This window comes from Vigna angularis, chromosome 7 (genome assembly GCF_016808095.1).
Source record: "Vigna angularis cultivar LongXiaoDou No.4 chromosome 7, ASM1680809v1, whole genome shotgun sequence".
Lineage (NCBI taxonomy): Eukaryota > Viridiplantae > Streptophyta > Magnoliopsida > Fabales > Fabaceae > Vigna > Vigna angularis.
In genome coordinates this window covers 3,519,686-3,591,774 of record NC_068976.1, presented here as the reverse complement: position 1 = coordinate 3,591,774, position 72,089 = coordinate 3,519,686, and the positions used below count along the sequence as shown (strand labels likewise).

At 36.4% G+C, this 72,089-nt stretch overlaps 2 protein-coding genes across 6 annotated transcripts; one reads left to right on the top strand and one right to left on the bottom strand.

Annotated features, from left to right (window-relative positions):
• Positions 1-16,224: 16,224 nt before the first annotated feature.
• Positions 16,225-18,210, bottom strand: LOC128197942 (uncharacterized). Of its 5 annotated transcripts, none has more exons than XR_008250691.1 (6): positions 18,136-18,210; positions 17,806-17,892; positions 17,111-17,177; positions 16,587-16,670; positions 16,370-16,439; positions 16,225-16,289 (listed from the first exon to the last, which is right to left on the bottom strand). XR_008250691.1 is itself a non-coding variant. In XM_052880870.1 (5 exons), exons 1-4 carry the CDS (start codon positions 18,184-18,186, stop codon positions 16,417-16,419), a joined length of 228 nt encoding a protein of 75 aa, XP_052736830.1. In that variant the 5' UTR covers positions 18,187-18,210; the 3' UTR covers positions 16,225-16,289; positions 16,370-16,416. The 5 variants fall into 5 exon arrangements, 2 of the variants coding, with proteins under 2 accessions (XP_052736830.1, XP_052736829.1); XR_008250692.1 differs by having other exon boundaries at positions 16,596-16,670; XM_052880870.1 differs by lacking the exon at positions 16,587-16,670.
• A 19,671-nt stretch (positions 18,211-37,881) lies between these two features.
• On the top strand, positions 37,882-64,101 carry LOC108337621 (uncharacterized). The gene is made up of 8 exons (XM_017574181.2): positions 37,882-38,291; positions 38,496-38,621; positions 50,011-50,134; positions 57,064-57,509; positions 57,792-57,868; positions 58,008-58,143; positions 63,213-63,416; positions 63,836-64,101. Exons 1-8 carry the CDS (start codon positions 37,950-37,952, stop codon positions 63,893-63,895), a joined length of 1,515 nt encoding a protein of 504 aa, XP_017429670.1. The 5' UTR covers positions 37,882-37,949; the 3' UTR covers positions 63,896-64,101.
• Positions 64,102-72,089: the final 7,988 nt, after the last annotated feature.

The window sequence follows — 72,089 nt, the reverse complement described above, 5'->3', positions numbered from 1 at the left end:
AAGGGATGTAAAGTTAACATCGTTATGGAAGATAACGGACGTAATGTTCACGTCGAAGTTCAAAGAGGACGTCAATTTTTGAGTAATATTTGAATAATTATTTATGTTTAAAGGAATATTTGAGGTCAAGTATAAGGGGATGGACGTAAGGTTAACGTCGAACTTGTCGATATTGGATGTTACTATCGATGTTTGTACGTCAAACGGTGTATACTTCGACGTTACCTTCAGTGCTTTTTTTTTTAGATTTGATTCGGTTTAGCTCATTAACCAAACCTGAAATACAGAAACCAGTTTTCCAATTCATATATATTCACAGAATTAATTAATTTAAACCATGCTATCATCAATTCATCAATTCTAATTAAATAGTAAAACTAAAAGACGTTAATGCTATCATCAAAACATAAAAGAACCCAGTTTTCCATTCATCTATTCACAGTATTCAGTTATTCACAATAATCTATTAACAGTTTAAAAGTTGCATAAGTAAGCAAATGCTACTATCATGAAAGGAAAAACCTAAAGCTATAGCTATTTAAAATGTTTATTCAAATTCCTACCCAATCCTCTCTTATCGTCTTTATTACTGAAGTGGACAATGGAGAGGTAGTGTTGAACCGCTTCATAATCAAGGAAACTTTACTATTATATTCATTTTAATGTCAAAAGTTTATTGATATTTGTAAGATTTTCAAATGTAAATTTCTACCTCAATCCATTCCCCTCTGATTTCTGCTCGGATGATTGCCTTTATCCATGACATGATGTAGTAGCCACATGCCCAGGAATCATTCTTCTTATTACACTAAACATGTGAAAGAACTTAGTTAAATGTAATGGTTTAAATTTGACTACGAAAATTAAAGGTTAAAGATCAACGAATTCCAACCTTAGGATATATAATTTCAAGTTGTTGTCCTCTGGTCCTAATCACAACTCTAAACAAATTTGAAGCATTTGAAACATTAGAAACATAAGTTAATATATTAATATCATAATGAATTGATAAGAATAAATGTAATACTTACATTTGTATCAAGGACTTCAACTCTGCTTTAATCTTCCTATGAAGAGAACAAAACCATACAACTTATACTTTTTTTGGAATGATCACCATGAGTTGCCAATGGCCCCTATCTTGTAAAGACAACTAGTGAGTTAGTTTATTGATTAAAATTTGATAAAAGTTGACAATATTAGGAAACACATACGCATCAATGTATGGCGCAATATATATCTCTCTGTTAGACTCAATCATCCATGTTTGAATATATGATTTTTTGAAATCTAATGTGTTTCCAGATGGTTAAATGATCTAGGGTTCACGAAAGCCATAAACTGACGCCCGACCTGATTCAACTACGATGGTGTCCATGTACTTGTAAGAATAAAGTTAAGTATATTTATTAAAAAGTAATAATACTAATATACAAATTGGAAAATAACAAATAAAAAACTTACATGCACCATAGTTGTATGCATGCAATGTTGAGCATTTTTTCTCCACCAATGATCTCATATGCATCATCGAAATTAATATACAATGGAACATGGCACTCGAGGCCAAATGTTCTTAACTCCCACAACATCTCTACCGGTCCTTTTCTCAACTTATTTAATCTGGAGGTCAATATGGATATAGCATCATGGTCTTCTGCTTCCTCATAAGCCTCATTCACAGGTTGAGCAATTGGTTGTTTCTCAGGACGGTAGACCTGCAACTCACATTTACAAAAGTTAGGAATCGTTTAATTATAACTTGAAGATTTAAGATAATAAAAAGAAGAATATAATACTGCTAGTGGGCCAAAATATGGCATGATCATAGCCTTAGGCCAAGCTATAAATGTGCCTAAGGCCTCCCCACGAATTGGATTTCAGATGTAGGCACTGGCACTCGAGACTAGGGGTCTCTTCGATCATCAATCATTACCCGCGCATGAGTGGGCAATAAAGGAGCACCATGAATGGTCTGGCCTCCTGCAATTTGTCGTCCCACGGCCACTACGCGCGAAGGATCCATATCAACCAAAAACTCATACTGAATATTGTAATCAGTACGATCTGTAGTAGAGCATGAGCCTTTGGTGCTCACACGAGGTGCAGTAGGATCATCTGTAGGGGCGTCCTCCTGCTGTGACTGTTGTTGTTGCTCTTTTGTTGTTGTTGCTCTTTTGTTGTTGTTGCTGTTGTTGTTGTTGTTGCTGTTGTTGGGTGATCATCGCAAGTTTTTCTTCGAGCATTCTGAAGCGTTCACCCATGCTTTCCTCTAATTCGACTTGCACCTGTTACTTGATGCTACTAACCCTTTCCTAAGTCACGGCTTATGTGCTTCTTGGTTTAGGGCCAAAGTAGTCCCTCAATCCAATAGCTCCTCCAACAGCACGCACACGACCTAGACGGTCTAGCCAACCTGTGGTTGCTACTAGGAGAACCTCCCTACCTTGTGCCACAAATATGCCTTGACTCTGTTGGTCAACACAGTCATCCTGCATATCATAATGAAGCTAGACACATTAAAAAGTTTGTTACATAATTTTTTTATGAACTATGGTAATCAGTTAAAAGTATCCACTTACAATTCTCTGGGATATCTCCTGAGCAGACAAGGATGTAAAATGGCCATTGGACTTTGTCCGTGCAGCCTTCCACAATTCATGTCTGGCTGGTGGAGGTGCTAGATCAGGTGACTCAAGACCTAATAACGCATAACCACTACGTGACAGTACGTATGGTGTATCATTAAGCTTCTGCCTCTGCTGGGTGGCTATCCTTTTCACTTATGAAAAAATGAAAATCATTAAGCATAAATCACAAATTAACAGCTTGTGTGACTAGAGCAAAATATTAAAAAAATACCTGCCACTCAGGAGTAAGTCTAGATTCTTTAAACTGCACCCACTCCTCCTTAGTTATTTTATATTTTGTACAAGGAGTATCGTTCTGTTTAGAGCCAAAGACGTATTGACATGTCATTCTCGTCTTAAAGTCCCTCCACCGGACTGCAATGTGGGATAAAATCTTCTTCCTTATCCTCTCATCATTAGGGGTATCCCAATTTTCTTGTTAAAAACAAAATTAATGTTAAAGCATGATCAACAAAAATAAGTCAATGATGGAAGTAAAACATCTTAAACATACCAAAATATCTTGCCATAGTAGATTTTTGTCAACCTGTGGGACATCATCCCAACAGGTAGCGACAATAGGGACATGATATTTTGCCATCACGCCCAAGTAACTCCTGAACGATGTTGCATGTGCCCCAATAGGCAGAAATGTTCGGGGATCAAACTCCATCGTCACTGGTTTCTCATTAACCCGACGGGATGTGACATCAGGCATCCGAGTCACAGATCTACCCCCTCCTTCCCTCGAACCTGATCTAGAGCTCGTCATACTTGTTTACAAAGTGTTAGTAAATTATAGTTAGAATAGACAAATTAAATAAATTGTACAAGTAATTAAAACAATGTTAACACACCTATTTATCCTATATGCCTTCGTTGTGATCACATCGAGTTGCATGTATTTCATCGGGTACATCATCAACCTTATTTTCAATGGTTCTTGAGGAGAAGGAGCTTGTCTCAAGTATATCTAGAGAGTCTTCATCATCAGTTGTGTGCATGGCTCTGTCTTCCAATACCACTGGCCATTTATGATTCACTGGGTCAGTGACATAGAATATTTGTCTTGCTTGACTAGCCATAATAAATGGTTCATCCGTGTAACTCATTTTGTTAAGATCCACCATAAGAGTATTTTAAGAAAAAGAAAACATACTTCAAATTGTGTCACTGGAGAAGATGATGAAGTTCGCTGACCCCGTACGAAAAACAACCTAAAGATAAACAAAAAAACAATCGGTCAACCTTAGAAATAAGAACCAAATGACATTACAAAGACAGAAACGACTTAAAAATAATCTTCTTTCTTTATCGTAGTTGTCCACCAAGAAGAAAGTTCAAGCAGAAATGGAACCGCGAACAAACAATGAGACTATGTTTTTTTTTACATTCAATAAAAAACTTTCACGTCGCATACAATAAAAATTTGACGTTATGTTTAAAAATAACGTCCAAGTCCCAAACCATACGATGTTTTCTCTTAAAACAGCACGCTTTTTTTATTAATTTTTTCTTATAAATTGCAAAGGTTACGTCGAATTTGAAGGGGCTTAGACGTAGTATTGGAAGCCAAAAGTTTCAACCTTTTTATTTCTTTATAGTTTTTTCTTTTAAACACGAGAGCATTAATAGAAAGTCGAGTTCTATTGGAATTTGACGTTTTGTTCTTCCGCCAAAAAGTACCACACTTTCGGATCTTTTTTCTTTTCTACCCTCCCATAGAATGTCGTAGGCTGCCGGGCTGGGACGTGAAGGGAATTGAAGTACTTGGGAGCATTAATTGTGTGATAGAACGTCGTTTTTGATGGGGCTTCGACGTTTTTTTCTTCCGACAATAGCAAAATGTGGCGCTCTTATGATTCTTTTTTCTTTAAAATCAAACATGAAATTTTTTTCTTTTTACTTCTTGCTTAATCGATTCAAGTTAGCAGTGTACTGAAATTTTCACTTTTAAACCAGTGATCAGTTTTTTATCAATATCAGAACAACATAATCTTCTCTTCTCAACTAGATTGAGGGTTAGTCCACATACAATGCAATCAACATTCACAATTCACATATCGTTTACTAAAATAAATCTTCATTTCGTTTCAAAATAAAACCGAAGCAGTACATAAAACCAGAGGTGACTTAATGCCATGATTACAAAATATAAAAAAAAACACATAGAAAAGTAGTCCCTATTCTTACGAAGAAGATTCCATTCAATCTTCATCAGTTGACTCATCATGAGAATCTTCAATTTCAAAGTCAATGTCATTCTTGTTTCCCTTCTTCTCCCATCTGAAAAGAGTATCTTTAACTCTCTCATCCCTTTCAGACTTCTTCCTAAATTGATCAACAACATATTTCTCAAAATCAGTTTATGGAATGCAGGTAGTATGATCTACATTAGGAGTAGGTGTACTTCCAACAGTTAGCTCATCTCTGAAGAACCATCCATTCACAGTCCTTTCCAGCCCAATAGAAAATAGACTTAGTATACCAATTTCTTGTGACTTATTGCACACAAGTCTGACTTCTTGAGATACATCTACTCCTTGGAGCATTAGCACCTAGCTGATAAATACTCCATATGGCAATTTATGTGCATATTTATGACCTCCAGCGATCATACGATCTTTTAGTACCACAACTTAGTTGGTTGTGATTCTAGTCTTGATAACATTCAACAGAAATACATCTTCTGTTGACATTATGTCCTCGACAAATCTGCCAGGCAGCAGTAGCCAAGTCAGGACATAAGCAATCAGTTTCTCCTCCTTGTTTAAGCCATCATGTAGGTACTACTTATCCACCGCGTACCTTCGTGGATATCTTAAGCAGTTTATATACATAGCTCTCTTTGTTAGCCATCTGTTTGACTCAGAATCACGGATATGAGAATCCAAACCTTCAGCTTTCAGTCCAGCAATATCTAACCAAACATTATCGTGAATAGTAATGTTAACACCTTTGACCCTTGAGTGAATGACCCCATTTACAACCCTTAGGTTTGTGTAGAAAACCTCTACCAAATCTGGATATCAATCTCCTTTCATCTGGACAAAATCAGAAAGCCCTTGATATGCAATCCATTCTTGAAAAAGGAACCCTTCTTTCTTGAACAATTGTAGGTCCACATACTTGTGAGGAACTACATATTTTAAAACTCTCCAGAATAAAAACTTTCCTCGGATCTCTTCATCACTTATCCATCCAGATGGGTTTGCGTTTCTTGTAACCTGGGCAACCTTCTCTTTTCTTCTAGATGATGATGACGAAGAAGCCATGTCTTGATAGAATTCTCGGAACGTCTTTCACAATCTAGTAGTTTTTAACTTCTCAACTTCGAAGCTTAAAATATACAATGGTTATGTCTAATTTTACTAGGCTTTGACGTACTAATTGTCAGCCAGAAGACAAAGAGTTTAAAAAAGATAAAGGATAAGTCGTATTCTGCGGATATACGACGTTTTCTTCTTCATCATCGCACCTCTTTTTTCCTTTTTAAACCTCTCATAACCTCCCAGTACCATTATATTTTGATATAAAATTTACATTTTAAGATAACCTCCCATTATAAATGTAACGTTACAGATATTCGAGGTTTTCTTCTTCAGCCTCCTGCCCTTTTTTGTGCTTTTTTCCTTTATAAACCTCCCATAACCCACCATTACCTTTATTCGAGGTTTTTTTATTTTTATATTATATAAATTTGTTTAAATTTATCTTGTAATATTTACATATTATAAAATATAAGAACGATTTGTTGGTGAAATTTAAAGAGAATAAAATTTTGTTTCTTTAAAATATTAATTTTATTTCATATGGAAAATAATAATAATAATATTTTATGAGAATTGTGTTTTAGTTATAGATCACAATAATTAAAATCATAATAAATATTTTTATATTATTAAAAGTAATTTGAAATGAATGTTTTAGGCTAAAGAGAGGTATGATTATACTAAAAGACTTTGATTGATTTTTAAATTATAATACTTTAAGTTTGAGAAAAAATTAAGTTGACTGATAAACTAAAGGTTAAGATAGAATATCGTGGACAAAAATTGAGATAGCTCACTTAGAAAAAAAAATATTTAGAGAAGTTAACAACAGAGATGCATCACACCAAGTCAAAGATCGAGAAGAGACAGCGTGTATGGAGAATAGTCAGACAAATCTAGACCAAAAATTAAGACATAATGGGTTGGGTCGAAGATTAAGGCAGGTTAAGTTTGATAGTGGAGACTGGTTGACCCAAAATGAATGTTCGGAGATTAAGACTTAAGGTCCAGACAAACTAACATAAGTTGAAGGTCGAAACGCGTCGACCTGAGCCAAAGGTAGGGGTAGGCTGACCCGAGCCAAAGGTAGGATAGAGGACTATCTCCTGAATAATAATTAGTATAGGAAATAAAATAAATTATATTTTCCTTATCAAAGATTAACATCTTTGTGGCAAATATTTCTTTTAGGGTTTCTTAGGTGCCTTAAACATTTATACCTATATATAGGGACACCAAATACATATGTAGACATTTTGGAAGTCATAAATATGCATTTGCAACGTTGAGAGAGGATTCTTTTGGTTCTTAGTTTTCAACTCTGATTCTTATCAAAGATTAACATCTTTGTGGCAAATATTTCTTTTAGGGTTTTTTAGGTTGCCTTAAACATTTATACCTATATTGTGGTGTTTCCATCTTTGTCTTATGAACCTCCAGAAAAAATTTAAAAAAGTCAAGACGGACGGGACAGGACATGAAAGAGATAGATCTGTATGCGGACCGATCACGACTACCACATAAGCGTTTATAAAAAACTCGAATTTAAAAAGCCGACGACGATCAAAGATCAAACGAACTCTTAGAAAAACTTTTATTGGCCACATTGAAATAAATTATTTTGAAGAATTTAATAATTATAATTAGTTATTAGTATAAATGATTATGATATCAAAAAATACTATGATTAACATTATTAGAAAAACAAATTTGACCCCTCTCATGCATTATTTCTTCGCTTTTTAGTATTTTAACAAACGTGTGATCAATATCCAGCCACGTTGTCATTAATATGACCATAAATAATCATTAAAAACTCATTTCCATTTCTTAATTTATAACGCTTTGAATCGATTCTTTATTACTTAGAATCGATTATATTAACTTAGCAAAATTGAGAGTGGAATTATATGAATATAGAGTGGCACATCAAACTTTTTAACTTCAACCCCTCTAAATCTCCCCTTCTTCGCGGGTGATTGAAAAGTAGACAATTTCTGGGGAGCGGGATGTCATTTTGTTTTTAAATGAATCAAACAAAATTTATTGCTTGTTTTCTGAATGATGTTTGAACGTCGAATTCGGCAGGGCTTCGACGTTCATACAAGATGGTGGAGTGTGGTAGTTACTAAGCATAATTACACAATGTACGTCATTGGTTCATCTATAAATATAGCTTGCATTTCACATAATCCCTGGCTCCTATTTTCGTATTGAACATATTAGGATTCATGTTTTTTATATCCTTGGCGTTTTCCTTTCCTTAGATATCTAAGCATTTTTGTTCTTCATATTGCAATTTGATAACTTGAACTTGAAAGTGGTTCATTCATCGTCATTTCATATGAAGGAGCACTTTCAAGTTCAAGTTAACAAAATTTTTTTGTAGTACAGAAATGGTTAACATATCTTACTAAAAGGGAAGTGCTTAGGAAAAAGAAAAATGGTTCACAATATGTTTAATGCTGAAACAATTTTGAGATCTAAAATAATTATATAAAAATGTTGTTCAACTTCATCATTTAAAATTGTATGATTCTTTTTTAAATTGTCCATAAGTTGCATTCCTCCATTAGATTTCAGAGCTATCTTTTTTCTAAGGGAGGATACAACTTATGGACAATTTAAATTTGGAATCAATTTACACAATTGACGTTGAATGTTGAGTACCCTTGATGCAAAGACCTGGAGTTTATTTATTGTTCACATCCATTTTATGTGATAAACGACGTCCTATACCCCCTTAAAACACAACATCTAAAATGAATCTAAAGATATTTATTGCTTTTTCACTGAATGATGTTTTAACGTCGAATGCGACATTTCACTGGATCAAAAAGTACATTTCGATGAAGTATATTTGGATATATTTTGTTTTTCCCCTCTCATAGAACGTTGAAGGCAGCGGGACAACGACGTGAAGGGAATTGCAGTATAATGGGAGCTTTAATAGTGAGCTCTTAACTTCAAATTAATAGAACGTCTTATTCGATATGGCTTCGACGTTTTTTTCTTCCGCAATAGCAGAAGGTGGTGCTCTTATGATTCTTTTTTCTTTAAAATTAGACATGAAATTTTTTCTTTTTACTTCTTCCTTAATTGATTCAAGTTAGCAGTGTGCTGAAATTTGCACTTTTAACCAATGATCAGTTCTTGATCAATATCAGAATAGCATAATCTTCTATTCTCAACTAGATTGAGGGTTAGTCCACATACAATGCAATCAACATTCACAATTCACAGATCGTTTACTAAAATAAATCTTCATTTCATTTCAATCTAAAATCGAAAGAAATACAGAAACCATAGGTGGCTTACTAGCCATGATTACAAAATAAAAAACAAAAAACATAGAAAAGTAGGCTCTAAAATAATTATAAAGAAGATTCCATTGAATCTTCATCATCAAAATCTTCAGTATGATCTTGATCAAGAGTAGGTGGACTTCCAACAGTTTGCTCATCAATGAAGAATCATCCATTCACAGTATTTTTTAGCCCAATAGATGAAAGACTTGGTATACCAATTTCTTCTTACCTTTTGCACACAATTCTTCTTTCTTCTACAGATAATCTACTCCTTGGAGTTCCAACACCTTGCTGATAAATACTCCATATGGTAATTTGCGTGCATAATCATCTCCTGCAACGAATATGTGGTGTTTTAGTACCGCAACCCAGTTGGTTGGGATTCTAGTCATGATAGCATTCAACAGAAATACATCTTCTATTGACATTCTGTCCTCGTTCAATCTTCCATGCAACAGTAGCCAAGTTAGGACATAAGCAATCATTTTCTCCTCCTTGTTTAAGCCATCATGTAGGTACTGCTTATCCACCCTGTACCTTCCTGGATATCTTAAGCATTTTATATATATAACTCTCTTTGTTAGCCATCTGTTTGACTCAGAATCACGGATATGAGAATCCAAACCTTCAGCTTTCAGTCCAGCAATATCTAACCAAACATTATCGTGAATAGTAATGTTAACACCTTTGACCCTTGAGTGAATGAACCCATTTGCAACCCTCAGGTTTGTGTAGAAAACCTCAACCAAATCTGGATAGCAATGTCCTTTCATCTGCACAAAATCAGTAGCCCTTGATATGCAACCCATTCTTGAAAAAGGAACCCTTCTTTCTTAAACAATTGTTGGTCCAGATACTTGTGAGGAACTACATTTTTGAAATGTGTCTAGTATAAAAACTTTCCTCGCATGTCTGGATCACTTATCCATCCAGATGGGCTTGCGTTTCTTGTAACCCGGGCAACCTTCTCTTTTCCACTTGATGATGACGATGGAGAAGCCATTTCTGATTAGAATTCTAGGAACGTCTTTCACAATCTCGACTTCTTAACTTCATAACATCTCAACTTAAAAAATACAAAGGAGACGTCGAATTATAAAGGGCATCGACGTACTAATTGTCAGCCAACAGACAAAGAGTTATAAAAAGACATCAAATTTTAGGGATATTTGATGTTTTCTTCTTCATCCTCTCGTCCTCCTATTTTTCTTTTTTCCTGTATAAAACTTCTCATGAGCTCCCATTACCATTATATTTCAATATAATATTTACATTTTAAGATAACCTCCAATTAGAAATGCAATGTTACCGATATTCGAGGTTTTCTTCTTGAGCCTCCCGCCCTTTTTCTGTCCTTTTTTGTTGGTGAAATTTAAAGAGAATAAAATTTTATTTGTTTAAAATATTAATTTAATTTCATATGGAAAATAATAATAATAATATTTTATGAGAATTCAATTTAGTTATAGATCACAATAATTAAAATCGTAATAAATATTATTATATTATTTAAAGTAATAGTTATAGAAAAAAATGTATTCAAAGTATAATTATCCAAAAATATTTAGACAAGTTAACAATAGAGATGCATTGCACCAGGTCAAATATCAAGAAGAGACAATGTGTATGGGGAATAGTCAGACAGATCTATACCAAAAATTAAGCAGAATGGGTTGGGTCGAAGATTAAGGCAGATTAGGTTTGACGGTGGAGACTGGTTGACCCAAAATTAATGTTCGGATATTAAGACTAAAGGTCCAGACAAACTTACATAAGTTGAAGGTCAGGATGGGCTGAACCGAGCAAAAGGTAGGATAGAGGACTATCTCTTGATTAATAATTAGTATAGGAAATAAAATAAATTGTATTTTTCTTATCAAAGATTAACATCTTTGTGGCGAATCTTTCTTTTAGGGTTTCTTAGGTGCCTTAAACATTTATACCTATATATAGGGACACCAAATACATATGTAGACATTTTGGAAGTCATAAATTTGCATTTGCAATGTTGAGAGAGGATTCTTTTGGTTCTTGGTTCTCTGATTCTTATCAAAGATTAACATCTTTGTGGAAAATATTTCTTTTAGGGTTTCTTAGGTGCCTTAAACATTTATACCTATATTGTGGCGTTTCCATCTTTGTCTTATAAACCATAAGTAAAATTTAAAAAAGTCGAGACGGACGGTCAAGGTCATGAAAGAGATTTGTCAGAATTCTAGGAACAACAAAAAATTTCTTAGGGACCAACAATATGTTTAACAACTCTTATTGGCCACATTGAGATAAATTATTTTGTATAATTTAATAATTATAATTAGTTATTAGTATAAATGATTATGATATAAAAAGTCAACGACGATCAAAGATCAAACGAACTCTTAGAACAACTTTTATTGGCCATATTGAGATAAATTATTTTGAATAATTTAATAATTATAATTAGTTATTAGTATAAATGATTATGATATAAAACAATACTATCAATAACATTATTAGGAAAATACTATGAATAACATTATTTGCATTTCTTAATTTATAACGCTTTGAATCGATTCTTTATTACTTAGAATCGATTATATTAACTTAGCAAAATTGAGAGTGAAATTATATGAATATAGAGGGGCACATCAAACTTTTTAACTTCAAGCCCTCCAAATATCACCTTCTTCGCGGGTGATTCAAAAGTAGACAATTTCTGGGGGCGGGACGTCAATTTGTTCTTATATGAATCAAACTCAAATTTTTTGTTTTTTTTTCTGAGTGATGTTTGAACGTCGAATTCAGAGGGGCTTCGACGTCCAGACAAGATAGACAGTAAGCATAATTACACGATGTACGTCATCAGTTCATATATAAATATTACATCCATCACGTAATCCCTTACTTCCTGTTTCTGTATTGAACATATTAGGATTCATGTTTTTTATTTCCTTGGCATTTTCCTTTTCTTAGATTTTGAAACATGTTTTTTCTTTAAATTGCAATTTGCTCGGTTGAATTTCAAAGTGCCTCATTCATGTCTCAGTTCATATGAAGGTGGCCTTTGAAATTCAAGTGAACAAAATTCTTTTTATAGTACAGAAATGATTAAGTTATCTTACTGAAAGGAAAGTGCTTAGGAAAAAGAAATATGGTTCACAATATGTTTAATGCTGAGAGATACACAATTGAAAGATTATATGTGCATGAGGGACTGAATAAAGAAGAAAAGATAACAACACACATTCTTGCTTGGGTGATTTTACTTGCTAGACCTGTACAAGACAAAATGACAATTGAAGATGTTTTTCTGCTGTATGCCATCAAGAATAATGGTCCTACCAATTGGGTGGAAGTAATAAAAGATCATATGATTGATGCAGGAACCAAACATGCACGACATCTACCATATGTTGTGTTTATCAGCAAAATCCTGACCCTTCAAGGTGTGGATGTTAGTGGTGAAAAGAGATGCTCTTGTAACTGCTCAAATGTTATAAATCGAAACACCTTGACTTCCATTGGCCTTGTGAAGACCACAAAGGGATGGTGCTTCAAGGATGAAGAGAATATGGTTCAAAGTTCTGGAAGGACACCTGCAATAAATGAAGACCGCACCAACTTCGTCCCTGAAACCAATTTTGAAAGATTTGTTGTTGAAAAGCTCACGAGACTCGAACAGAAGATAGATGTTCTACATGAAAAAAAGGATAAAAATGATTCTCCAACTAAAGATTCAAGTGAAGAGTCTAGTGAGGAGGATTCAATGGAAATATCCTGAATTAGAATAGAGGCTTAGAATTTTAGTATGGAGTCAATTTTGTGTTTCTGTTCTGTGTCTGTTTTGCTTCTAATCTGATTGTAATCACTATGAATATGAATGAAATTGTACTACTTGAAACGAAATCCAAATTTTTAACTTATTTCTTATGTTTTCTATAGCTCTTCCCTGCGTCACCTTAACTTTTGTGATGACCTAGGAAGAGCTATGAGGAAACAAAAAATATGATATCAGAGTGACAAGTTACGACTAAATTTTATAAGTGAAGGACTAGATCAAGGATCCGCAAGTGTATTTATAGAAATGGACTTGATCTTTGACGTAGGCTTTTACAATATGCGATGTAACATTCATTTTTTCTTATTTTTAACTTTTTAAACGTCGACATTTTTAAAAATTCGACGTAATAAAACTTCAAGGATTTAAAAAAAAACCCATAATAACATTAAACAAAGGAAAAATATGAAAATATAACCATGAAAAGTACATATTAAAATTTCAAACAGAGTTCAAACATACAAAAATATACAAAAATATATTAAAATATTACATTAATTTCAGAAAAATAAACTAAAATGGACTGTTGTTCCTAATCTGAGTCAGATGTCTCCATAGACTCATCTTTTGTTGTGTCGTCTTCATCATCATTTTCACTTGCTGAGGGAGTTGTGAGAGCATTCTCTTCATCTGATTTCTTGTGAATCATGATCAGAGATTTTTCAACTTTTGAAATTCTTGTTGAAAGCCTTTGAAATTGATCCACAATAAATCTTTCAAAATCTGTTTGTGGAGTGAAGGTAGAAGGAGTTTCGTTAACATCCTTGAACACCCAGCCATCTTTTGTTTTCTCACTAGTGGAAAAATGACTTTTTATAACGTACAAAAATGATCTTTTAGATCGTAATTACTAGGGACATAGTTCTGGGCGATATAGTAAGTCTGCGCATTTTATAACGTAGAAAAAAATTACGTTGTAATATGTTCAACATATTATAACTTAGTTTCTGAAGTACGTTATAATATGCGCAGTTTATTATAACAAATTTTCATTTGTCTATTATAATAGGTGGAAGGTATTATAACGTAGAAGATTTTGTACGTTATAATATGTTATATATTATTACGTATATATTATTGTACGTTATAATATGTGATCAATGTACCATAACATACATTGCTTAGTACGTTATAATAAATGTTTTTTTTTAAAAAAATTGATTATTAAATTTGACATCCAATGAAATTATAATAATATTCCTGTATTATCATCTCATCCAATCCATTTATAATCAATATAGCTTTAAATAAACAAATTTATTGAAACTAACAAAATAGAATTCATTTCAAATATTAAATAGTCTAATATTTAATACATCATTTATACATGAAACTATATATTAAATCCAAATATTACATTAATGTACATACACTATTTAAGTGTAGCCAAGTTTCTACTAACACTTAAAATAAAATAAGCCCAGTTCCTTCTAATGTCTTCAATGTCTGCAGCTTCCATGGGAGATGAATCATTAAAGATCTACAAATAAAATAATAGAGTTAAAATAATATTGTAATGAATAGTTGGATAAGTATTTAGTTAGTATTTTAATACATTATTCCATGATTCAGTAATGTTTGTACAAATAATGGTATGCATGTGTTTCATTACATAATACCCACACTCATAGCTGCCCAATTGACGTCGACACTGCAAATTAAATACAAATAATGAAGACTCATTCAAACCAAAGACACAAAATATCAGATTATACTCTAGCTAGCCTTTGCACCATGTAGCTCTGTATATTTTGCTAAACCAAATTTCACAAAACCAACAACATAGCCAATTCCTCATAAAAATAACAATCACAAAACACAAAACAAAGGAAGGTGAACTTCTCTTACATTAGGTGTGATTATTTGCATCTTCTTCCTAGAAATAGATGGAACACCCCGCAACCTTGAATGAGCTTCCAAAGACCTGTACAAAAGTTAGACATCCATTACATCATAATAATAATATAGGAAGGAATCAAAATAGAAAGGAAAACTTACACCTCTAATATATTTTTGATGGACAATCACTAGTGGAAAAATGACATTTTATAACGTACAAAAATGATCTTTTATAACGTAGTTACTGGGGACATAGTTCTGGGCGATATAGTAAGTCTGCGCATTTTATAACGTAGCATAAATTTACGTTATAATATGTTGAACATATTATAACGTAGTTTCTAAAATCCGTCATAATATGCGTAGTTTATGACAAATTTTCATTTGTCCATTATAATAGGTGGAAGGTAACATGACGTAGAAATTTTTATACGTTATAATATGTGATCTATTATTACGTATATATTTTTGTACATTATAATATGTGATCAACGTATCATAACGTACATGGTTTAATACGTTATAATATATGTTTTTTTTTAAAAAAAATTAATTATTACATTTGAAAATTATAATAATATACTTGTATTATCATCTTATTCCATCAATTTATAATCAATATAGCTTCAAATAAAAATATTTAATGAAACTAACAAAATAAAATTCATTTCAAACATTAAATAATGTAATATTTAATACATCATTTATATTATGCATATTTAAATGATTCATATACACTTGTGTTAAATGATGCAGTAGTAGTTGATTTACATCGTCTACCCATGAACAAATCTCTACTCATTGACAACAATTTGCATCCCCAAGCAAATGCCCAAAAATGGAACACTATGTTCTCCAGCATACTTAGTCGCAAGAATTTTCCCTTGCACTCCTCCATCACCAAAACCTCTTGGAACTAGAACACCATCAACGCCCTGCAGAATAAGTCCAATTACAGAAAACCAATAAATAATATATCACTATATGAGATTTTAACATATATATCAATATTAAAGATCTGAAAATGGAATAAATATGTTTAGTCTAAATAGTAGGAATGCCTTTAAAATATTCCATGCAACTTTATATGCCTCAGGATCCTGCAGCAATATATTTTAATCAATCGTGAGAGGGTTGCATAAAAGCAAAACCAAAACCAAAAGGTCAACTAACATAAGTAATGCAGTAGATAGATCAGTAATCACCTCTTTATATTTCAGTATGCATATTGAATAAAAAAGAAGTTGTAGAGAATCCAAAAGGAGGAAATTATTATGTAAAAAATAGAAGGGTTCAGTTACTAATTTAGGAGTAAGTTACCTTCAGAACATAAAGATATGCATCTGAAAGGCTTGTGTATTTTCCCACCATTGGAATTCTAACCTGAGGCACGTAACAATTGTTGTAAGCTCCACATTGGCCACTATTAAGATAAATAAATATCTATGCACATGTTTTTTCTTTTTCTTTAGATGATGCATATTTGAGATGTCTACCACTCACAGTTTCATCACATCTGTCATAAATTTTTTTCCTTGCAGTCGACTCCTTCAAATTAGGCTCTGCTGCAACACTGTAAATGATAAAGGAATTAGTTTGAAGACCCAAACACTTTAGGATAAATTCAAAGGAAAAGGTTTAGGATATTACATGAACTTAAACCACTTAAAATGCAAAAGTATGAAATTCAATTTTAAAAGAAAAAAGAAAAAAAGAAAACCATCAAAACCATGAAATTAACAAATTAAACTGCATAAATACGGTTCCAGCAGTGCTTCAATAAAAGGCATGGACTCAATATCCCCTGCATGAAAGAAAAGTCATTGTAAATTAGTTGCTTTAAAATATAGCCGATCCCACCACCAAGTGAGAAGAAACTTGGTGGTTGCCTTAGAATATAGTACTAAAAATATGGATATGAATATTATTTTCTCCCACTGTTTTCTAAGTATAATTCATTTTCAATTTTTAGTTTTCAACTTCCATCTAACCCATAATCTTTAGAATTAAATATGGGAAAAAATTGAATGGATATAGAAATATAATATTGAAAAAGTTCTATCTTAATATTGATTGAAATAAAAGTAGCATTACTCAACAGAAATAAAAGTCAACATTATCACAGCAATAATTTATAATCAAACTTCAACTTGAAATTAACAGTAGACAGGACATAATTATTAAAAAGGAATAATATATTTGTTTCGCTTGTAAAATGAAAAAGACTGTCAAAGAAAAAGATACCTCTCTCATGTAAAATATCTGCTGAGTTGGTTTCAAACTCTAAAGCCTTAGTCAAATCTTCAATAGCCTGAGATGTCCAAAAGCAATAGTCAATGTCACATTATGAATTGTTATGTGTGCAAGAAAATCATTTATAATAAAAAGTGATTCAAGTGAGATCTTACTTAAGTAACTAAAAATTTCAATCACCTTCTTTTCAACTATATATATAATAAGATCACTAGTCAAACAGTTCCTTAACATGGCTCTACATAAGTCTTGACAACTGCACTAGTTTTGCTTAAACAATACATATTTGACCCAAGTGTTAATGCCTAAACCAAATCAAGTTTCTACTCCTTATAAGTCAAATCAAACATAAGTAAAAACCAAATTTCAAGATCATTTCATTTTCTGTACCAGAAGAGATCCATTTCATTAAGGGTGGGTGTCAATGGGACATACCTAACATGAAGCATTGATTAACTAAAATACCGAGGTTAAAAAATAAATAAATAAATTCCAATCAGCAATGCGAATTGGGTAAACTTCAAAAAAATTTACAAATACTAAGATCAAGTAAGCCACCCCACCTCAACAAACTCCCCCAAGGCTGCCCAAGCTTGACCTCTCCTCTTCCATAATCTCCTCTTCTCTCCTTCTCAATAACAAACTATAAACATTCAAAACAAAACAATTAGAAACATCTGGCTCACCTGATACATTTTTCTAGTAGTGATGTTATTGTCGCCAGTTAATTTAATGTCCAAAAATCGTTCGTAGTTCCCAAGATCAAGTTCAAGCTTCCACAAACAAAAAAAATAATGAAAATGGCAATCTAAAACTTCAGAGGAAAACAAACTGCAGATATCCTCTTTTACTACGACTCATAAAGTTTTAGCTTGCACTTATGAAGTAAAATGAGAAAATGAAAAGAGCAGGGGAAAGTATAACATAACATACAACCTCAACCTTCCATTGAATTTAGAAGGAAATAAAAAATCTAATGACTGTCATCTTGTTGTAGAAAATTTTCATTTGCTTACCTCTCCGCTATCATCTAAGACGAAAACCTCCGCATGCTCGAAAGGAGACATTGTCCCCGCATCAATGTTCAAGTAGGGGTCTGCAAATGATGGAAAAATTAAAACAAAGATAAAAACAATGAAAATAGCATTCATTACTTTACATAATATGATAATAAAAGCAAACATGTTTTATTAAAATTTCTATAAATATGAAAACTAAATTAACAGGATAAAGAGGGGAAAAGTGTTATAGAGAAGAATGTGAACTATAACTACGGTTGGAAGAGCAGCTCTGAGAAGATGACTGTAGACGCGACGCGAATCCTCGAAGCTTCTTCCAGAGAGAAGACGTAGCGAAAATATGACAAAAACTCGAAGAAGAACAAGAAACAAAGGATTAAACTTGATAGAAACCCTAGAAGAAGAAGGAAACCTATTCTGGACCGATTGATCGGTGTAAATCAAAGTTGAATCGGTGGAAAATGTTTCTAATGGTGAAAACAAGGTTTTAATCGGTGGAATCGAAGGGAAATGGTGAAAAGGAGAAGAAACCCCAACAGAGGGTTTAGCTCTATGAATGATTCGGTGAAAAATGAAGGATAGAGGAAATAGAGATGATTCTGTGAGTGAAGAAGCCTTGTCGTGATGATGAACGACGTGCGACGAGGAGATGTCTCTCGAGAAGGAAGACGCCAGGAAACCGAAAGTGCTGTCTCGAATGCGCGAGAGGAAATGAAATGAGACCTCCAAGCGTGACAGCGAGCGAAGGAATACGCTCCACAACGTGGCTGAAGTTCTGAAAATGATGTGGCTGAAGTTCTGAAAATGATGTGGCTCATGACGAAGATGCCGAGAAATGCAAGTGAGAGGGATGAGACGAAGAGCGGAAGAAAAGAATGAGACTGAGAGTGAACTTGAAATGAAATCTAGCGAGAGGGAAATGTGAAAAATTAAAGAGGAAGAGATATTATAACTGATTTCTAAAACTCCGTTATAATACATCAATAATAGGTTTACAAGTTTACCACCGCATTTTATATTATAACTGATTTTTATAACTACGTTATAATATGTCTTACATTTATTTACAAGTTTGCCATCGCGTTTCATATTATAACTGATTTACAAAACTACGTTATAATATGTCCTATTTTTATTACCATCTTGCCACCGGTCAATCTAGTATGACGGATAATTTTTATACGTTATAATAGCTTAGTTATAGAAAGGTATTTTTCCACTAGTGAATATGTTAGCTTTCTTATGCAAGGAACATATGAGAACTACAAGAGAACGATCAGGAACAATAACTAGCAATTGCCAATGACCCCTACAAGTTAGAATAATATTAATTAAAAGAAAATTTTAAACTAGTCATGAAAAATTAAAAAATTATGTACTTACTTATGCAAGTAAGGTGCTAAATAGACCTCTTTACCAGCTTTTTCAAACATTTCTATCAAGTACTTTTGCACCTCCTCTGATTTATTTCCTACAGTTTGAATTATAACAGGATCAAGAAATCTATAGATAGTAGCATTCCTTCTCTCGATGCAGAGGTGATGCAAATACCTTCAATATCAACAAATAATGTTAAAATAAATACACGAATGCAATATGATAGTATTTTCATGGTTTGTTAAGGTTTACTTACAAATTCCAAAGTTGTAGAACTGTTGTAGAGAGGAGATCATTACCAATGACAATTTCACAAATATCCCTATGACATACATATAAAGTGGTGGTAGCAGTCTTGCATGTGAGTTCAGGAGGCATATCTATCTCAATAGTTTTATTCCCCATTGTGACTACCGTTGCACCAAGTTGTTGGAGAGGAGACAATTGCGGTTGAGGAGGTGTAACAATGTTTGTATTCTTAGAAACGTCCTATATTTGACCACAAAATAAGTCCAATATTATATGCATCCAAATACAAATACATAAGTAATTAAGGAAAATATGAATATAAATACTTACTAAAATTGGCTTTGCCAATCTGGCTGGCCAAATGATAAAATTTCCTGAAGCTTGTCCCACTATTTGAACCTCCTCACTAGGCAGAGGAACATGAGCAGAAGAATCTTTAATATCTACAACCACCACTCGCAACATATCATCTTTAATAGCCTCGTGGTGGATGGTGCTTCCCAAATTATATATTTTACCTAAGATACAAAAAAGATGACAATTGTTGAGTAAAATGGTATAAATGACTTACTTAGCACATATATAGAGAGGCAACAAGTATAGAGAGGCTGCAAGTATAGACAACATTGTGGTTCAAAGGCTAAATGCAAATTTCAAAATGATTCAATATCAGGAATGTGGATACAGATTTCAATGATTTAGCAATTTACCTAGAGCCACCAAATGCCAGTGAGGATCATCAACATACAATTCACAATCAACAGGGACATCAACACCATCCCCTGATTCCTCAGGAAGAGGACAACTCCCCTTTGTGCTAGCAACATGGGAAGCCCCCTTTGGTGGACCTTGAATAGTCAATCCTAAGGATGCTATCTCTGATTTGATTTCTGACAATAACTCATCTCTCAATTCTGGGAACAATTCTTTCTTAAACTCATTTCTTAACACCTTTTTATCGGATTCACTAAGTTGTGCTAAAGTAACCTTTCGAGTAGGACCACCAAAGAATTGCTTGAGTCCTACCCCTCGTCCAACACCACGGATATATCCTGGATGCTCTGGACGTCCAATGGCAACCGCTAATATGTCATCTCGGCCTTCTTGAGTGAATGACCCTTGAGACCTTTTCTCCACTAAGTCATCCTGAAAAAATAGTGTTTTAGTTCATCTATTACAGAATATATGCCAAAAAATATATCTAAAGACATTAAAATTAAAATTAGGCTTATTATGAGTTTCTAACAATCTTCTCCGCTACAAGTCGAGTTTCTTCAGAAGTGTATTCTCCTGATGGCTTAGTGCGAGCTCTCTTCCATTTCTCATGACATGGAGGTGGAGAAATCTTACTCAAATCTGACCCATCATCGGTAGCTAAGGAAGAGGCCTCACGGATCATAATCTCCTCTAACCTATCATATCCCCCACGAGACAATCTGTGTGGGTGGAGATTATTTTTCCGAAGGTCTTGTGCAACTTTTCTCTTTTCCTATTTCAAACATGTGACATAAACAATTAATAGCAAATTATGAAACAGAAAAAATGAATATCAAATCATAAATAAAACATTAAATTTACCTGAAAGGCATGTTCTAATCGTTTGTCCCGAAAAGCCTGCCACGTTTCCTCATCAAGGAACTGATATATCTCACAAGGATTCTTATGACTTAACTTACCATAAATATACCGACTAGTAAGGTCAGTCTTAAAACCCCTCCACCGCTGCCCAGCATATGATATCCATTTACTTCTCAATAAGTTGTTGTTTGGGACGTCATATGTTAGCTAAATAATAGGTACATGAATGTTATATTTACAAATTTTCTAATAATTATGGAAGTTAAGTTAAGACTTTCATACCATGATAGTTTGCCATATTTGGTTCTTCACTTCTTCAGGAACATGGTCCCATTTGTCAATAAGAATACTAACCTTACTTCTACCAAGTAAGGCCACAAAGCTAGTGAATCTTGCACGGTTGTGTCCAATAACTTTTCCTGTACTCATATCAAATTGAATGGGCAATTTCTGATCAGCATTACGACTAACAGTCAAGTCTTTTAGCCTAGTCGCACGTCTACACTTGGGTTGGGTAGACGATTGACTTTGGTCCTCACTTTGTGGTGGTGTAGGTGTAGATGGATCGGCCATAAACCTGTTTTAACAAAAAATTGAAAATGAAATTTAATTGAATACACCAAAACAACAATTAAAGTGGTCAATTGAAGCAGAAAAAGTGGCACATTGAATACTCCATTGACGCAAACTATTACCAATATTATAAAAATGATATAATTCATGCACCAAAAGTGTATTTTATATATTTTAAAGTATAGAAATTTAAAATAAAAAAAATACTTCAGTAAACAAAAATCACTCATTAACTTTGAATTTATGATTTTTAAGCAAAGTGAAATTTTAAAATAAATGAAAAGCCACCCATTGCCATTAACATAGAAAGATGCCAGAATTTATTCCTCACTGGAAAACTCTGTACTATCAATATTCATTCAGTGATCCTGGTAATTTGGGATATATGCCTGTTCCCGTGATCATGCAAAAATAAAATCCAAATCCCTATATTCATTCCAAGGTGGAGAATTTGTCTGTGTTACTGAACTAAGTTCCCTCCACAAATAGATATGCATAAAAAGTTGAATATATTGAAGCACAAATAGAAATTCTGATTATTATCTAGAAAAACCTTCTTAATGTATGAGCTTATCTCCACAAATTGACTGTATGAGCTTATGCCCATAAAAAAAAGTGTGCTTGTATTCATATGTTGTTAATTTTATCTATATCTCAGGTTTGAACATAATACTTGTTAATTTGGAAGGCCTATCATACTCAAAATAAAGAAATTTAGCAATTTTTTAATGATGTTGGGATAAAGATTAAGCAAACTACTGAGGAAGATATAACTTAATCTATGATCCAGAAAATGACAACTGATAAAGCCTTTAGCCACATTATATATAATTAATCATGAAAAATTAATAAAGCTATGGGGTAATTATATACAATGAATCATTTATAAATTGGTGACAACATAAACAGTAAAAAGAAATAGAAAGTTGGATAATTCCTTGTTTCCAATAGAGAAAGAAGTAACAAAATGGACAAAAGCTGGTGAGACAGCAAAGCAGAAACCTTCTCCACTATGTTGGAATATTCTCCCATAACCCTTCGTGATGGTCATCACGTGTGGCATGGACATCATCAACTTCGTGATGGTCATCACGTGTGGAATATTCTCCCACAATCCAATGTTGGTATATTTGTGGAGAAAGATGGTGTCTCATAAATATCAAGTGTTGAATCGTCATTTGGATGACTACCATGTGTAGTTCTTTCTTGGAGAACAATTGACCATCTTTTGTTAGAAGGATCATTGACATAAAAAACTTGTTTTGCTTGAGATGCCATGATGAATGGCTCATCAGTATATTTGGCCTTATGTAAATCAACCAAGGTAAAACCTAAATCATCAGTTTTAACACCATTATTACTATCAACCCATTTACATTTAAAAACAGGAACTCTAAAACTTGTATAATCAATCATCCATATATCTTCAATTACACCGAAGTAGCACATTGAAGCCATAATAGGATGTTTATCCTTTGAGCTAGAAAAATGCATTGATTCAGCCACGACCATAACTCCACTATTTTGCATAGTACTTTTATCATCTTCAGATTTTGTATAAAATGAACAATTATTATCATATCCACTCCAACATATGACATCAAAGTTTGGCTCACATGCTAACCATTTCAATGTATCACAACTTGTATTATCAATTTGAACTTTTTCTTTGAACCACCTTAAGAAAGTCTTGTTAGGCTCATTAATCAACCACTTCTCAGGCATCCATGGATTATCTCTCTTTACAATGTCTTTGTGAGCACTTAGGTAGGGTTGGAAAATGTTAGTGTTATTCAAGATATAAAAATGTGCTTGGATAACTTCATGTCGTGCCAATGTCACCACTTTTGCACTTCGAGTACCTTTACTAGCAATTCTTCCATGGTGGCGAGTTTTAGGTACCCCTATAGCTTCAATTTATGATATGTATTCTGTACAAAACTCAATAGCTTCCTCTGCAATATATCTTTCAACAATTGATGCTTCAGGACGATATTGGTTCTTGACGTACCCTTTCAATATCTTCATGTATCGCTCAATTGGGTACATCCATCGCAAGAACACAGGTCCACAAAGTCTAATTTCCCTTACTAAATGTACAATCAAGTGAACCATGATATCAAAAAATGATGGAGGGAAATACATTTCCAACTCACATAATATAACTTTAGCCTCATTCTCCAAATAGTCCAACCATGCAGGCTCAAAAACTTTACTACAAATGGCATTAAAAAAGAAGCATAATCTAGTTAATGCATACCTAATATTCTTAGGCAATATTCCCCGAATCGCCATTGGTAGGAGTTGTTGCATTAAAACATGACAATCATGAGATTTTAACCCAAGTAATTTTAAATCTTTCATAGATACAAGTCGTTTCACATTGGAAGAGTAACCATGCGAAACTTTCACACCACGTAAAAACTCACAGAAACTTCTCTTTTCTTGTTTAGATAATGTGTGACATGCTGGAGGCAAGTATGTTCGTTTGCCATGAGATTGTGGAGCTAATTGTTCTCTTATTCCCATTTCAACCAAGTCCAAGCGACTCTTCATACCATCTTTTGTCTTGCCTTGAATATTAAGGAGTGTTCCAATAATACTGTCACTCACATTTTTCTCTACATGCATGACATCTATACAATGTCTCACATCAAGCATCCTCCAATATGGGAGACCAAAGAAGATTGATCTTTTCTTCCATATGTTTTTAGTTGTGGCTTGCTTTTTTGTCTTGCCAAGCACAACATTTATGTCCTTTACACGTTTATATACTTCTAATCCACTTAAAGGCGTTGGAGCTATTTCATTTTCTTGACATCCATTAAAAGCTTTTTTTAATTTACGAAAAGGATGGTTTGCACTAAGAAATCTTCGATGTCCAATGTAAACCGTTTTCTTTCCATGCTTAAGTTGATGGTGACATGTGCCTTCTTCACATATAGGGCATGCTTTGTGACCCTTTGTGCTATACCCACTCAAATTACCATATGCTGGAAAGTCATTGATTGTACAAAATAACATGGCATGCAACTTAAAAGTGGATCCTGCGTACCCGTCGAACACATCAAAGCCTTCCTCCCACAACATTTTTAAATCTTCAACTAGCGGGCTTAAATAAACATCAATGTCATTTCCTGGTTGTCGTGGACCAGAAACCATTAAAGATAACATGACGTATTTACGTTTCATGCACAACCAAGGAGGTAAGTTGTAGATCACTAACAAATGCAGGCCATGAGCTATGTCTACTACTCAAGTTACCGTACGGGTTCATTCCATCTGTAGCAAGTCCAAGTCTAAGGTTTCTTGGATCATTTCCAAAATATGGAAACATTGAATCTATTGTCTGCCATTGACTACAATCAGCTGGATGCCTTATTTGACCATCTCTTTTACGTTCATCTACATGCCATCTAATGAGTTTTGCATCTTTGACATTAGCAAATAATCTTTTAAACCTTGGAATTATGGGAAGATACCACAACACCTTTGCTGGAACACCCTTCCTCACATCATCTTCGAAGTCACAATCTTTTTGCTTGTATCTTGATAACCCACAATGTGGACAATGATGTAACTTTTCATATTCCTTCCTGTTCAACACACAATCGTTTGCCCAAGCATGAATCTTTTTATACTCCATACCCATTGGACATAATATCTTCTTCGCATCATAATTAGATGTTGGCATCGTATTACCTTCAGGAAGAATGTCACTCACTAACTCAAGCAATTCGGTGAAACTCTTATCACTCCACCCATTTCTTGCCTTCACATTAAATAGTTTTAATATTGCCGACAATTTAGTGTACTTAATGCACCCTAAATACAAAGGCATTTCTGCATCACTACACAAAGTTTCATACATATGTGATCGTGCAAAGACATCATCTCCAACATCACGAATCATTTGCTCCAAACCATCTTCCATAACGAAATCCACTTCTTCTGCTTCAGTTTGAGACATATGTGCTATTGGCACTTCTACTAATTCACCATGCCATGTCCACTTGGTGTAGCTCCTTAGGAACCCATCACACAAAACATGCTCTCGTATTACTGCAATGGGTAGTCTTCGCTCGTTCAAGTAATTCACACATGGACAATAAAATCTTCCATTATTATCTACTACATTCCTCATAGCAAACTCAATAAATTGTTCCACTCCTCTCTCATATTCTTCGGTTGTTCATTTAGAATTTATCCAACTTCGGTCCATACTAACGTTTTGTGCCAATGAACTGAAACCAAGAAAGTGGTGACACTTTAACATTTATTTAACAACGTTAGGCTTTGTAGACCGCTACAATGCAAAAACACTATAAAGGTTATTTAATAACGTTTATGAAAACCTCTAAGGTTATTTTGTTGTGTTGTGTTCATTCTCAATGACCCTCCTACTACTCTTATTCCTAAAAGACAACAAATAAAAGACTTATGGTTTTGTAATAATAAAACCATAATAATACTACCTCCATACATGAAAGAAAGAATAATTTCATTCCAATAACCATATTTGGAAGAAAAAACATGAACAATTACAAAATAATAAAAATAAAAGACAATAAATTACAAAGACATGAAGGATAAAAATTAATACCTTACAGATGGAACCTTCAAATTGATAACTTGTACGAGGAACCCTCACCAATGCTTGATTATAATTGTAATCAATGACTGAGCAATAGAATCCTAATATTATTGTTTGCCTGTAAAATCTTGCGTGATCATCAAGATACCTAAGAAAATATACAAATATACAATCTCAAAATTCTTGTGTAGAAAAATCAGATTTGTATATCTTACTTCCAATACCTCCCCCCACATATAGTAGTCAAAATAACGGGAAAATCAATTTGTTACACTAATTTAAAGGAAGATGACTACAGACCTGCATTGATACTACATCTACATGATCAATAATCAAAACCTGTTTAAAATAAATAATACTGTCAACTACATATTTTATGCCCCACAGGCAGGGTAACTACATATTGAGATACATTTGTCACTATTTAAACATGATCTAACAATAACAGTTAGGAAAACTTACCTCTATGGATGAAAGAAAATCTACATATTTTTCCTTATTACTCCCGGCCTCCTTAATTTTCTAGAAAATTGAACAATCTGATGTTATAAGCAATACATTTATAAAAGATTCATCACACATTCATAAGACTAAGGATTATTAATAAATAAAAACTCTTTAAATTCATATTTTAGAAAAGGAACAAAATACGGAGAAAACTTTAAAAAAAATAAGCATGTTTATTTTATACATTAGTAGAAAAGCCACATGATAACAAGCAACATTATTACAATGAAGTTATAATTTTAAAAAAAAAAAAGTTGGGTCTCTATACTTGACATAATTTTTATTTTTATTTTTAGTTTAAAAAACACTAAAACTTTTCTCTTAGATGACAGATGTTATGAATCAGACCCTAACAGAAGTTGTTTATTATTTAGGGTCACTTGCCAGAAAAGCAATAGAAATCAATTCGCTGTGTATATAGGAAAATTATAGGGACTGTTTCCTCAAAGGATAATATCATATTCATATACAATGTTTTTACTAAACAACAGATACAAAATGGCCCAATGTTTATCTTATAGAAAAAATGCAAATAGATACTAATAAATGGCATTAGAATACCTAATACCTTTTAGTTATACCAGAAGGTATATGTACTTGAAGGTTGGACACAGTGCCCAAAACTGAATAAAGTTAATTCCCAACAAATATAAAGTTAATCTAAAGGGAGCAAAAGAAATCTCTAGAGTCAGATATGAATAAAAAAAGCTAAAATAAACTGAAATAAAAATGCTTACATTAACCAAGCATAGTGTTGAAGCAATAATAATGTCAGAGGTATGGAAATCACTGAACAACTTGATTGTCTTCCTGTAGAGAACAAAGTATAAAATTTAAATTAGAACTGAAAAATCATCTCACATTATAAGTCACAACAAATACAAACTGAAAAATCAGCTTCCCATGGGATTGAGGATGCTATAGTAATATCGTGCATATGTATCTAAGCAGCATACTATACAACCCTTTTTGTTTGAAATAGTTATTTGAAAGGAACCATCACTACATAAAATTGGCTTATTCTAAGAAATGTAAGAGGGAATAAATAGGGAGTGAGCAAATTGATTTAAGCATGGGCAATTGAGAGAAAGAGTAGCAGAGATAATGGAAGAATACAGTTCAATAAGTTAAACATTTGGAATAATCTAAAATGTTAGTATAGACATTCTATAATGAATGTTGTCTTATACCCACATCTTCACAAAGTTGTTAGAGAGGCTGCCAAAGGCATAATAATCATATAATTTAAATTTGTGGAAATTTAAATTATACAGAGTAGAAGTAGCTAGAATTGATGATGTAATTTAAGAATTTAAACAACATTACTATGCCCAATACACACAACCTTTTATAAGATGTGTTTCATTGTCCATAATTGACCACATCTTCTATTTGATCTTTATAAAAATAGAAATTTCACTCTTAAATCATCTAAGCATATCATCAAATGGATGTTAAAAGGCATCATTTTTAAATAAGTGGTTGAAGAGTAGCTTTCCATCCCAACAATGAAATCAAAGTGTTTCATAAGTACTGGTTCAGAAATCATTATTTGGAAGCTATAACTATTAGCTTCTAAATAAACAAAAAAAAAAATCACATCTCATATGTGGAACCGTATAACCAAGCATAAGAATTTAGCATCAAGATCGAGAGTTAAAGACTCATGTTGAACATTACTCAGAACACCAAAATTCTCAGACAAAACATTCCTAGTAGCATGTTATTTCAAGATGAGAGCCATCTGTAGAATTTTCTGCTTCTGTTATATGAGCTATTAGTTGTTCTTATTTTTTGTATTTTGTTATTTAAAGTGGAAAGAATGTAGATCTAAAATAATAGAGTGAATTACAGGTTGGAAGATACACAAACCCTGAAGAAAACCCCTTCTTCCCTGAAAACTTCCCTGAAAAAACCACTACTCTGCTACTTTTTCTCTGCCACTTTCATTGGCACAATCCAGCATCAATAATTCAGACATAAAAGTTTTTTTAATTAAAAATAGTCTATGATTAGACTGGTTTATTTGTAGAAATATAACCCTAAATCCAAAATTAAATTTGAAGCAGATTCTCGTGCACCAGACTTAAAACACGATCTTTTTGTTCTTCAAGAATCAATGAAAACTAAATTAACAGGATAAAAAGAGGGGAAAAGTGTTACAGAAAAGAATGTGAACTATAACTACCTTTAAAATTCTCCAATCACCGCTGTGGATAAGGCTCCCTCCTCCTCCTCTCTCTCGTGTTAACGCCGCTAATTTCTCCACCAATCTAAGAAATTAGTGAAATTAATAGAAGAAAAACATAACAAATTAGGGAAAAACAAATAGTAGAATGTGAACTATGAATCATAAAACGTACTTGGTCAGACTTCAGAGATTTCGAGGAAGAGGCAGCGGAGTCAGAAGTAGTCTTACGGAGGAAGGAGTGTTCTCGGAGCCGAGAAGAACACAGGCACGGAGGAGTGCTGAGAAATGCGAGTGAGGAGTGCCGAGAAATGCAAGTGAGAGGGATGAGACGAAGAGGAAGAGAGGAATGAGAGTGAGAGGGAACGTGAGATATTATAATTGATTTCTAAAACTCCGTTATAATACATCAATAATAGGTTTTCAACTTATTTACAAGTTTGCCACCGCTTTTCATATTATAACTGATTTTCAAAACTACGTTATAATATGTTTTAAACTTATTTACAAGTTTGCCACTACGTTTCATATTATAACTGATTTTCAAAACTACATTATAATATGTCTTAAACTTATTTACAAGTTTGTCACCGCGTCTCATATTATAACTGATTTAAAAACTACGTTATAATATCTCCCTATTATGATGGATAATTTTTATCCGTCATAATAGGTTTGTTATAAAATGTCATTTTTCTACTAGTGTCTTTAGACCATTATGTCTCAATGCCGCTTTTCCTATTTCATTCGATTCGGTGCACCAATTTTTTTTTTCACCAGTAAGATCAACTTGATGATGCTTCAATACACGGCTGATAAAAACACCATATGGCAGAATATGTCCATGACTACTTGCAATTTCAATCATGTGCTCACTCATGACAGCAACCCAGTTGGTTAGTATCCGAGTTTTTATGGCATGAACAAAAAATAAATCTACAATAGTTAGACGATCACATAAACATCCTCCAGGTAGTATTACCCAAGTAAGTACAAAAATACACATTTTTTCTTCCATTTTCAAACCATCAAGTAGATACGACTTGTATACCTTTAGCCTTGTTGAACTTCTCAGATATTCCTTTTAAATTTTCTTCTTGTTGGTCCATTGGTTGAGTTCAGAATTTCTTTCATGAGACATGAAGCCTTCTGCTTTGAGACCAATAAAAGATAGCCATTTTTCGTCATCAATTTTAATATCGACGCCTTTCACCTAAGAGCATATAACACCATCGACAACCTTCAGATTGTGGTAGAAGACCTGTACCAGGTCAGGAAAGCAATCACCGATCATTTCTACAAATTTTAGAAGACCAACATCCACAAGCCATTCTTGAAAGATAAACCCCTCCCTTTTGAATAATTCCACATCCAAGAACTTGTGAGGGACCACCTTGAAGAGTTTTCTATAACATCCAAATTTGTATCGTTCTTCGTCATCACTGATCCACCCATTTGGACTAGCATTTCTTACAAGGTGTGTAGCCTTCTTTCCACGCCATGAAGATGAAGAAGCCATTTGAGAACAGGATTTAGACATTTATAGGAAGGGTTTAAGAATTTTGTTTTTGACAATGATACCTGATAGATTTAATCAAACTATATGACGGCTTTTACATGAACAAGAAACTACATAAAAAAACACAAGAATTATATAAAAAAAACTAGAAAAACAATGGAGAATGCTTTTGAAATTCATAAGTGTTAACATTTTCCTCAGGATTTCCACCGTGCCTTCATCGTTAACAAAGAAATGTCTTCGTTTAGTAGAGGAACTGATGGACACCCTAAGGAAAAAGTTAACATGAATTTGGTTACGGAAGCTCTGCAGTGTAGGTTTTCAAAGGGTAGTTCCAAAGGATCTGAAACTATATTTAAAGAAAATGTTGGGATCCACTAATGCACCCAACTACTCTAGTGCCCATCAATAATAAAACATTGAACCCTTTAGAAATTCGTCGCCCATCAAGTCAATCCTTATATTGTCAGAGTTCAACTTCAACCGCATAATAAAACGTCGAATGCTTTAGAAATTGGTCGCTGCTGAAATTATTTTATTGGGATATATAAGATTGAAAATTTTAGTTGGGCCTGAAACTGATAAGATTTGATGCACAACTTTATAAATACTAGATTTGAAAACGCACTCAGTGTTTTCTAAACTGAAGAGTTACAAACCCTAGAAATGTGAAAGACGTTCCAGTATCTGATCATAAATGGCTTCTTCATCATCATCAAGAAGAAAATGGAAGGTTGCCCAGATTGCAAGGAATGTTAATCCTACAGGTTGGATTAGTGATGAAGACATTCGACGTAAGCTTTTTAGTCTGAGGAAGATTAAAACTGTGGTTTCTCACAGATATCTGAAATTGGTGAGGGTGTTCTACTCCAACTTAAAGATGAGTTATGAAACATTTTGTTCCACGGTCAAGCGGGTTGATATAAAGGTTTGGATTGGTCATCAGCAAGTGTATCCCATTTCTGAATCTTGGAGTGCAAACAAAACAGATTTGACAAAAACTGAAGAAGATGAGTGGGCTAAATGGTATGCGGTGAAAATAGATTGTATGTCAGAATCGCTAAAATGATTCTTGGGGCTCAAGTACATTGAAAGCTGACTGCAACAGAAGAATATGTATTTTCATTCTTTGATTTTAATTTTGTAATCAGTGGCTTCTTAAGCCATCTTTTGTTTTACTGGTTGTAATAATCTTTTGTGTGTCAGAATCGCTAAAAAGATTCTTGGGGCTCAAGTAAATTAAAAGCTGACTGCAACAGAAGAATATGGATTTTCGTTGTTTGATTTTAATTTTGTAATCAGTGGCTTCTTAAGCCATCTTTTGTTTTGCTGGTTGTAATCATCTTTTGTATGTCAGAATCACTAAAAAGATTCTTGGGGCTCAAGTAAATTGAAAGTTGACACAGTCATTGACAAAAGACTTTAAGGATTGAAAAATCACCGACAAAATGGAAAAGAAGGTGATGTGAAGAACCAGAAAGGGATCAACAATAATTCTGCAACACAAGAATATGGATTTTCGTTGTTTGATTTTAATTTTGTAACCAGTGGCTTCTTAAGCCATCTTTTGTTTTGCTGGTTGTAATCATCTTTTGAATATTAATAAAATTATCTTTTGGCAATAACATTAGTGAATGGTGATTGAATTTTTTAAATTGATTAAATCACTTGTATGATTGTAATTGAAATTTTTAATGTTACATCATTACATTGAATATACCATTGCACTCTTTTTGTTTTTTTTTTCTTTTAGAACACCAATAGTACGTCGATTAGTAAAGCTACTCGACGTAATATTAATAGAAAAGTTATGAAACGAAGAGGTTAACGTCATTCTTCATACTTCGACGTATTATTATTAGTCAGATTACTCCCTTTTATTTCTTTTTCCTTTAAACCAACAATAAACATCCAATTTCTTGGGCATGTGACGTATTATTCGTTAACCAGACCCAAAGGTCGCTCCCTTTTTTATTTATCCTTTTTAAATTCAAATAGAACGTCCAACTTTATATGGGAAAACGCAGTTGGTTGGGCTTGATAAATGTTGTGTTAGAAATGAAGAGATCCACGTCAAATACTGACACCACTCGACGTCCATGTATATGGGAAAAGACTGTTGGCAGGGCATGATAAATGCTACGTTAAAACGAAGAGATACACGTCCAATATTGACACCACTCGACGTCCATGTTATTTGGGAAATACATAGGGACGTCATTTTTCCTTCCTTATTCGACGTAAAATTATTTGAAGGATTTCTAAAAGAAATCCATTATTACATAGGTGATAAATGGAAACGAAACAAAGGAAAAACATAATAACACTAAACATAGGAAAAAAATGAAAATCAAACCACGAAAAGATCCGAAGGGTTGTTAAAATGTAGAAGGATTTTTGTGAATGGAGGTTGTAGCGTTTTGAAAAGGGTGCAAAATCCAAATCTTTCAACCTTTTTCTTTGTTAAAATGTAGAAGGATTTTTTTGAATAGAATATGTTTTAAATTCATATGTGTTAACATTTTCCTCTGGTTTGCTACCATGCATTCATCGTTAACAAAGAAATTTCTTTGTTTAGTAGAGGAATCGATAACAAATCAACGGAAAAGGTTAACATGAATTTGTTTACGGAAGTTCTGTAGTTTAGTGAAGGAGGAGTAACGTATTGAAAGGATGCAAAATCCAAATCTATCAACCTTTTCCTTTGGTTTTCTATACTCCTTCAAGTTTTTTATTGTCCTTGAAGGAGATAACAGAAAACACAAAGAAAAAAAATTAACAGATGAAGTTCATAGTAGAAATTTTATAAATGGATGTCTACAATTATCTAAGGCTCTGAAACTGTATTTATAGAAAAAAAGAATCATTTCCTTTGGCTTGATGTGGGGTGACCTTTGGCTTCAATAATAAAATGCAGTCTCAAGGCAAAGGTCGCTCCTTTTTATTATTTTTATCTTTTTTCATTTTTCCTTTTTAACCTCCAATAACATGTCGATTTTGGAAATATTCGACGTCCTCTGTAGGGTCTGTTTTTGAAATTCCTTGATAGAGTTTATGAATTTTATGAATGGAACTGTTAGCGTTTTGGAAGGCCTTGGAGTTGTTACAAGTTAACACAAAGAAACCTTGGAGTTGTTACAAGAAATTTTATAAATGGATGTCTACATAAATAATTATTGTTGGGAAAGGCTTGATTTGTGCCTGATATGGGCTTCAATAATAAAAGACAGTCTACGTAAATGATATATGGGAAAATGTAGTTTGCTACTAGAAACGAAGAGGTTCATGTCAATTTCTTTAGACATCTAAAGTGTCTTTTTGGTTTAATTCTTTTTTCTTTTAATCCAACAATAAACGTCGGATTCCTTGGGCATCTGACGTATTCGTCGGTTTAAAAGAAAAAAAATTATTTGTGGCAAAAAAACGTCGAATTGGTGAAAGAGTTCGAGATTCTTTTGTTGGTTTAAGAAAAAAAGAAAAAAAGAGGGACTGAGGTTATTGTTAACGTTGTTTGTTCTGTTATGAGATGTTGAACTTTAACGTTATACGCGAGTACATGTCAAAGCCAAATCCCCACATAATTTGACTTGATATGTGGCTTTCTCCGCTTAATAAAACGTCAAAGCCACGAGAAAAAATTAAAAACATAATTTCTGGAAAATACAACGTCCAACGCGAAAAAAATTCGACGTTATTTGATTGGTTTAAAAGAAAAAGTAATAAAAAAGGAACTAAATAATAAAACGTCTAAGACAGTATAAAACTGACATTTTATGGGTTGATTTAAACGAAAAATAAACAAATAACTTTTAGCTGTAATATACAACGTCCTTCTTTTGTTACGGTTGACGTCATATTAATTAAATCAATATTTAGTATTTATTTATTCTATATTGGACGTCGGCTGCTTCCTTAGGGACGTTATGTGATTACGACCAACACGTCCAATCCCAACTTGTACGATGTTTTGTATTGTTTTAAACGTCAACCCCATAAAGTGTGGGACGTTTTGTTTGGTTTATAAGAGAAGAGAAATAAAGAATAAAAAAGAGATTTACTCTTTAGCTTCATGCTGACATATAAAACGTCAAATATTTGTCATGGTTGACGTCAAATGTAGGGGTATGAGTAATACTGCTGGAAGCAAACCACTATTTCGTTATTTTTTTAATTTAAATTCAACGTCAGATGTTTATTAACTTGACGTTATGTGATTTTAAGGTCATTGTTTTACGTCGATCTGGGCCTTATTTGACGTTAATACATTTTAGATTATGTCGATATGCTTCTTGTTTGACGTTAACACATTTTAGACGGCGCACTGTTTTAGTAATTAACGTGGAGCGTTTCAATTTATTTACGAAAATGTCACCGATCATTTTTAACATTGGATATTGAGTGCTACGACGTTGAACGCGTGACGTTATACGTTGTTTTTCCACTAGTGTTGAACACCAATGAGGGTTTTATTTTTATTTTTTTTTGTCCCTCCAACACAGTGTTAGCTCCTTCATTCTTCTTGTCGGACAATCCGTCAATGTAAAACTTCCACATTTGATCTGAGTGGTCATCCTGATTTTGAAGCTCGATAGCAAATTCAACCAAGTGTTGGCACACGATTTGTAGCAAAGGCCAAACTTTGATAATTTCATTGACCAATTGATTATTTGTTTGGACGACCACTTGATAACTTTGAAAATGAGGTTTAAGTTGCCAGGTTGCTATTAGTAATGACAACACACCTTTTCAATTTGTTGATAGTGTGTGTATAGTGTTTATATAATATAAAAGCCGTAGAAGACGAGAAAAGAAAGGTTAATCGCTTTTGAGTTAGTTATTGTATTACTCAAAATTCCAAATTTGGAGAATTTTGCTTGATGAAACGAGACTTCATCTATTTTGTTTTCTTCTATATTTTCGCTTGGCAAAATTGAAAGTACTCATTTGTGATTGTATGTTTGGAGGTGGTTGGGTATGTACACGTGGTTGGAGGATGGTTGGTTAAAGGGAGGTCTTTCTCTTGGTGAGGTATAGGTATGACTTCTTTTTTAGAGTTTTATATTTCTTAATGTTGTTTATAGGATTAAGATCATGACAAATAATTGTTTTCTAAATTTTCTTTGTGGCATAAAAACATACATTTACCTAGGTTCATAATAATGTGTATGATATTCTTTTGTCCTAATTATGTTCTCTTTATATAAAGAGGTATATGGTCTCTATGTAGATTTATGAAGAAATTTATCTTGCTAGTTTGGAGGAGTGTAAAAATAATTTGCATGGACCTATTTTGTTAACAAAAAGGATAAATTGTTTACACATTTAGACCTTTGTAGAAAAAGTCGATGTGGCTTGAAAGCATTTGGGTCAATGGAAGGAAAATACACTTGACAAAGTGTCCTATGAATTTACTTTTTCTTGTTTAGAAGACATGCAAAAGGTTTTGACTGTTGGAACTTGAAATTTATCTCCTGTCATTCTTCATTTTTTTCTTGGACAAAAGATTTTGTCTCGGCTTCCATGAAACTCACAAAAACTCCATGTTGGGTTCACATTTATGATCTTTCTTTAGAGTATTGGCACCCAAAAGCGGGTTTCTCAATAGCACGAGAAATGGTTACACCTTTATCTTTAATGGTTATATCAAGAATAAATCTCGAGATTTCTTAGCACGTGTTTTGGTTGATGTTGATTTGTTATCTAATTTTCCTAATCAAATTTTGGTGAAAAGGATAGAATTTGCATTTATTATTGATGTGAAGTGTGAGGAATTGCCTCTATTTTGTTCAAACTATAAATTGATTGGTCATAACTTATCTAGTTGTAGGTAGTTACAATAAGAGGTCAATGTTATTTCTGCTACGGAGAAAATAGTTTGTGCACAAATACAATAACATTATAGTCGAAAGGTGGTTGGTGCACAAGATGAGACTAATAACTCTTTAACTTTAGTGGTAAAACCTGTGATGGAGCCTACGATGGAGCCTATTGTAGAACTTGTGGTAGTGCCCGTGGTGGAGCTTATGATTTAGTCTTTAATGGTGTAACATGTTGCTTAGTCACAATCTAAGCTAGAGGTGGGTAATCATGATAACATTTGTATTGCGAATGCATATTCTCTTGTTAAGAATTTAGATGGTGGTGTGCAAATGGAGTCTGATTCGTTGGTTGATATACTTTTTTTTGGAGGATGTCACTTCCATTGTGAATTATTTATAGGATTTACAATAATTAAATTCAGCTTATAGTAGTTTAGTGGAATTTCTAATCCTTTGACATTTAAGAAAACTCATTTTGCAAAGGAGTTGAAAATAACTTCTAAATGGACTAATATGCTTTATGGGAAGGAAGATTCTAATATTGATGATGAGGTCGTTCAAACTACAAGAAAGTTTGGTAAAGATAGACAAAAAAAAGTTAATACTAAATCCTCTTAAGCAAAAACTTCTAAAAAAGTGAAGGCCTTTTTTGAAATGTTAATTATTGACTAATAATAAATGTTTTAAAATGATAAGAATTTTGCCTTTATCCTAATATATAAAGCTCAAAGTATTAAATAATTTTCATGGAGAAAATGTGACTTTTTTTAATATGTATTTTTTTTCCTGATGTAATTTTATTTTTTATGGTCTCTACTTTTTTTTAACATAAATTTATTAGGTTAAATATAATTTTAGTCTCTTAACTTTTACGAAAAATTAAAATTAGTCTCTTTTCATAACTTTGACCTAATTTACTACTCAATTATAGAAATGTGTAAATTTAATCATTTTAACCAAATTTTGTTAAATTTATTTAACATTTTAAATATATTTCATGATAATATTTGAGTTGTTTATGTTGTTTGACTCATTTATACTTTAATATTATGTGTTTAAAATATCACATAAACTTAGTAAAATTTAATTAAAAATTTAAATTTGTTGTGTTTCTAAAGTTGAACAACCAAATCGAATCAAAGATCGGAAAATTAATTGATTCAAAATATTTCTACGAGAAAAAAGTATTTAACCTAAACTTATTTGAAAATTGAATTGGCTTAATTGTTCGTGGTATAATAAATAAATACCATGATACTTGAGAGAAGGATTAACTTGTGAAAAAAAGATAAAAACAACACCTTGTAAGAAATTTTCTTTGCCTATCTCCTGGATCTTTTGGTATTTTCCCTAGACTTTTTATTGAACCGTGAAGCTGAAAAAATAAGTAATAAGGAGACATTGCCTATGGAGAGTGATCCTATGAAACTAAAAGTCCACCTAGTCACTGGCACGGACACAGCCGAGTTCAGGCTGCTGAGTGAGGCGTTGGGTCGGAGCTCAGTGGTGGGCCTGGATGCAGAGTGGAAGCCGGTACGGAGGTCGTTCCCGACGGTGTCGGTGCTTCAAATCGCGTGCGGCGACTGGGGCGTGTTTGTGTTGGACTTATTGTCCATTCCTCTCTCTTCACTGTCGGAACCGCTGCGAGAATTGCTGCTGTGCCCCGACATCTTGAAACTCGGATTCGGATTCAAGCAGGATTTGACTTACTTGTCCTCCACTTTCTGCTCCCACGGCGGTTTCGACAAGGTCACACATGGGCACACACGATGAGTAAAATATAAAATTAGGGTTAAGTGTTTTTTATCACAGTTAACGTATTTCAAAAACTAAAGCAATGTTTAAAATATGGAATTTTTTCAGAAACTGCGAACACCATTTACCCTTGAGAATAAACATTCCTGCCCTGCTTCTGTTTTTTGTCAGAGAATTTCTTAATTCAATTGTGCATAGGTTGAGCCATATTTGGATATCAGGAGTGTGTACAATCATCTGCATCATAGTAAGAAGCATGAACCCAAGCAAAGTAAGAGTTTGTCAACGATTTGTGCAGAAGTATTGGGGTTTTCGCTCTCCAAGGTTTGTTTCATAAAACATTCATTTAACTTCGGCATTTGTTCTACCTCCATTTGAGCTTTTGTGTGGAATGTGATTGTTTTATTTAGGTGAAATGTCTTTTCTGTTAGCATTTGGAGGAAGGTTCTATCAGTCGTTCTTTTTCCTGGATCTTTTCTTTTAAAAGAATCGTACTGCTGCAAGCTTGTTGGTCCGTGTTGTTCTTTCTGTGCATTGGACAAATTTATTCTTAATTTTGTTAGAGAATTAAAGATCCAGAAACAGAGCTGAAGAAATTAGTCAATTTAAATCCCTACTATCGCTGCTCAAACTGAAGTCAGTTAGGCTTGAAGAATGGATAGTGAATAATTCACTTTGACCTCATGATGAAATTCAGTTTTTGTTATATATACTGCGTGTTATGTTAATTAGGAAAATGTAAACTTTTGATATTATTTGATATTGGTAGATATTGTTGATATTGTTTTTTAACAATATCTTCTATTTACTATATTTATGTTTGGTTGCCATATATACTTGTATCATTCTTCATTATAAATATATTATCTTATGTGTGTTTTAAACACAAGGGAGATTAATCCTATATCTAGTTTTAGTATATTTAATAGTTTTATTATGGAAAATAATTGTCAGCATGGATCAATCCTTGTAAATGTTTGAGAACCAGTAATCTTCAAAGCTTAAGTAATTAGGTAGAGGAATATTGATGGATTTGTTCTCTTAAATAGTACTTTATACACGTCAGACACCAATGCATATTTGTGTCAAAGTTAAGTGCTTAATCCCTGTCGATGGTAGAATTATTGTTGGGAATGTGTTCTGTATCTGTAACATTCCAGATTATAATCTAATTAAAAGTATTTTTCATTTAGTTAGAGGCAAATCCCATTCTTGGATTCAATAAAATGTTCTAGTAACAATTGTCAATTCCAGAATGATAATCACCCTAAGAATATTAATTCTGCCGATTAATGGGCTGGTTTAAATTCTATCAGAATTTAGAAGGCTGGCTATCTTCAGATAGAAATGATTGGTGCATCTCAAATTTTGACTTTTGACTTGTTTGATTTACATGGTTTCTGACAAAAAGGACATGTTTGGTTGCCCGTTTGCAGGATTTTATCAATCTGAACATCTTAGCTTTCAAAATGATTTCTGAAGATATTTCTTTGAGAACACAAAACAAATAATGCAAGTTACAGATTATTATTGACTTTTCATAAGCAATACTAGGATTGACCATTGTTAGAATTATTGGTATGAGAAATAAAGAAGATTGGGAGAAAATATCCCTTATGTGTTTAGACTACACATAGGGTAGTTTATTTATATTGTAAGATATGGGCCAATGCCCTTAATACATAATAGACTAAGCCCAAATAATAGAAACACACATCTTAACATCTAACACTCCCCCTCAAGCTGGAGCATATAAATCATATGTTCCAAGCTTGTTACAAAGATAATCAATTCTAGGTCCTCGTAAGGACTTAGTGAATATGTCTGCCAACTGGTTGCTTGAGTTAACAAACTCAGTCTTGATATCTCCGGATATGATTTTTTCTCGAATGAAATGACAATCAACTTCAATGTGTTTGGTTCTCTCATGGAAGACAGGATTAGAGCTAATATGGAGAGCAGCTTGATTATCACATATAAGTATCATGTGAGTGACATCTCCAAATTTCAATTCACTAAGCAATTGTTTAAGCCACACAAGCTCGCAAGTAGCTGATGCCATAGCTCTATATTCTGCTTCTGCACTCGACCTTGCCACAACACTTTGCTTCTTACTTTTCCAAGATATCAAGTTGCTACCAATAGAGACACAATATCCAGAAGTAGATCTCCTATCAGAAGGGGAACCAGCCCAATCAGCATCTGAATAGCAAACGATCTTTGTATCGTTGTTAGGGCCATATAGCAAACCTTTTCCAGGTGATCTTTTAATATACTTCAGTATACGAACAACTGCATCCCAATGGTCTTCACATGGGGAGTTTAGAAATTGACTCACCACACTAACTGCGAAGGAAATGTCAGGACGCGTAACAGTAAGATAGTTTAATTTACCAACTAGTCTTCTGTACCGTTCAGGATCTGAGAAAGGCTCCCCCTGATTTGGTAGGAGTTTGATGTTAGGGTCCATAGGTGTCTCAACAGATTTACAGTTCATTAACCCTGTTTCCTCCAAGATGTCTAACGCATACTTCCTCTGAGATATGACAATACCATCATTGGATTGTGCTACTTCAATACCCAAAAAGTACCGGAGTTTGCCAAGATCTTTGGTTTGAAAATGATGACAAAGGTGTTGTTTCATCTGAGAGATGCCAAGATAGTCGCTTCCTGTGAGAACAATATCATCGACATACACTATTAAATAGATACATCCAGCACTCGAGTGGCGATAGAACACTGAATGATCCGCTTCACTGCGAGACATACCAAATTGTTGAACAACACAACTGAATTTACCAAACCAGGCCCGAGGAGACTGTTTTAGGCCATACAAGGATTTGCGAAGACGACATACCAATCCAGAGGACTCCCCCTGAGCAACAAAGCCAGGCGGTTGCTCCATATAAATTTCTTCCTGCAAATCACCATTGAGAAAAGCATTTTTGACATCAAGTTGGTAAAGAGGCCATTGTCGAAGAGCGGCCATGGCAATGAAAAGGCGAACAGAGGTCATTTTTGCCACTGGAGAAAAAGTATCACCATAATCCAAACCAAAAATCTGTGTGTAGCCTTTGGCAACCAGTCGAGCTTTCAAACGATCAATTGTGCCATCAGGACCAACCTTGATAGCATACACCCACCTGCAACCAACAACAGACTTTCCAGATGGTAATTGGACAAGCTCCCAAGTTCCACTTTCCTGTAAAGCACTTAATTCATCCATCATAGCTTGACGCCAACCAGGATGAGTTAAGGCATCATCCACAGATTTGGGAATTGACACAGAAGAAATGGATGAGAGACAAGTATAAAAAGATGGAGATAATCTGTGGTAATTAAGAACAGTATAATGGGGGGAAGGGTTACGGGTAGAGCGTATACCTTTACGGAGGGCAATAGGCAAGTCAGACTCAGTTGCTGGAGCCGGAGGAGACACATGAGGCGGCACCGGAAGTGAGTCATGAGGGAGACAATTACGGCGACTATAAACCTGAAGGGGTGGAGGTGAAGGATGATCCTGTGGTGAATGAGAGTCTAAAGAAGGAGAAGACAAAATGGGTGGAGCATCACCAGGAAGATCACAGATAAGAGGAATATCAACAGTAACAGGGAGAGGTACAGAACTAGAAGATAGATGTGAAAAGTAAAAAGAAGACTCATCAAAAGTGACATCAGCAGAGATAAAATGACGATTGAGGGAAGGGGAAAAACACTTATAGCCCTTTTGTGACCGTGGAAATCCTAAGAAGACACATTTGTGAGACCTAGGAGATAACTTATCAAGACCAGGACTAAAATCATGAACAAAACATGTAGACCCAAAAACTCGAAGAGGTAATGGATGCAGAGGGTCTTGAGGAAATAAGATAGAATGAGGGATTTTGTTATCTAGGACGGAAGATGGCATGCGGTTGATAAGATAACATGCTGTGAGAACTGCATCACCCCAAAAACGTGAGGGTACTTGACCATGAATAAGAAGTGTACGAGTTGTTTCAATAAGGTGTCTATTTTTACGCTCAGCCACCCCATTTTGTTGAGGGGTATAAGCACATGAGGTTTGGTGAAGAATGCCATGAGAAGCCATAAACTGTTTAAACTGTTGAGAAAGGTATTCACGGCCATTATCACTACGTAAATTTCGAATAGACACCCCAAACTGTGTTTTTATTTCATTGAAAAAAGATTGAAAAATAGAAAACAACTCAGAACGATTCTTCATTAAAAACAACCAAGTACATCTGGAATAGTCATCAATAAAGGTAACAAAATACTGAAAACCTAAAATGGACTTAACACGACTAGGTCCCCAAATGTCAGAATGAACCAATGAAAAGGGGGACGACGCCCGTTGTGAGACACTACGAGGAAAGGAACGACGAGTATGCTTCCCTAACTGACAAGACTCACATGACAAACTTGATAATGTGGACAACCTCGGGACAAGTTGTTGTAGTTTGGCAAGACTAGGATGACCGAACTGAGCATGAAGAAGGGATGGTGACTCCATGACTACGCCAACATGTGGAGAGGGGCGGAGATGATAAAGGCCATGAGACTCACATCCTGTGCCAATCATGTGTTTCGAACTCCGGTCCTGCAACCAAACAGAATCTTTAGTAAAGGAAATAACACAATTAAGAGTACGAGTTAAACGACTAATGGACAATAAGTTGAAGGGAGACCCAGGGACATAAAGTACATGATCAATGGATATGGATGGAAAAATATTAACAGTACCAATACCATGAGATGAGACTCTAGACCCATCAGCCATTGTTACCGAGGGTAAATTAGCTGGACATGACAAGGAAGAAAACAAGGACTTGTTACCAGTGATATGATCGGTGGCGCCTGAGTCAAGGACCCAAGGTCCAAGGGAGTGAGTTAGACCAACAAAAGGTGTACCTGTACGTGCAACAGATGCAGATGTAGTGGAACCAGAGTGCTGATGATCCTCATACCATCTGAGAAATTCGTTAAAGATTGCAGGTTTGTCTACGATATTAGATGAAGTAGGATGGTCTGCAGACGGTGATCGGGGAGGTGGATCAGAATTTGCCACTGCTACAGGTCGAGGAGGACGTCCATGGAGAGCATAACATCTATCAATCTTGTGGCCTAACTTGCCACAATGGTCACATTTTGGACGTCCTTTACTTGGCTTGCGAGACCGACTTCGATCATCACGTTGAGCAGCCATAACAGAGGAATCATCAGTACGAGGAGATGTCTCAGTGACGGGTTTGCTCGGTATACGCAAAAGAGCAGAACAAGTAGAAGTAAAGTTGGGTATGATAGGAGAACCCAAAATCTGATCACGGACATGAGAAACATCATCAGAGAGTCCGTATAATGCCAACAACATGAAGAACTTTGATCGTTGTTCCAATTCTTCAGCAGGAGTGGAAGCAGGAGGTAATATATCATTAAAGTCATGAAGAAGGGCATGAATTTTACCCAAATATTCTGCCATGGGACCAGGATTGCGCGGACCAATAACAGTTAATAGGTCCAGACAAACACCATAAAGACGCTGAGTGTCATTTGTGTATAACAACTTCGCTTGTGCCCATACTTCTGAACATGTCTCATAGGATCGAAACATTTGTTTCAGTGAGGAGTGAATGGTGGACTTTATAACAATGCATAACTGAGCATCAATTTTCATCCAGCGGGAAGTGTCATCTATGAGAACAGTAGTCACATTTTGAGTAAGATGATCTAAGTACCCCTGACTCTTCAACCAAAGTTTGATGTCGGACGCCCATGTTGCATAATTTGTGCCATCTAACTTGTCAATGGACAAGTGTACATTCACATAATTAGTATATATTGAGGGATCAGAAGATGAGCCACCAATAGAGGTGTTTGTAGACGAGGAAGACGCCATGGAGAGGGAGAAACCCTAAAAATTCAAAGTGCTCCGATTGACGCAACGACCACAGATCCAGAAAGAGGGCGAGGAGGCGATCACGGCGGTGCTGATCGGCGGCGGAAAGCTCCGGCGACGCGCCGGCACGCGCGGCGGCAGCGGCGGCAGCGGCGACTCTTGCGGCGGCGCGTGGAGGCGCGTGAGAGCTCCGATCGCGGCGATCTTCGTGCGACGGTGGTCGCCCGGCCGAGACGCTTCGGATGGTGTGGTCGCCGGTCGATTCTGGAGCTCCGGCGGCGGCGGCGGCGGCGACGGCGCGGCGGTGGCGACGGAAGCGGCGGTGGCGACGGCAGCGGCGGCGACGCGACAACAGCAGTAGTGATGGGTGCCGGAGACCGTGGAGTTGACTGGAACTATTCCTGTGCTCTAGATACCATATGAGAAATAAAGAAGATTGGGAGAAAATATCCCTTATGTGTTTAGACTACACATAGGGTAGTTTATTTATATTGTAAGATATGGGCCAATGCCCTTAATACATAATAGACTAAGCCCAAATAATAGAAACACACATCTTAACATCTAACAATTGGTTTATGTGTGAGTGGGTATGAGCTGTGTGTGAGTGTGTATGAGCTGTGTGTGAGTGTGTATGAGTTGTGTGTGAGTTGTGTTAAGTGTGTTACAACTAGAGAGCACTCTCTCTAGTTCTATAAATGTAAGCTTAAGAGTAGAAATGAAATAAGAACTTTGAGAAACATTTTTTTCTCTCTTTTAGATCTTAAGTTGGTATCAGAGCTGGTTCATCCTGCTCTGGTTTCCGTGTGTTGTCCACCAGCATTGTCACTGCTGGTCGCACCTGTCCGGTGCCGTTAGTCGTTGTCTGCGGCTGTCTCGCCACTATCTGCAGCTGTCAACTGCAGTTTCAAGTTCTTCAACTTGGTTATCCGCCATCCAGGTATCTGTCCGCCGCCGTCCGCCGCCGTCCGCCGCCGTCGTCCGCCGTCACAGTTCCGTCCGGCGACCACTGGATCTGGTTCGCCTCTTCACGCGAAAGCCAACCCCACCGGTGGGTTCGCCTGATTCTCATCCACGCTCCGTCACGCGCCGCCGCTTTGTGCGCTGCGAACAAGCGCGTGCTGCCCACGCGCCGCCATCTGCTCACCGGAAAGTCTCCGCGCCACCTCCATAGCTGTCGTCCTCAGCTCCTCTGTCCGTTCTGACCCTCAAAATCTTACTTTAGTGGGTCTAGAAGCTTCTCTTTAAGAAATCCTTAAGAAACCCTCTAGGGTTTTCGGGTCCTACACGGTTTTTCTTATTCTTTCTTTGAAAAATGGCATCTGGAAGTGCTCTTTCTTTCTCTGGAAGTCCCTCAATCACTTCCGAAAAGCTAAATGGAAAGAATTATATGTCTTGGTCTGCTGCTGTAGAAATGTGGTTCCTTGGTCAAGGACGTTATGACCACCTTGAGCAGGATGGGAGTCAAGTACCTTCTGACAAAGCTGAACAATGGAAACAAGCTGATTTTCAACTGTGTGCCCTATTGTGGCAATCTGTGGAACCCCGACTTTTGATATCTCTTAGAGCCTTCAAGACATGTCACACCTTTTGGAAGAAAGCCCAAAGCATTTATGCTAATGATATTCAACGTCTCTATGATACCGCAAACAAGCTCGCCTGTCTCAAAATGACAGACCATGATATGGTCTCCTTCATGACGGAAGCCCAAGCAGCTGTGGAAGAATTGAGAATGTTCTTGGAATCTTCAGAAGATATCAAAAAGAAGCTTGACCAGTATTATATGGTAATGATCCTACGTGCTTTGCATCCAGATTTGAATCACATCAGAGATCAACTTCTGACAAGTCATGAAGTCCCTTCCTTGGAAGCCTTGACCACACGTCTTCTTCGTGTTCCTGTGCCTCAGTCTCAGGAAACTCATGAAACAATAGAACCATCTGTCATGGTTGCCACGCGAGGAAGAGGACGTGGAACTAGAGGAGGAGGACGTGGAGGACGTGGAGGTCGGGGACGTCAATGCTCTTACTGTAACAGGATGGGTCACACCCAAGAAAACTGCTACTCCTTGCATGGCTTTCCTTCAAAAACCGCCAATATCTCTCAGGCTGAAACTTCCACTTCCAACTCCAAGTTTACTGAGGAAGAGTATCAAGAGTATCTGCGCTTAAAGTCTAACAGCTTGGCACAATCATCTCAGTCCTCAAGCACATCCACAGCTTGCATTTCTCAATCCATGGCAGGTCCAAATTCATGGGTAATTGACTCGGGTGCTTCTGATCACATTTCTGGTAATACCTCATTGTTCTCAAATCTTTCTCTCCAAGAAAAACCTCATTTCATTACCCTTGCAAATGGCTCTAAAACTTGTTCAAAGGGAATCGGTCAAGTTTCCCTGTCTCCCTCTCTAACTCTAAAATCCGTTCTTTTTGTTCCTAACTGTCCATTCAATTTAATTTCCCTAAGTCAGTTAACCAAAATATTAAATTGTTCAATAACGTTTGATTCAAAATCTTTTGTTATACAAGAGCGTGGCTCGGGGAGACAGATTGGAGAAGGATATGAAGCTGGAGGTTTATACCATTTTGGATTTCGTCCACGGGTATCTTGTGTTGCCGCTCTTCCCCCTAAAGTGTTACATGATCGGTTTGGCCATCCTAACTTGTCAAAATTAAAAAAGATGTGTCCTGAACTTAGTGGTCTTCAAACTTTAGAATGTGAGTCCTGTCAACTAGGAAAACATGTTAGATCTGTCTTCCCTAAAAGATCTCAATCAATGTGTACTTCTAGTTTTTCTATTATTCATTCTGATGTCTGGGGACCTAGTCGCGTCTCTTCTTTTGGTTTTCGGTATTTTGTTACCTTTATTGATGAGTATTCTAGATGTACTTGGGTTTATCTGATGAAAGATCGCTCTGAATTGTTACCTATTTTCACATCCTTTTTGAATGAAATCAAAAACCAATTTGGCCAAGTAATTAAAGTCTTAAGAAGTGATAATGCTAAAGAGTATTTCTCATCAACTTTTTCTTCACTTCTTAGCTCCCATGGTATTTTGCATCAGTCCACTTGTCCTCATACACCCCAGCAAAATGGTATAGCCGAAAGAAAAAATAGACACTTGGTTGAAACGGCTCGTACTCTTTTGCTTGGTGCTCACATTCCTATTCATCACTGGGGGGATGCCATCTTAACTGCATGTTTTCTTATTAATAGAATGCTCTCCTCCTCTCTCAATAATAAAGTTCCTTTCTTCGTTCTCTTTCCCAATAACCCTCTCTTTCACACCTCTCCTCGAGTCTTTGGTTGTGTTTGTTTTGTTCATGACATGTCTCCGGGACTTGACAAGCTCTCTGCTCGTGCGATCAAATGTGTCTTTTTGGGCTATTCTCGACTTCAAAAAGGGTATCGATGTTACTCTCCTGAAACCAAGAAATACTACATGTCTGCTAATGTTACCTTCTTTGAACAGACACCTTTCTTCTCTCCATCTGTTCAAGATGTTCATATCCTCCAACAGGTACTTCCTATTCCAGTAGTTGAGTCTAATATCTCAAATACCTCAGTCAATCCAAGTAATACCCAAGGTCCTCTCGAACCTTCCTCTCCACATACTGATAACCTTCGACACAGTACCCCGATGGATAATCCTCTTCCAGAAAATGGTGGATCTCCTTCTTCAGATTCTTCTTCGTCACCATCTCCTGTCACGCCTCCTGGTGAAGATGATTTTGGTTGGCCCATTGCTCTCAGAAAAGGTAATCGTTCCACTCGAAATCCTCATCCCATTTATAATTTTCTTAGTTATCACAGAGTGTCGTCCTCCTTTTATTCACTTTTATCCTCAGTGTCTCCTGTGCTTATTCCTAAAACTGTGAAGGAAGCACTTGATCATCCTGGATGGCGACACGCCATGATTGAAGAAATGCAGGCTCTTGACCACAGTCATACTTGGGAGCTTGTGCCACTTCCCCCAGGCAAAAAGGCTGTTGGTTGTCGATGGGTATATGCAATTAAAGTCGGTCCTAATGCTGACATTGATAGACTCAAAGCTCGACTGGTTGCAAAAGGGTACACTCAGGTTTATGGTCTTGATTATTGTGATACCTTCTCTCCTGTGGCAAAGATGACTACCATTCGATTGTTCTTTGCAATGGCAGCCATTCGTCATTGGCCGCTTCATCAATTGGATATCAAAAATGCCTTTCTCCATGGTGATCTTGAGGAAGAGGTTTATATGGAGCAACCTCCTGGGTTTGTTGCTCAGGGGGAGTCTGGTATGGTTTGTAAATTGAACCGATCTCTATATGGGCTCAAGCAATCACCACGTGCTTGGTTTGGAAAGTTTAGCTCCATTGTTCAAAAATTTGGGCTACGACGCAGTGAAGCAGATCATTCAGTCTTTTATTATCATTCATCTCCAGGGAAATGTGTTTACTTGATAGTATATGTTGATGATATAGTTATTACAGGAAATGATATTGCTGGAATATCTCAACTGAAGGAGTATTTGTGTAGACATTTCCAAACCAAGGATCTTGGGAGCCTCAAATACTTCCTAGGCATTGAAATAGCTCAGTCAAAAGATGGAGTTGTAATCTCCCAAAGGAAGTATGCTCTGGATATTTTGCAAGAAACAGGCATGATTGATTGTAGACCGGTTGATAGCCCTATGGATCCAAATCAAAAATTGACAACAGAAGAAGGTGAGTTATTCTCCGACCCAGAGAGATATAGGAGGCTAGTTGGGAAACTAATCTATCTTACTATTACAAGGCCGGATCTATCTTTTGCAGTTGGAGTGGTTAGTCAGTTCATGCAAGCTCCATGTGTTGGCCATTGGAATGCTATCATTCGCATTCTAAGGTATGTAAAAAAGGCTCCTGGGCAAGGGCTGTTATATGAAGAAAAAGGAAGCCTTCAGGTATCAGGATATTGTGATGCTGATTGGGCAGGTTCTCCTATTGATAGACGATCTACTACTGGATATTGTGTTTTCCTTGGAGGAAACATTATCTCATGGAAAAGTAAGAAACAAAATGTAGTGGCTCGATCAACAGCTGAAGCTGAATATAGGGCAATGGCTTCATTAACATGTGAACTTATATGGGTAAAGCAGTTCCTTCAAGAACTTAACTTCTGTGACATCCAGAGTATGAAGATGTATTGTGATAACCAAGCTGCTCTTCACATTGCATCAAATCCAGTGTTTCACGAGAGAACCAAACATATAGAAATTGATTGTCATTTTGTTCGGGAAAAGTTATTGTCAAAAGAAATATGTACTGAGTTTGTTGGATCAAATGACCAACTCGCAGATATGTTGACTAAGTCATTAAGGGGACCTCGGATTGAGTTTATTTGTTCCAAGCTTGGCACATACAATTTGTATGCTCCAGCTTGAGGGGGAGTGTTAGAATTATTGGTTTATGTGTGAGTGGGTATGAGCTGTGTGTGAGTGTGTATGAGCTGTGTGTGAGTGTGTATGAGTTGTGTGTGAGTTGTGTTAAGTGTGTTACAACTAGAGAGCACTCTCTCTAGTTCTATAAATGTAAGCTTAAGAGTAGAAATGAAATAAGAACTTTGAGAAACATTTTTTTCTCTCTTTTAGATCTTAAGTACCATAAAAGATACTTCTGTTCATATTGTTGAATTTAAATTGAAAATGATGTGAGTAATGGTAAGTGAAAGGGGATCCCCTTATTTGCTCAAAGATTTGCATGTCCTCCTTTGGAAGTTTAGGATCCAGAGTTGTTCCAAATGGCATTTTTCAATTACTCTACTCTATCGTGTTAACCAAACTTATATGTGCTCTAGGAACTTCAATGTAGTGATTGGTCACATCGTCCTCTTACAGAAGAGCAGATAAGATATGCAGCTATGGATGCTCATTGCTTGCTCGACATATTTAAGCTATTCCAGGAAAAGGTCGTCAAAGAAGGTTTGTAATCCCTGAAAATTTTATGGCTTAAACTCTGGACAAATTACAAAGCCATTGTGTTATATTTCTTCTATTTCATGATTTGATTTTTTTTGTTTAATTGCTTGATTGATTATTTGGTTACTCAAGCTGACAGCATAGTGTATTCTGATGCTGATAATAAGGTTGCAAGCCCTTGGGGAACCCACTCTCAAAAGCAAGTTATTTAGGAGGGAGAACAGACACTTCAAATATTCTGCATAGCCTTCCATACTACATGATGCGTCACTTAGGCACCTCATAATACTCTAGATTCATATTACTTTATGTGTGTTAGGAATTCTTGAGATCAAGAATTCAAATTATAGGATTAATAGGGCAGTAACACTCAAATTAAACATCCAACAATTACATAGATAGTTTTACTAGATTATAGGTCTAAAAACATTCAACAGCGTCCAAGGGAAGAGTTTCCCTTCACACAGGTTAGCACCTGTTTTGAAATAACAATAAAACCAAACCACTGTAGGAGGAACCGTTTGCCCCTTAAAAGACAACCATACTAAACAAAATCACCACCTCTAACCACCCATAAACCGTCCAAGCCCTGACAACTATTCTATAACTTCTAATTTTTAACATTTTTCCTAACATACACTTTAAAAGGCGTATCAATACTCCCAAGATTCTGAACAACCTTGTCCTCAAGGTGAAAATCTGGAAATTGATCACGAATTGTTCCTTCATCTTCCCATGTAGCACCTTCGGGTCCTCCCATTTGCCACTGAATAAGGAGTTGAGGAACTGAGATACCATCATATTGCTGCACCCTTTGATCCAAGACTTTAAAGGGAAAACAACTTAGTTCTGGTATGTGGAGTTCAGTTGGAAGGTTTTGTTCGACTTATTGAGTGTAATAGCCATCTTAAGATGGGAGACATTAAAAATAGGATGAATCCGGGCTATCTCTGGCAGCTGAAGGCGAAAAGCGATGGGACCCAACTACCTATGGGGACGAATTTTCAAAAAGACCCAATCCCCAACCCAACCTTGATCAAAGACGATCTTCTCTTCTTGTTGGCAGACTTGACCATATACTCTTGCACCCTTCCTAGATAATACTTCAATTGGAGAAGAGCTTCATCTCTAGTCATAAGATCATGTGCCACAACTTGAACAACGGTTTCCCCGAGAACAAAACGAGTGATAGCCAAAGGAGCACGAGGAGCATGACCATAAACAATTTCAAAAGGTGTGCACCTAGTAGATCCTTGAAAACTGGTGTTATACCAATATTCAACCCAAGGAAGGACAACCACCCAGCCCTTTGGTTGCTCTGAACTGAAACATCTTAATTATGTCTCCAACGTTCGATTGAACATCTCTGTTTGACCATCTGTCTCAGGATGATAGGCTGTGCTCATCAACAACTTGGTGCCTTTGATGGCAAATCCCCTAGCCATGGTGAAGCATTTTCAAGAAGAGTGGAAGTCATCCTTGAAGATGGTATCAACTCTACCTTGTGGACCACCTTTGGAGCCATCATGGAGCATAGTTGGAAGAGTAGTGTAGGTTTATTTAGGCCATGTATTCGGCCAAGTAGTGTAGGTTTCTTTAGGCCATGTATTTCGGCCAAGTAGTTAGGATTGTGATGGCAATCATCATCACCATCATCATCATCACCACAATCATCACCATCACCACCATCATCATCATCATCACGTCCAATAACAGAACAACCAACGTTAAAGATGACCGGTGGCATTGTTGTAGATAAATTCAATCGCTCGACGTCGTTTGAAAATACAACCGCCGTCTAAAAAGCAATGACGTCCAACCATACACAAGTTAGATGTTAAACAATGACCTTAGTAATCATCTAACGTCACCTTAGGATACATCAGATGTCCAATACAAAATAAATAGATACTAAATAGTCATTTGCATCCCAAAAGAAAATGTATTTACAAAATGAACGTCGAACTCTTACAAAATACGACGTTACCTCCTCATTGGTAACACTAGCATCCACTAAGACTCATCACTGCCCTTTCCCATGCATACATCATGTCGTACGACACCCAAGTTCGACGTCAAACACCATTTCTTTACTATGATGGACGTCGAACTCCTACAAAATACAACGTTACCTCCTCGTTTGTAACAACAACATCCACTAAGACTCATCATTGTTCTTTCCCATGCATAGATAATGTCGTAGACACCCAAGTTCGATGTCAAACACCATGTCTTTACTATGATAGACGTCGAAATCTTACAAAATACGATGTTACCTCCTCATTGGTAACAACAACATCCACTAAGACTCATCACTACCCTTTCCCAAGCATAGATCATGTCACACTACACACAAGTTTGACGTCAAACACCAATGCACTATGAGTAATAAACAATCTTTTGCATCCCCAAAGAAAATGTCTTTACTATGATGGACGTCGAACTCCTACAAATACGACGTTACCCTCCTCATTGGTAACAACAACATTCACTAAAACATATCACTGCCCTTCTCCATGTATAATTGACGTCGAATACAGCTCACATTCGACGTCAAGGGATACCTCCATTTTCTTTAAATAATGTTTCGGAGCCTTGGATAACCTCTACACCTCCATTTATAAAATTTCTCGTAACCACTCCCTCAGTTAACTTTTTTCTTTGGGTTTCTATTAGCTACTTCAAGGTCACAAAAGCGAGGCACTTTTTTGTGGTTGATTCTTCGTCATTATGAAAAGCTTGAAGGAATGATAGAAATCCACAGAAAAAAGTTAATAGATTTGTATTTCGCACCCTTTGAAAACTCTACACCTCCATTCACCAAATTGATGTTAACGTTTTCCTTTGGTTTTCCATCAATCCTTCACGAAACAAAGACATTTCTTTGTTACATTGCATACCCTTGATGAGCATAACTTTCTTCTTCTTGCCTTAGCATTTTTCCAGCATCTTCTGAATCACCTAAACTATTTCCCCTTTCAAATTCTTTGTATTTCTATTTTTAATCAAATTTTGCTACAATATAGAAACAAAATCAACATTAATTTCTTAAACATCTTCAGGAACAACTGTACATTCTCTAACATCCTTTGAAGTTCTTTCTAGATGATGCTTCAATCAATAAATTCCACCTAATAATACTTTCTCACAATATTTACAATTCACATTTCTTACTTTCCCATCAATTGAAACACAATGATTTTATGCAAGATCAGGTCCAATATCACTTCCTCATCTAGTAGCATGACCTGAACCACAGTCTGTCGATTCCATGTTTTTCATTCAAATTTAAACAACACAGAGAGTCTCCAACAAGAATAGAGAACACTCTAGCAAGAACAAAAGAATCAAAGACAATGAATACTGATTACTGTGAAAGAAGAATTGATGATCGTGAAAGATGTGATGGTAGAAACTGCGTTAGTGCTTTGGTGTCTGTCAGCACAATAGTGATGGATGTTGGACTACAGTGTCAGTGTCAAAAGTAGTGTGTGCCATCATCAGTCTCCTTTGTTTATGATTTTTTAATGGTTGAGAACCCTGATGGAACAAAAGGGTCATACAAGTATCCCGCATTAATTTTAGGTTGGGTCGGGTTTGGTTGTTTAGCCAACAAGTGGGCCTTCAAAACCTACCTGCACCAGATGGTTCGATGAGCAACTTCACAATCTCGCAGCGAGTTGCGTCTCTCCTGATCCACCATCTGTGTTAGGTTGCAACATCCCCTGATCTTGTAGGATTGCACTAGCAGTGAGTTTACTTGCGATTTTAATAGCAATGGGGTTGCAAAAGGTTGCTTGAGGTTTAAGGACCATTTGTGTTACATCCCAACTCAGTGAAGATGTTAGGAATAAAAGAGGAGGGAATTAACCTAATACCAAACGGTAAGGCGGGGGGAAGTGAGGCCGTACGCTACATGAGAGGAGAAGCCGAATGGTAAGGCAAGGGGGAAGTGAGACCGAACAGAGACAGGGGGAAGCGAGACCGAACGGTGTGATAGGAGAAGCCGAACGGTAAAGCAAGGGGCAAGTGAGGCCGAACAGAGACAGGGGGAAGCGAGTTTGAACGGTGTGAGAGGAGAAGCCGAACGGTCAGGCAAGGGGGAAGTATAGACCGAACGGTATCCAGAAGGGAGGAGGGAAGTAGAGGCTACCGATTGGTATTTAGTGGAAGCAGATTGGGTTATCAGAAAATGTTAGGGCGCGGAAAGGCGACACTATAAATAGTTTTCTTTTATTTCTGTTCAGGAGGTTATTATCTTTTGGGTAAAGACTGGGCATATTTGCCAGTGGAGGAAGATAGGCTTCCTTGGGGGAGATTACACTTGTAATTTTCTTTACTTTACAGAATCAATAATACATACTTACATACTTTCATTTCTATTGTTCTAGTGTTTGAGTGAGAAGAGAGCGTAGATTTAGGTTACTCGTATAAAGTAACCTAACAATTAGTCCGACCTGCCGGATCAATATCGGGGGAGAGAAGAGCTAGCGAGGAGAAACAGAGCGAAGAATGGTGGCGATGGAGTCGACAATGGAGGAAATGGCGGCAGAGGTGCGAGCGATGACTCGCGAGTTCTGACGAACTTTCGGGCGACGCTCCAGGAACCGAGATCGGAGCTCCGAAGGAAGACGTGATTCCGTCAAGGCTGGACGACGATCGCCAGAAAACTCGGAGGAGAAATCGGAAGAAAACAGAGAAGTTCGACGCAGTTGGAGTAAGCGCGTTGAACTACCTACATTTGAAGGTGTGGATCCCATGGGCTGGATCGCACAGGCAGAGAAATTCTTCAATATCCAGAGCGTGACGGAGAAGGAGAAGATGAAGCTTGTTTATAAATGCATGGAGGTAGGTTTGGCGCGTTATTGGTTCCGCTTCTGGCGGGAGAAAACCATACATCCGACTTGGAAGATGTTCACCGACGCTCTGACGCGTAGGTTTGGCGAACTAAATCGGTGCACCGTTTGCGAGAAGATGGCCGAGGTGCGAAAGGAGGGATCTCTCAACGTCGGCAGAGGGCAGGAAGACGAAGATGAGGAAATTAACAATCTCTTGGATCTGGAGGATGTGGGTAAGGGAATGGGAGAAACGGAGCTGAAGCTGAGCACACATCAACCACCTTTGCTGATTCAGTGCCGTCTCTTTCACATGGATCGCACAATTCAGGGCACTCTTTTGGTTAACAGAAAGCTTCTTCCTAGAACAATACAAGTTAGGCATTCAATGATTAAAGTTGAGAAAGACCTTAGTCTGAATATGCAAAGCATAAATTCTTTGGAGGTAGTGAACACAAGCATCAAGCCAAATAGAACTTATTTATCTAAAAATCTGATTACCCTTTTGAGCTATGGAGGAGTGCCAAATGAATTCTGCAAGGCTCTACTAGAGAGTAATTTGGAAGATGCAAATCATGTTTTCTCCAATGAGTGTGTTGCACTCAGAGCATCCATTAATAATGGCACCATGGATGAATACATTGCGGCAGAAATGATTTTATGTGGAATTCCTTTGGATGAGCCATTTTTGCAGTATCATCTGTCTATACTTGCAAGGGAGGAACGCAAGAAGCTTAGAGGAGGGAAGCTATATATGCCTGATTGTTTGGGGACTGTAGATCCCATTGGATGCCTAGAGAAGGATCAAGATTGTATAATACATGAGAATGACCAAATTACCGGGGATGTGTTGGTCTATAGAAATCCAAGTTTACATGTTGGCGACATTCACATAATGCGTACCAGAAGGCAGGAGGGAAGTAGAGGCTACCGAACGGTATCCAGAAGGGAGGAGGGAAGTAGAGGCTACCGATTGGTATTTAGTGGAAGCAGATTGGGTTATCAGAAAAGGTTAGGGCGTGGAAAGGCGACACTATAAATAGTTTTCTTTTATTTCTGTTCAGGAGGTTATTATCTTTTGGGTAAAGACTGGGCATATTTGCCAGTGGAGGAAGATAGGCTTTCTTGGGGGAGATTACACTTGTAATTTTCTTTACTTTACAGAATCAATAATACATACTTACATACTTTCATTTCTATTGTTCTAGTGTTTGAGTGAGAAGAGAGCGTAGATTTAGGTTACTCGTATAAAGTAACCTAACAGAAGATTCCTTACCTTTTGCATGAATTCGGCTCTTCTCCATGGGTTGGGCATACCAGGTTAAGTAGAACGTATTAAAAAATATTAAGTGTATTTTATTTCTGATATGAGGAAATATGTGGAATAATTGATGGATGGTTGTGCTACTTGTGAGCAGAATAAATACCAAGCTCTACAATTTTGTTAGTTTTCATTTCTTACTCATGCATCCACATAAATAAAGCTCATGTACATGCAACACAAGAATAAATACGACAACTTATGGGCCTTTAATCCATTTTTATAAGAGAAAGGATAAATAAAAAGAAGAAAGATGATCTGGGAATAAATGGGCTGAACATGGAAAATCAAGAAATAGAAGGTATTTGTCCACATGGCAAGAGGACATTCAAGTCGAATATTCTGTCATGATGGAAACGATAGTGCAGCATGTGTTTACACGGTAGGAGAGACTAGCAAAAGGTAGAACGTAAATTGGGTGAGGCATTGGCTGGGCATTTTCCTTGGGGACAGCGATTGTGTCTTGCTCCTCTGGTTGTTATTCTTTTGTGCATTGCTATTTTGTGTTTTCCTGTTTTCTTTTTCTAATCTGAAGTTTTACTGTTGCTGTAAATGTAGTTAATCTCCTTGAATATCAACTATTTCCTCATATACTACTACCAGTTTCTATCAGAAACTTCTCTGTATTATTTTTTAACCTTACTTTCTGATCACAGGATATATCCATTCGTTCCCTCATTATTTTCTTTTGTCTAATAATTGATTTATTTGCTATTCTAACATTGAAGCATTGTACAAAGAATGGTCATCACATTTTGTTGAATTCTTCACTGCAGGAGACTTGGTTCTTGAGACCATAGTATTCTCTAATCGTGATGCAAGTCTTGGGTTAAAAGAGCTATTCAGAAGTCACGATACGAGTGATAAAGTCCTAAGAGCACATTTTTGTGAAGCTTTAGCAATTGTCGAGGCCACAACTTGTTCTGATGTTGCTCGTATGATACCTCTAGCTGGGGCATTCATCCAAAAGACGTCATATTGGGTTACTATTCCAATGGATGAAGTTTTGTTGAAAGTTGTAAAAAAATATGGTGATAGGATCTTGCTAAAGGAGTTAGACAAAAAACCCAAAAGCTCAAAAAAGAAAGGGAAGAAGCATTCACTACTTAATGGGACTAGGAAAGAAAATCATTTTGAGAAGTTTGATGAGTTGCAAGGTACCCCACCATGGGATCCTTTGGAGGGAGGGAATGGATATCCAAAGTTCCTTTGTGATGTAATGGTAAGTGTCTTAATTGTGAAGATCAGATGTTCCCTTTCTTCCAATATTATGTTTAGCCTTGGGAATTTTATAAATTTTGTTAAATTCAATCATCTCTGTTGCCCAGAAGAAATGAGGCTTCCTCATCATTATCCATTCTCGTATACCCCTTTTCCAGACTTCTTTTTTATGAATATTTTTGTGCAACATTTTTGTCCAAAAAGAAAGGGTTTTATTTTATTGTAGGATCTGAATGTTAATAAAATAAAAATGTGAGCATGAATTTGTGAGGAATTTGCTCAGGTTGAAGGCTTGGCAAAACATTTACGATGTGTCGGGATAGATGCTGCAATTCCTTATTCAAAGAAGCCTGAGCCAAGGTTATAAATAGAATATGATTCTATTTATTAATTTTTAATTGTTGATTCTAGTATATGCTGAAAGTTATACTTCTGACATCTGAGTGATTTCTGTGTATATTTTCTCTTTTTTTGTGAAACTATTTTCATTTATATTTAGGATGTTGATAGAGCAAGCACAAAAAGAGAAACGAGTGATTTTGACACGGGATGCAAAGTTGCAAAGACATGATTATCTGATGAAAAACCAAATATATAGAGTGAAGAGTCTTCTGAAAAATGAACAGCTACTTGAGGTATGGTTAAATTAACTATCCAGATAAACAAATTTATAACATACATTCATGGTAAAGTAAAAGTTAAAATTACACCATATTATGACAACATTTTCTTTTACCCTTTCTTTTCTATTTATTATGTTTTTAGTTGGATATTAAATACAATACTAAAAGTTGTTGGTAGGATATTAAATGTATTACTATAAGTGGTTAGAATTTGTTAGAGGTTGTTAGAAATTTCATCTAATTATTACTTTAGGGTTTGAGTGCTCTATATATAGAAGTTGATGTACTGTTTCAAATCAATTAACAAAAATAAGAATCTTCTTTCTTTCAAATTATTCCTTTCAAGTTGGTATAAGAGCTCCTGATCTAGGGAGCTTTGCTTCCTCATTTCTTCTTGTGAAAATGGTATTCTATTGAATGAAAATGGTTCTCTTACATGTTACATCCCTTCTCCTTAATCCTATATTTATAGGATTAAGTGAATGGAATACACACTCACATACAGTACATACACACTCATATCTAAATACAAATACAATAATTCTAACACTCCCCCTCAAGCTGGAGCATACAGATTGTATGTACTAAGCTTGGAATAGATGAACTCGGTGTTGAACTAGATGATTTGTCTTCAAGAGTGTGAGGCAAACATAGATGGACTAACAGCAGCTTGTGAAACTTCAACTTCAAAAGTGGATGAAGAAAAAGCAGTGGTGGCCAATGACAAACTGCAAGGACTGATTCTCCAATCAATGATGGATGAGTGACGGGATCAACAGTGGTAGCTGAAAGCTAAGAGCTACAAAACAGCAAGGACTACACTAAATCTTCATCAATGATGGCTGGGTGACGGGATCAACAGTAGTAGCTGAAATCTACAAAACTGCAGGGACTACACCCATATATATGTGACTTGCAGTGTCTTGGAAACGTACTCCCCCTTAGTGTGAACGGCGGAAATGTGGAATATCACAGTTGCTGGACCACTAAAACAGAAACAAAATATTAAGCTATAATGCTGAAATAAAGGCATCAAAGATCCAAATTGGAGGTCCAAAATTCTTTGCTGGACAACTCCCAAGTGGTGATACTTAGCAGTGTATCACAAGAAGATCGGGCTAACTCTAGCACCGAATAGCGGCAAACTGTGCAAGAAGATCGGGCTAACTCTAGCACCGAACAACGGCAAACAATGCCGAACAGAGGCAAACTACGCCTGGACAACGGCAAAACGGCGCCGGACAGCTGAAACGGCGCCTGGACAGCGGTCAATAGTGGCTGGACAGTGATAAAACGGCGCGGACAGCAGCAAACAGTGGTTGGACAGTGGAAAACGGTGCGGGACAACGGCAAACGGCGTTGGCAGAGATGAAGATGGCAGCAATGGCTGCTCTGAGGGTCGGAACAGAGAGAGGGAGCTCCGACGACGGCTATGGAGGTTTCGCGGTGAAACTCCGGCACAGGGAAGGCGGCGCGTGCAGAACACGCGGCCGAGACTGGCCGAGAAGAAGCGGCGCGTGACAGCTGGTGCGGAGGTTTCGGACGCCGGCACCGGTGGGGTTGGTCGTCGCGTGAAGAGGCGAACCAAATCCAGTGGTCGCCGGTCGGAACGGTGACGGTGGCCGGCGACAAGGCGACGCGTGCAACACACGTCCAAGATCTGCCGGAAAGAGGAGCCGCGTGGAGGCGCGTTGAGAGGAATCTGGTGTTGTCTTCGGCGGGGTTGGCCGTCGCTCGAGGAGACGCTCCAGATCCGATGGTCACCGGTCAAAACGGTGACGGCGGCCGGCGGCCGGCAGCGGACTGGCTGGAAAGAAGCGCTTCGTGGCGGCGCGTTCGGAGGATTCTGGTCCTGTCTCCGGCAGGGTTGGCCGTCGCTCAAGGAGACGGTCCAGATCCGCTGGTCACCCGTCGAAACTGTGACGGTGACCGGCAGCAACGGCGGCGGTGACGGAGTCAGCAACGATGGCAACGGAAAGTGGCGGCGACAGCAGTGGCACACTCGGTCTGGACTGGTGTACAGAGAAGAAGAGAAAATGGAATTTGAGGGGCTGTCACCGGAAACTGTAGGGGCTGCCGGCGGCCATGGCGGCCGGCCGCCGGCAGACAGCAGAGACCCCAGAGGTAGATCAGAGAACCTGCTCTGATACCATGTGAAAATGGTATTCTATTGAATGAAAATGGTTCTCCTACATGTTACATCCCTTCTCCTTAATCCTATATTTATAGGATTAAGTGAATGGAATACACACTCACATACAGTACATACACACTCATATCTAAATACAAATACAATAATTCTAACACTTCTTTTCCTTCTTAGTTACGGTTTTCATTAGCGTTACCTGAAGTGCAGCAATTTCTTTTAATTATTGGGTTGCCTGAAGTGTCCTCCAAGTTGTGGTTTTCACTGCTGCTGCCCCAATCTGCTGCCACCCACCAGAGCTGTTGTCGGAGCTTCCGCGGGATCTTTAGTTGCTGTATCACTGCTGCTGCATCACCGTTACTGTTGCTGCTGCTGCATCACTGCTGTCATCATCGCCGCTGCATCACTGCTGCCGTTGCACTACTGCTATCACAGCAGCTGTCACGCTGCTGCCATCGCAGCCACTGTCACCAGTTGCACTACTGCTGCTGTCACAGCTGCTGTCACGCTGCTGCCATCACAGCCACTGTCACCAGGGCCATTTCTGCTTCCATCACTGAAGCTTTCTGTCTTACTTTTCATTTTCATTTAGGAATGGGCTAAGGAATTCCTATTATTTATTTTTGGCATGGCAACTCCACTAACCAATGCCAATCTTTTGCACTTGCCTGATGACAACCCCCTTAATGGTCGAATTATCTCCAATGGGACTCTGTTAGGCCTTTTAATGAACCTACTGGTCTTCCTCCTAGAAGACATTTAGATCACAAGATTCCCATTAAGGACGGGGTGGATCCGGTCAATGTAAGGCCCGATTGGTACCCACACGTGTTGAAGTCGAAAATAGAAAAGCAAGTGGCAGAGATGCTGGGAATGGGAATCATCAGACCCAGTAATAGCCCTTACTCCAGCCCAATTATTTTGGTGAAGAAAAGGGATGGTAGCTGGAGGTTCTGTATTGATTACAGGGCACTAAACAGAGCCACAATCCCTGATAAGTTTCCTATTCTAGTAAGAGAAGAACTTCCGGATGAGTTGCAAGGGGCAACCTATTTCGAAGGTGGATTTAAGAGTTGGATACCGCCAGATACGAATGAAGGACGAAGACATCCAAAAAACAGTCTTCCGCACTCACCAAGGCCACTATGCATTTCTGGTAATGCCTTTTGGTTTATCTAATGCCCCAACCACATTCCAATGCATGATGAACACGATTTTAAGGCCTTTTCTGAGGAAGTGCATCTTAGTCTTCTTTGACGACATATTGATATATAATAAGACATGGTGTTAAGAAGTGGACTTTAAGTCTAACTCAACCCCATAAAATCGGTTTGTAAGGTGAGGTTTGCACCCACTTATATATTATAAATTGGCCTTATCTCTAGTAGATGTGGGACTTCCAACACACCTCCCTCATGCTGAGGTACAAACATCATCTCGAGCGTGAGACTAGACATTAATGGGTGGTCCGATAACGATCCAATAGCAGGTGGAACAACATGCCCAACAAACAACAAATATTGCTAGGATATGCTCTAACCATAGCTCTGATACCACCATAGCTCTGATACCATGTTAAGAAGTGGACTTTAAGCCTAACTCAACCTCACAAAACCGGCTTGTAAGGTGAGGTTTGCACCTACTTATATATTATAAATTGACCTTATCTCTAGTCGATGTGGGACTTTCAACACATGGGAACACCATAAAAAGCATCTCAAACAAGTTTTGAGTACACTATGGCAGTAGTAGTTCTTTGCTAACAAGAAGTGCGAATGTGGGAGGAAACGAATTAGGTATTTAGGCCATATGATATCAGGAATGGGGTGGAAATGGACAGTGACTAGGTGGAAGTTGTGCTAGAGTGGCCAATATCGAAAAACATCAAGGCCTTGAGAGGGTTTTTAGGCCTCACCAACTACAAAAGGAGATTCATTCGAAATTACGGGAAGATAGCATGACCCTTAACTGACTCGTTAGAGAAGGGCCAGTTCAGTTGGCTCCACAAAGCTCAGAAGCCATGCTGGCCTCAAAAGAGTTTTCATATTTTCACCTTGAGGGCAAGGTGGGATCTTCAGGGGTGGGGTAATGATAGGTTGGGTCAAGACAGGTTTGGCATTGTGTATAAGAGGATGGATAAAAGAATAATTGAAAATGACTATTATAAACCTCCGGTAGAGTTTTTTTTTTTTTATGTAACTGTTCATTATAAATAGTCCGGGGATTGGGAGTAAAAACGTTTGTTGCTAGTCCCACATGGACTAGGGATAAGGTCAATTTGTAATATATTAGTGGATGCAAACCTCATCTTACAAGCTGGTTTTGTAGGGTTGAGTTAGGTTTAAAGTCCACTTCTTAACAAGGTTGTTGAGTTTTCTTAGTAAAATAGGAGATTGGTGGAGAGAGGACCTCTCAAAAGTCCTTCAAGAATGTTGTTCTTCCTGTTTCTACCACATTGGCAGAAACATTGTTATTCCTAATAAAGTTTACCAAGTACTTGTCTTGGTGTTTTTCCGTAATACTAATGGTGGCTACCAACGGATAATGCAGAAGTGTCGTTATAGGCTAGAGTTCAGTACATGGATTTCAAAGTTATCTGAATGGTCACTGTATTTTCTTCCCAGATTTCTATACACCAAAACGTCCTTCCATCTTGTTGCAAATTGAATAGAAAAAGGAAGAATACTTACGTGTAGTTCTACAGGTGCATTTTGTACTAGTTACAATTAGAATTAAAAATTCACTTTGATAAGTGCTAAATAAAGTTTTACATTAAAGGGTTATGCATTATACAAGATGAAACCCCAATTTTAAATGGAGAACAATACGAACTACACAATTGAATATTAGTTTTGTTCGTACAAATATTGTAATGTAGTCTTGCATGAGAGTGATGCTTTTGTGTAACAAAGTAAAACTTGGAAGTGCTTTTCAGGTTATTGAATCTTTTCAACTTAAAATTAATGAGGACAAGCTAATGTCGAGGTGCACAAAATGCAATGGAACTTTTATTCAGAAGCCACTGACAACTGAAGAAGCTATTGAAGCTGCTAAGGGTTTTCAAAGAATTCCAAATTGCTTATTTGACAAGAATTTAGAGTTTTGGCAGTGCATGGACTGTCACCAACTTTATTGGGAGGTATTGTTTACCAGTTCAGTTCGTGTGAATTTCTATCTAACAGTGCCGAATCCCTTATTTTCATTGGCGTTATTTAATTTTACTTAATATTTTTTGGAAGCTTTACAAGCTTTACAGTATTGTTTTTTCTTTACCCTTAGCTTATTGATGGATCTATGCATCATTTTTGACATATCACCGCGGAATTTTCAATTAAATTTGGAATGTAAGATTTTAGTCCTATCTATCATCAGGCATGCAAATGGTATAATAACTAGACTAATAATCACGCAAGTACTTGGGGGAACTTATTCTCAATAGCTAGAGAACTAATCTCTGTGAAACAATGATGGTTATATTTTCCTTCTAGATTGTAGATATGTTTTTTCAAATATGACCAACATTCTAACTTGCATACGTTGTGCCTGTTCTTTATTCAGGGAACCCAATACCATAATGCGGTTCAGAAGTTCATTGACATTTGCAAGCTGAGTGACTAATTTGAGCTTCGCAGTGATATGCACTCGTGTGATCGTATCATCGAAAAACTTTACACCGAAGAAAAATGTCATTTCCAAAGTGCATTTCCTCTTACACATTGATTTGGCCATCACCACTTGTTGCCCCAACTCCTTGTTGTTCCTGTATTTTGGATTTTGTAATTTGTAATACGTGTATTCTAAACTATAAAATTTATATTTTGGATATATAATATAAAATAAAAAATGTATTTTTCAATAGAAAGAAGAAAAACGTAAACTTGTGTGGAGGGAGAGGGCTGAGGATCCGTGGAAGGTGAGGGTGAGGGATGATGGAACAGTGATGGGAGAGAATGCACCGAATAACATAGGTAACAACAGAGGTAGAGAGGAAAAGTGAATTCTGTATATTACACTTAATGAATATGAATGAATAATGTTGTATATGTGTAGTTATACACATGTCTGATATATATACATAAGCTGACTAACCATTCAATACTCTCCCTTAAGTCAGATTATTAAGGGATACAATTACTATATTGTCTTTCAAAAAATCAAACCTATCTATCTTCAATGGTTTGGTAAACAAATCAGCCAACTGAACTTTAGTTTTGCAGTAGGCTAAATCAATTCTTCTTTTATTCACCATGTCCCTAAGGAAGTGAAATTTGATTTCTATATGCTTACTCCTTCCATGGCTAATAAGATTCTTGACCAAATTGATTGTTGAAACATTGTCAATTTTCAGCTGCCTTGACAAGTAGCAAAACTTTCAGTTTATACTTAGCTTCATAGCTTGAGAGAGCCACCACCGATTGCCTTTTAGAGCACCAAGAAATGGGAGCATCATTCAACATAAAAATGTAGCCTGAGGTTTTTTTTCTCTCAATCGGATCACCTCCATAATCTGAATTTGGTGTAGCCTGTTATCTCCATTGCAACTTTCTTTCTTTTAATAGGAAATAGAATTCCATAATCCATTGTACTTTCGATGTACCATAGCACCCTTCTTAAAGTACTTTTGATGTACCATAACACCCTTCTTGAAGCCTGCATGTGTTTTCTTTGGTTTGTTAATGAATCTGCTAATCACTCCCACACTAAATGCTAGATCAGGTTTGCTATTGCACAAAAATCGTAGAGATCTAATGATTTATTTGAATTCTATTATCATCCTCATAGTCACCGCGTATTTATTCGCATGGATCTCACCTTTCATGAAACACAATCCTTTTATGCAAGTCCACCACTTTAGGAGGAGAAAGCACTTGAAGTGGATGAGCTCTCCTGCTTGTCATTACTATATTTGTCTTTGTATGATGTCGAAGATCTGAGCAATGAAGCTATCATAATCCATAGTGAGGAAGAAGACAATTTTTTTGGCAAAAAATATGAAAGAAGAAAACCACCCACTTCGACTCTCGAGTAAGAAAATTTATCTAATCTGTGGAGGTGAGGATCCTCAAAGATAACAGTGAGGAGGTAAGTATTATTGGAAATTTACCCATTACAATGAGAAAGGAAAGAAGATCATGTGTTAAATATCCTACTTCTATGTATGTTTTCTATAATAATATCTCTGATAAGCACAAAAGCTTTATTCCTACCATTGATGCCACATAAATTCCTATCTCAATCTAGGAGGCAATGAAACTTGAACATTGGAATCAAGCCATGAAAGAAGATATGAATGCATTAGAAAGAAATTCAACTTAGGAGATTATTGATAAGACAAAAGACAAAAAGGAAGTAGGGTGTAGATGGATATTCACAATGAAAAATAAGACAATTGGGACAATAGAAGGATATAAAGCTAGATTGGTGGCAAAAGGCTATACCCAAACTTGTGGGATTGACTATGAGGAGATGTTTGCCCTAGTGGCAAAGATGAATACAGTTCGAGTTGTTCTCACCTTGGCTACTCATTTTGGTTGTGAGTTACACCAGTTGGATGTGATGAATGTCTTTCTTCATGGAAATCTATAAGAGGAACTATACATGGAGTTTCCACCAGGTTTTGAAGTGAAAAATAAAAGAAACAAGGTATGTGTCCTAAAGAAAGCATTGTATGGTCTTAGGCAATCCCCTAGTACATGGTTTGGAAGATTTACAAAAGCAATGGTTTCCTTGGGATACAAACAAAGCCAAGGATATCATACTATATTCATAAAGCACTCTTTTGTAGAAGATGATGAAACAAAAAAATTGGTGTTAAAAGAAAAATTGGTAGCTTAATCTGAAATGAAAGACCTAGGAAAACTCAAATATTTTCTTGGAATAGAGGTTGTTTACTCTAAGAACGGAATTTTCATCTCCTAAAGGAAATATGACTTGATCTACTTAAAGAAACAAGAAGGTTGGGATATAGAATCCAACAGTTCCTATAGAACAGAATATAAAAATTGGAAGTGAAGAAAGTTCTCTTGTAGAGAAGGCCTGGTACCAAATATAGGTAGGAAAATTTATTTATCTGTCACACGTAAGACCGGACATTGCTTATGCAGTTAGCGCAGTAAGCCAATTTATGCATCATCAAAGAGAGAGACACATGCAAGTAGTTGACAAAATTTTCCAATACTTGAAGTCAAGCCTAAGAGAGGGGCTATTATTTAAAAGGGAAGACACATTGACTGTGAATATATATATATATATATATATATATATATATATATATATATATATATATATATATATATATATATATATATATATATATATATATATATATATATATATATATATATATTCATGTTGACTATGTGATGGACTCCTTCCATGGGTGGAATGATCAGTTTCCTTGAGTTCAGCAATTGAACAAAGGCAAACGATGAAAGAGGTAACAAAATAGATGAATGGATGCAAGTGTTTGATGAAGAAAACATAGCAATGTTCTTGGTGAAGGGAATTATGGACAGGTGAATGGTGCATTTGAGACCTAGTAGGATTTCCACAAGGGAAGGTGGCTACAGGAGGTTGATCACTCTCTCAGTTGGTGCCAACCCTTGTTCATTGAGCGCAAACCAATGTGCAAGTGGTGATGTGTTCTCCTAGGCTTCTTGCTTCATGGTTTTGGAATAAGCTTCTCCTTGGGTTTCTAGCTTCCAATCAAGCTTGACATATAGGACTTTGGGCTCCTTTGAAGCTTCTTCTTCAAGTTCCTATTGCATTCTCAATCATTCCTCTTGTGAGACGTCCTATAGTTGGCTATATTCCATCATCTTCTCCCTCTTGGGAAGGATTTGTCCTCAATGTTACTCTCAAAAATTTGGATAGGGATCTATTTACTACTTAAGTTTTTCCATCCATTTGGGGATGACAAGTAGTGGAAAAAGAAAGCTTATTCCATAATCTAGACCACAAGGTCCTTCAAAAGTGACTATGGAATTTTGTGTCCCTATTTGAAATGACAGTGCGAGCTAAACAATGAAGTTTAACATCTCTAGAATGGATTAAGAAAGCAAAGAAACCTAGCAAGTTGAATCACAAACAAAAAATTAACTTCTAGTACATAATTATCAAAACGGTTTGATGAAAGTCCTTAATGAAATTAGTTCCAAATGCAGAATTTCCCGATTTTGATTTGGAGTTTATTTAGTTGGATTGTACAAGGTCTAAATTCTTTTTAAACTTTGATAGATCATCTTTTTCACTTTGTTTCAGTTTAAGGTTACATAACCTAGCTATTACTACAATCCAACCCAATTAACCTTACACAGTTGAAAAAAATCAGTATTGCATCTCACCTTGCACAAGAAAAAATGAATTTAGAATGGTGGTTTCAAAAGGTGAAAATGCAAAAAACAATTGTTAAAGCTCGATTTAAACCATCTCAGCAACTTTTAAACATCAAAACAAACTTGTGTAAGCTGAAATTGGACACAGAATCAAAGTATTTTGAAATCTAACCTTGCAACACCCAAATGTGCACCAAAAAGACTCAACCTCACCGTCAATTCTAGGTTTTAAGGATTCAAATGACCAAATAACAACAAAATGGACTCAAGATTGTTTAAACACATTGACTAAGGTAGAAAATTGCAGCTAAGCATGATTAAACTCAAACTGAACTCACACACCACAATTTAACACGATGAAACCTAAAATTGACTCAAAACAAATTCTATGAATACGATTTAAGACACTAAACTTTGCTAAAGCAATTCACGGCTCATATAGTGTGCTTAACCTTACTCGTCAAAATGCACCACAAAAAATTGACAAAAATTGATCCAAACAAAATTCAACTTAAACCAGCAATTAACATGAACAGCAAATACAAGTTTATGGAAGTATGCTATCAAGCTCTATTTTGAAGCCATATCATGAATTAGATGAGCAGAACTTATACCATATTGAATTCAATCATGTAACACTATTTATCACACTTCAAAGTAGATTAAACCATAAATTAAGAATAATACTAAAATTGCATCAACATTGTACTGAGCACATGACTAAACAAGACTTGAAAAAGAATTTAAGCACTGCATTGACTCAAAACACACACATTCATAGATTAAAATGATGAAAATAACATGAACAAGCACCAGAAACACTTAAACATGAATTAGAACAAAATTTGACCGAACAATTAATAGAACAATAAAGTGGGTTTGAGATTTGAGTGTTATTGCTTGGTAATTGGTGTTTAATGTTTAGGTGTTTCTTAAAATTATAATTATTATGTTAATTATTGGTTAAACCACTTCCGTAGTTCCTATTTCTGTTGGGTTTTCTCAAATAGGTCCCTTTCTTATTTTTTTCCCAATTGGGTCCTTAAAAGTGAAAAATTGAAGTAATTGGCTCTCTGCCATTAAATTGGGTTAACGGGATTAACTTTTAGGTGACTTGTCAATGCGAGCTGTAATAATTTAATGATGTGGCATCTTAGGTGGAAAATATTTAATTAAAAGATTAAAAAAAAGGGTTTCTTAAATATCAAATCAATGAGGGACTTCCATGTGTGCCACCCAAAATTAGGGATTCTGCAAATATGGGAAAGGCTTCATTCTCGACAGAACCGTTGTTTCTTGCGCAGCACAACAGCGCCACCAAAAATTGTAATCCCCGTCGACGTGCAACCAAACTCTAGCCACCACCAAGCCATCCTCCGCAATGCGAACCCATCGCTATCAGCACCGTTCAAGCTCAAAACGCGCAACCATGGTAGCCATCTGCAACTTGTTAAATTTCCAAAAGCCATAACTGAACTCACTCAAGGCAAGAATAAATTAGGGAAAACGAAAAGAGGTAGCTGGAAAACATATCGTTCTTGGTCGGCAAAGGGTGTCTCTGACATTAAACACCAATGATAGTACAATGTGCATCCTCTAGTTTGTATGGTGGCTCACACAGTCGTAAATCCAACACATAACTGTATGTCTGATGATTGTGGCACAAAACGCATTAGCACAGGCAGGAGGTTGTTGCACAAATGCAAAAAGAGGCAAAAGAATAAAACCTAATTTAAACCTAAGGATAAAAATGTAATTTCAATTTTTTAGCAAGTAAAGGGTACCTGCGAGTCAGATAGTGTAATACTCGCACCCGACCATTTATAAGCAGCTACTAAAATACCCGCGATCCGTAATCCGCGGATAGTAAATATCCCTGGGTACCAACTATCCGTCGTGGAATTTATCTGTAGATGTCCACGGACGCGGATTTTTTTGTCATCATTAATGTTAGATATATTATCTTTATTTAATATTTTATATTTAGTTAGTTTGTTATTACTTCTTATTTCTTATTTGTATTTTATGTGTAGCCCATATTTCTTCTATTATAAATAAAGGACCATATGTGTATATTCAACACAAGGGAGATTAATCTCATATAGAGTTTTCACTATATTTAACTTGGTATCAAAGCGGGTTGATCCCGCTCTAGTTTCTGTTTCACCGGTGCCATTGTCCGACACCATCCGTCGACTTCCGTTGGCCACCGTTCATCGGCAACCATACGTCGGTCGTCCACCGTCGATAACCGTTCGCCGGCCGCCGTCACCAAACATCCACTGCCAGTCACCGTTCGTCGGTCATCGCCACCACCGCCTACTTTCCGTCGTCGGCCGTCTAAACCCTTAGGATTTTCTTATTCCTCGCTGGTGCGATTTGTCTTTTTCACAGATGGCGTCTGGCAATACTCTTTCTCTCTCCGGAAGTCCATCAATTACCTCCAAAAAGCTAAATGGAAAAAATTATCTATCATGGTCTACTACCGTTGAAATGTGATTCCTTGGCCAAGGGCATTATGACCGCCTTAAGCGAGATGGAAGCCATGTGCCTGTTGAAAAAGGTGATCAATGGAAACAAATAGAATTCCAGTTGTGTGCCCTGTTATGGCAATCAGTGGAACCCAAACCTTTTATAACTCTAAGGGCTTTCAAAACTTGTCACTCCTTTTGGAAGAAAGCCCAATCTCAACTCTGTCATTTTTGTCCCTAATTGTCCTTTTAATTTAATTTCCCTAAGCCAATTGACCAAAATGTTAAATTGTTCAATAATCTTTGATCACAAATCTTTTGTTATATAAGAGCGTCGTTCGGGGAGACAGATTGGAGAAGGATATGAAGCTGGCGAATTATTCTATTTTTGGATCTCGTCCAAGGGTGTCCTGTGTTGTTACTCATAATCCTAAAGTGCTACATGATCGACTTGGCCATCCTCATTTTTCCAAATTAAAAATGATGTGTCCTGAACTTAGTGGTCTCTAGACCTTAAAATATGAGTCATGTCAATTTGGAAAACCTGCTAGATCTTTCTTTCCTAAAAGGTCTCAATCAATATGTAAGTTTAGTTTTTCCATGTATTCTGATATATAGGGACCTAGTCGTATTTCCTCCTTTGGTTTTAGATATTTTATTACCTTCATTGATGAATGAATATTCAAGATGTACTTGGATTTATCTTATGAAAAATCGTTCTAAATTGTTAGACATCTTTACATCCTTTTTTAATAAAATCAAGAATCAATTTGGTCAAGTCATCAAAATATTAAGAACTGATAATGCCAAAGAGTATTTCTCATCCTCGTTTTCTGCCATCTTGAGTTCTCATGGTATCTTACATCAGTCTACTTATCCTTATCCACCGCAGCAAAATGGTATAGTAGAATGAAAAAATAGGCACTTGGTTGAAACTACCCGTACTCTTTTTCTTGGTGCCCATATTCTTATCCATCATTGGGGGATGCCATCTTAACTGCAAGTTATCTTATTAATAGGATGCCCTCCTCCTCTCTTAACAATAAAGTCCCTTTCTCCATTTTGTTTCCTAATGATCCTCTCCTTCATACATCTCCCCGAGTGTTTGGCTATGTATGTTTGGTTCATGACATGTCTCCAAGTTTAGACAAACTCTCCGCTCACGCTCTCAAATGTGTCTTCTTAGGCTATTCTCTACTCCAAAAAGGATATCGGTATTACTCTCCTGAAACTAAGAAGTATTACATGTCTGCCAATGTCATATTCTTTGAACAAATTCCTTACTTCTCTCCATCGATTCAGAATGTTTCTATCCTCCAACAGGTCCTTCCTATTCTAGTGGTTGAGTCAAATAGTTCCCTCATCTCTGTCACTCCAAGTCTTGATCCCAATCCTCCTGCACCCGTCTCTATCATTCCAAGTCTTGATCCCAATGCTATTCACAAGTGCAGAAAAGGCCTTTGACGTCACCGTTTAGACGTCCAACCCCCAAATATCCAACGTAAAAAATGACCTGTGACATTTTTGTAATTAAAAAGAGTATTTAGACGTCTGATATGGGGGGCCTGACGTCTATAGTCTATTTAGATGTCAGACAGCTCCATTAGACGCCAAAAAGATACATAAAAGTAAAAAAATGAATTTTTTTTTCTTATTAGACGTCTGGGTTGGGGGGTTTGACGTCTATAGTCTATTTAGACGTCAGACAACTCCATTGGATGGCAAAATGGTCGCGTCAGAATCTCAAAAGTCATTTTTTTTTGTCATTTAGACGTCCAACCCCGCCATCCAGACGTCTAAATACGAATTAGACGTCTGACCCCCATTTTGTTCGCCAAATGCTTCAAATGTCGGCTTGGGAGGGGCCCCGACGTTTCAATGCATATAGACATCTGCTTGGGAGGGGCCCCAACGTCTAAATGCATTTTATTACCGCAACGCGAACTCGCAGGCAGTTATGTGCACTGTTCATCATCTTCTTCCTCTCGTTTTCTCTCTCTGGTTTGT

Coding starts and splice junctions, on each gene's coding strand:
- LOC128197942 (XM_052880869.1), bottom strand. CDS start 18,186: ATGTCTCCTTTCGAGCATGCGGAGGTTTTCGTCTTAGATGATAGCGGA. Junction 17,893..18,135: donor TCTTAGATGATAGCGGAGAG/GTAAGCAAATGA, acceptor TGTTTGTGGAAG/CTTGAACTTGATCTTGGGAA. Junction 17,178..17,805: donor CTACTAGAAAAATGTATCAG/GTGAGCCAGATG, acceptor TGGACATCTCAG/GCTATTGAAGATTTGACTAA.
- LOC108337621 (XM_017574181.2), top strand. CDS start 37,950: ATGGAGAGTGATCCTATGAAACTAAAAGTCCACCTAGTCACTGGCACG. Junction 50,135..57,063: donor GGAAAAGGTCGTCAAAGAAG/GTTTGTAATCCC, acceptor TCTTCACTGCAG/GAGACTTGGTTCTTGAGACC. Junction 57,510..57,791: donor AGTTCCTTTGTGATGTAATG/GTAAGTGTCTTA, acceptor GAATTTGCTCAG/GTTGAAGGCTTGGCAAAACA.